Source organism: Bombina bombina, chromosome 5 (assembly GCF_027579735.1).
Source record: "Bombina bombina isolate aBomBom1 chromosome 5, aBomBom1.pri, whole genome shotgun sequence".
NCBI classification, from domain to species: domain Eukaryota; kingdom Metazoa; phylum Chordata; class Amphibia; order Anura; family Bombinatoridae; genus Bombina; species Bombina bombina.
In genome coordinates this window covers 594,380,084-594,452,172 of record NC_069503.1, presented here as the reverse complement: position 1 = coordinate 594,452,172, position 72,089 = coordinate 594,380,084, and the positions used below count along the sequence as shown (strand labels likewise).

At 39.3% G+C, this 72,089-nt stretch overlaps 1 long non-coding RNA gene across 3 annotated transcripts; it reads left to right on the top strand.

The window, feature by feature from the left end:
* The first annotated feature begins 31,534 nt into the window (after positions 1–31,534).
* On the top strand, positions 31,535–67,308 carry LOC128660628 (uncharacterized). 3 transcript variants are annotated; one of them, XR_008402564.1, is made up of 5 exons: positions 31,535–31,605; positions 41,351–41,535; positions 45,266–45,334; positions 45,615–45,684; positions 67,132–67,308. It is a non-coding gene; the product is annotated as an uncharacterized LOC128660628 (long non-coding RNA). The 3 variants fall into 3 exon arrangements; XR_008402565.1 differs by lacking the exon at positions 67,132–67,308 and adding an exon at positions 63,938–63,951; XR_008402563.1 differs by lacking the exon at positions 45,615–45,684.
* Positions 67,309–72,089: the final 4,781 nt, after the last annotated feature.

Sequence of the window (72,089 nt, the reverse complement as noted above, 5' to 3'; positions counted from 1 at the left end):
AAATTCCAATAGTTATCTCACGTCACAATACCAATCGTGTGATTCGATATACTGGAGCGACTCAGAGCTCACCGGTCCCCCTCGGTATTTGCTGTGAGTTGTTTGACTCTCATCTAGGGCGCCCCTTCATTCTGTTTTAACCACAGATATAGGAGAAATTTGCAAATTCCATCTCACGTCACAATACCAATCGTGTGATTCGATATACTGGAGCGACTTGGAGCTCACCGGTCCCCCTCGGTATTTGATGTGAGTTGTTTGACTCTCGTCTAGGATGCCCCTTCATTCTGTTTTAACCACAGATATAGGAGAAATGTACAAATTCCATAAGTTATCTCACAATACCAATCGAGTGATTTGAATCGCTAGACGGACTCGGAGCTTACCGGTCCCCCCAGGGTATTTGCTGTAAGAGAGAGTTAGCATTATATGGACATGGACTCTTCATTAATATGGCTTAAAATGTTATTTATAAGGCACAATTATTGATATGAACTTTCTTTTCATATTGTTGTGCTGAAGTATATTTGGAAAAAACAAGAATAATGGTTATGCATGCAGTAAATAATAAGCTGTTATGAAATATTAAAGTAATGTTTTTTTGCTTGTAATGGTGTATAAATTTCTGCTTTCAAGGATATTTTATAAACTTACAACTCTGTGTACCGTTAGGAATGATGAAACTACTTGTTACTTGTTATATGAATAACATCACTTACCCACTTAAGCTATTTGATATTAACTCTATATTAGAATTAGAGTGTATATTAGTGTATGAGTGTTTATGTTTGGAAATATCATAAATGTTGATGAGATAGTTAAAAATAAATGTTTCATTGTATACAGGCCTGTGAAAATAGTTTACTTACAATGAAAACAAAAAATTAAAACAATTTCTAGGATAAAACTGAATGTCATCCAGCCTTGTACACATATTAACTGCCAGTCTGCATACCAGCACAGTCCATACTCTAGCTGTAAGTGCTCATCCGCCTCAAACACATATCACTTGCCTCTGCGTACCACATACCTCCCAACATTTCAAAATTCAAAAGAGGGACACCCCCCCTGCGGCAAAAAAATTGAAATGTGGTGGGTGGGGCTTAAAAAAATCAAAAGACCAAAGTAATATAAATAAAATTCTAAATAAAGTCATATATTTTAATACACTTAGGCAGCAAATCAAACACAAGCTCAAACCACTGGTATGGCTATGTGAGCTATGTATTTAATTATCCTTTGCAAAGCCTTTGCTAAATATTTTTTATCTTAATTGGACATTTAATAATAAAGTATTTAAAACTGTTCTCTGTATTCCCCATTAATATTCTAAATTCTGGCCTTTAAAGTCAGTAAAAATGCACAGTAGCACACTACATAGCATGCACTTACACATGCAGATACACACTACATAGCATACACTTATACATGCAGATACACACACTACAGAGCATACACTTACACATGCAGATACACACACACTACATAGCATACACTTATACATGCAGATACACACACACACTACATAGCATACACGTATACATGCAGATACACACACACACTACATAGCATACACTTATACATGCAGATACACACACACACTACATAGCATACACTTATACATGCAGATACACACACACTACATAGTATACACTTATACATGCAGATACACACACTACACAGCATACACTTACACATGCAGATACACACACGCTACATAGCATACACTTACACATGCAGATACACACACACTACATAGCATACACTTAAACATGCAGATACACACACACTACATAGCATACACTTATACATGCAGATACACACACACTACATAGCATACACTTATACATGCAGATACACACACACTACATAGCATACACTTATACATGCAGATACACACACACTACATAGCATACACTTATACATGCAGATACACACAGACATTACATAGCATACACTTATACATGCAGATACACACACACACTACATAGCATACACGTATACATGCAGATACACACACACACTACATAGCATACACTTATACATGCAGATACACACACACACTACATAGCATACACTTATACATGCAGATACACACACACTACATAGTATACACTTATACATGCAGATACACACACTACACAGCATACACTTACACATGCAGATACACACACGCTACATAGCATACACTTACACATGCAGATACACACACACTACATAGCATACACTTAAACATGCAGATACACACACTACATAGCATACACTTATAGATGCAGATACACACACACTGCATAGCATACACTTATACATGCAGATACACACACACTACATAGCATACACTTATACATGCAGATACACACACACATTACATAGCATACACTTATACATGCAGATACACACACACTACATAGCATACACTTATACATGCAGATACACACACACTGCATAGCATACACTTACACATGAAGATACACACACACTACATAGCATACACTTATACAGGCAGATACACACACATTACATAGCATACACTTATACATGCAGATACACACACACTACATAGCATACACTTACACATGAAGATACACACACACTACATAGCATACACTTATGCAGGCAGATACACACACATTAGATAGCATACACTTATACATGCAGCATACACTTATACATGCAGATACACAGACACTACATAGTATACACTTATACAGGCAGGCACACACACACACACTACATAGCATACACTTATACAGGCAGATACACACACACACATTAGATAACATACACTTATACATACAGCATACACTTATACATGCAGATACACACACACTACATAGTATACACTTATACATGCAGACACACACACACACACACTACATAGCATACACTTATACATGCAGATATACACACACATTACATAGCATACACTTATACATGCAGCATATACTTATATATGCAGATACACAGACACTACATAGTATACACTTATACATGCAGACACACACAAACTACATAGCATACACTTATACATGCAGATACACACTTATACATGCAGATACACATACACACACTACATAGCTTACATGTATACATGCAGGCACACACACACACTACATAGCATAAACTTATACATACAGATACACACATACAGTTATGGATACAGATAGACACACACACTACATCATATATGGGTATCTGTAATTCATTGTATGGGGTCCTGGGGTTGGCAAGCACATTATCTGGCAGTCTGTGGCTGACACTGTTCGTTACCCTGGTATTAGCACTGCTCATTGTATAAAACTGAAGGCATGCTAGTATTATCATCAGGGGTTAGACGTCATCACTACCAGAGGTAGGTTAGAGAGGTCACCATTATCCATGGTCAGAGTGTATACAGCCTTCTTACTCCTGCTTAACCCACACACCATTCCTTTTCCACAGGGAATCTAACAGGTATCTAACCCTGTGAGACCAAAGCCAGCTGCTTCTGAGTATGGGCCCAACAGAATTTAAAAAAAAAAATAATAATAATTTTTAAATGCCTGGGGCAAATTGGGACAGATGGCTAGCAACCCGGGACAGGGGGACAGACCCCTAAAATTGGTACTGTCCCGCGAAAATCGGGACAGTTGGGGGTATGGTACCATTTGTGTTAAGTATAAATATTGGAACTACATTTGCATATATTTAACAACTAATGAATTATTTTCTTACCTGTATGCGATTGTGTGTGCTGTAAAGAATGCTAATTGTCATGTAATTTAACCCCTTAACGACCAACGACGTATGGGGTACGTCCTGCAAAAAAATGCAGTTAATGACCAAGGACGTACCCCATACGTCGTTGGTCTTTGAAAGCAGTGGAAGCGATCCTGATAGCTTCCAGCTGCTTTCATGTTATTGCAGTGATGCCTCAATATTGAGGCATCCTGCAATAACTGTTTTTAGCCATCCGATGCAGAGAGAGCCACTCTGTGGCCCTCTCTGCATCGGCTATCGATGGCCGTTATCGTTGGTGGGTGGGAGCTCATCCAGGGAGGCGGGTGGGCAGTCATTGGTGGAGGAGGGGGGAGGGATCTTGTGCGGGTGCGTGCGCGTGCACGCGTGTGCACGAGAGCCGTGCACGCGCGTGCACGGGCGCGCGCGTGCACGTGAGATCTGTTTCAGCATCAATATGCTGTAGATCTGGAGGGTGGGAGAGAGGACTGGGGAGGGTGGGATTTTAACATCAAGGCATCTGGGAGAGGGTGGGGGGTTGGATGTTGAGGGGGGGGGCAGCTACACTACAGAAATAAAGAACATATTTAATAAAATAAAAAAATTAAAATGCATTATTATTTTTCAAACTGGGTACTGGCAGACAGCTGCCAGTACCCAATATGCTGCACAATAAAGGCAGAGGGGGGGGGGGTTAAAGAGCTGTTTGGGGGGGGATCAGGGAGGTTGGGGGCTAAGGGGGGTCCTACACAGCAGAACAATTTTTTTTCTTTTTTTTAAACCTAAAACCCCCCCAAAAACTTTTATTTTAGTACTGGCAGACTTTCTGCCAGTACTTAAGATAGCGGGGACAATTGTCGGGTGGGGGAGGGAAGGGAGCTGTTTGGGAGGGATCAGGGGGTGGGATGTGTCTAGTGGGAGGCTGATCTCTACACTAAAGCTAAAATTAACCCTGCAAGCTCCCTACATGCTCCCTAATTAACTCCTTCACTGCTAGACATAATATACGTGTGATGCGCAGCGGCATTTAGCGACCTTCTAACTACCAAAAAGCAACGTAAAAGCCATATATGTCTGCTATTTCTGAACAAAGGGGATCCCAGAGAAGCATTTAAAACCATTTGTGCAATAATTGCACAAGCTGTTTGTAAATAATTTCAGTGATAAACCTAAAGTTTGTGAAAAAATTTGTGAAAAAGTGAACATTTTTTTTTATTTGATCGCATTTGGCGGTGAAATGGTGGCATGAAATATACCAAAATGGGCCTCGATCAATACTTTGGGATGTCTTCTAAAAATATATATATATATATATATATATATATATATATATATATATATATATACATGTCAAGTGATATTCAGGGATTCCTGACAGATATAAGTGTCCCAATGTAACTAGCGCTAATTTTGAAAAAAAGTGGTTTGGAAATAGCAAAGTGCTACTTTTATTTAGTGCCCTATAACTTGCAAAAAAAGCAAAGAACATGTAAACATTGGGTATTTCTAAACTCAGGACAAAATTTGGAAACTATTTAGCATGGGTGTTTTTTGGTGGTTGTAGATGTGCAACAGATTTTGGGGGTCAAAGTTTGAAAAAATTGTTTTCTTTCCATTTTTTCCTCTTATTTTATAATTTTTTTAATAGTAAATTATAAGATATGATGAAAATAATGGTTATCTTTAGAAAGTCCATTTAATGGCAAGAAAAACGGTATATAATATGTGTGGGTACAGTAAATGAGTAAGAGGAAAATTACAGCTAAACACAAACACCGCAGAAATGTAAAAATAGCCTTGGTCCCAAACGGTCAACAAATGGAAAAGTGCTCTGGTCACTAAGGGGTTAATCGTAACTTTAAAGGGACAGTAAAATCCAAAAGAAAATTTTCATGATTCAAATAGGGCATGTAAATTTTAAAGAACTTACAAATTTAGTTTTATCACCAAATTTGATTTGTTCTCTTGGTATTCTTAGTTGAAAGCTAACCCTAGGAGGTTCATAATCATATACTTACTAATTTCTTAGATATTGAAGACAGCCTCGAATCTGAATGCATTTTGACAGTTTTTCAACACTAGAGGGCGTTAGTTCATGTATTTTGTATAGATAACATTGAGCTCACGCATGTGAATTTACCTAGGAGTGAGCACAGATTGGCTAAAATGTAAGTCTATCAAAGTGACTGAAATAACAGGGAAGATTGCAGAGGCTTACATACAAGGTAATTACAGAGGTAAAACGTCTATTATTATTATATTTTATTATAGCTGTGTCGGTTATACAAAACTGAGGAATGGGTAATAAAGCAAAGGGATTATCTATCTTTTTAAACAAAAAAAATCTGGTGTTGACTGTCCCTTTAAGCTACCTCTTTTGGGTTTATATATATGTTTCTTGTGCGTTTTATAGCCGTTGGCAGTGCCCTACAACAACCACCAGGCTCTGACCTCAGTCACCGTCCACTGCACATTACTGCTAGGTAGAGGCAAGGCATTCTGGACCCCTAAATGGCAGGAAATAATGCAGACATCTAGTGCTCTTTCAAATCATTCATGCAAAACTGCTGCCATTTAGTGATCAAGAGACGTGCACACTCCTGAACTTTGGTACCTGCTTATTTTCTTAAAAAATACCCAGAGAAGACAATACATGTTGTCACTTGTCAGTACAGTAGAAGTAAATTGGGAACTTAAAACCATATGCTTTCACAGGCTAATTTCTTAGACCTTGAGAGCTGCCTCTATTCTGAATGCATTTTTACATTTTTTTCACCAATATAGGGTGTTAGTTCATGTGTGTCAAATAGATAACACTGTGCTCAGACATAAGTTAACTATGAGCCAGCACTGATTGGATGAAATGCAAGTCTGTCAAAAGAACTGAGATAAGGGGGCAGTCTGCAGAGGCTTAAATAAAAGGAAATCACAGAGGTAAAAAGTGTATTAATATAACCACATTGGTTATGCAAAACTAGGGAATGTGTACTAATAAAGGGATTATCTATCTTTTTATACAACAAACATTCTGGTGTTGAATGTCCCTTTAACAAATAAAAAGGATTTGATTTTTTATTACATTTTTGTTGAAGTTTTTTTTTTCATTAGAAAGAGTAGAGGAGAATAGAGAGTTTAGAATAAGAAAGAGATACAAACCTAAAATGTAATGTGGACAATGAAAGACGCCCCCTACAGAGCGCAGCAATTTTAAAGGGACAGTCTAGAACAAAATAAACTTGCATGATTCATATAGGGCATGTCAGTTTAAACAATTTTCATATCTACTTTTATCACCAATTTTGCTTTGTTCTCTTGGTATTATTATTTGAAAGCTAAACCTAGCAGCAGGTTTATATAATAATGTCTTAGACCTTGAAGGTCGCCTCTATTCTGAATGCATTTTGACAGTTTTTCACCACTAGAGGGTGTTAGTTTGTGTGTGTCAAATAGATAACACTTTGCTCAGGCACTTGAAGTTAAAGGGACAGTCTAGGCCAAAATAAACTTTCATGATTCAGATAGAGCATGTCATTTTAAACAATTTTCCAATTTACTTTTATCACCAATTTTGCTTTGTTCTCTTGGTATTCTTAGTTGAAAGCTTAACCTAGGAGGTTCATATGCTAATTTCTTAGACCTTGAAGCCCACCTCTTTCAGATTGCATTTTAACAGTTTTTCACCACTAGAGGGTGTTAGTTCACATATTTCATATAGATAACACTGTGCTCGTGCACGTGAAGTTATCTGGGAGCAGTCACTGATTAGCTAAAATACAAGTCTGTCAAAATAACTGAAAAAAGGGGCAGTTTGCAGAGGCTTAGATACAAGATAATCACAGAGGTTAAAAGTATATTATTATAACTGTGTTGGTTATGCAAAACTGGGAAATGGGCAATAAAGGGATTATCCATCTTTTAAGACAATAAAAATTCTGGTGTAGACTGTCCCTTTAACTATGAGCCAGCACTGATTGGATAAAATGCAAGTCTGTCTAAAGAACTGAAATATGGGGGCAGTCTGCAGAGGCTTAAATAAAAGGCAATCACAGAGGTAAAAACTGTATTAATATAACCACATTGGTTATGCAAAACTAGGGACTGAGTGTGTAATAAAGGGATTATCTATCTTTTAAAACAATAACAATTCTGATGTATACTGTCCCTTTAAATAAGTTTACCATTTCATTCTATTTAGGAAATGTACCACAAATATCACTTGATATTCTTTGTTGAAAACAAGATACCTAGGTAGAGGCAAGGCATTCTGAACCCCTAAATGGCAAGAAATGGTGCAGAAATCTAGTGCTCTTTCAAATCATTCTTGCAAAACTGCTGCCATTTAGGGATCAAGAGACGTGCACACTCCTGAGCTTTTGTTCCTGCTTAATTTTAACAAAGATACCAAGAGAAAACAATATCTGTACAGTAGAAGTAAATAAAGAACTGAAAAAAATTATGCTCTGTCTGAACAGTGACAAATTTAGGTTTAAATATTCCTTTAAAAATAAAAAGGGAAAATGCAAAAAAAGGAACATTTTTTTTGTTTTTTTTATATTTGTTTTATATATATATATATTTTTTTATATATATATATTTTTTTATATATATATATATATATATATATATTTTATATACCGGTATATATATATATTTTTTTTAAATAAACTGTGCTACCTATGACATAAAAAAAGGGATGGAAGGCAAGGTAGTGGTTGGTACTGTTAGCACTAGGACATAAAAAAATACAAAACAGAAAAAAACACAGCAAGCAGCAATTCCAGCAAATAATAATCCCTTTAAGAGGGAAAACAAAACAAACAGGGAAAAGAAACCTAGAGGAGTAGTATTTTTTTTGTGGGAGAGGGTTGTTCTAAAATTAGTCTTGACTTATAAGAATGCAGGACCCACGTCACTTCCAGTGTGTGTGGTGCTCACTGCACATGCGCAAGAGGCCCATCCTCCTAAAATCAGCAGTTGAAGCCTACACAACAGGTCAAGGAATTATATGGGCAGTATACTTCATTGCACAGGCACGCAAAATACTGCACATGCTGGACACACACGACCCGACTCCTCACGCTCAGTTTAATAAACTGCATCAGATGGTCCATAAATTTTACAGGTGATTTGGCCTTTAGTGCGCATACGTGCACTGCTGTAAACAGGGGGTAAAAAAGAAAAAACACAACTATTAAACATCAAATAAATATGAGAAGCACAAATTTTAAACTTTTAGTGTATACGGTGGATTATATTAAACAATTTCATGTACTGTGTAATTTCATTAAATTTCATCAGACCACATGACACTGTACATGAAATTGTTTAATATAATCCACCGTATACACTAAAAGTTGAAAATTTGGGCTTCTCATATTTATATGATGTTTAATAGTTGTGTTTTTTCTTTTTTACCCCCTGTTTACGGCAGTGCGCGCATGCGCACTAAAGGCCAAATCACCTGTAAAAATTATGGACCATCTGATGCAGTTTATTTAACTGAGCGTGAGGAGTCGGGTTGCATGTGTCCGCATGTGCGGTATTCTGCGTGCCTGTGCAATGAAGTATACTGCCCATATAATTCCTTGACCCGTTGTGTAGGCTTCAACTGCTGATTTTAGGAGGATGGGCCTCTTGCGCATGTGCAGTGAGCACCACACACCTCCAACAGCAGATGTCATGTCACCGGAAGTGACACTGGTCCTGCATTCTTATAAATCAAGACTAATTTTAGAACAGGGGCAATGGACAAAGGGAAATAATACCAATAATGTTGTGAAAGCTAAAAATTGCTTTCACAACAAGAAGACCCCTTTAAGTGCTCTCAAAATCAGGCACTGATTTTTTTTTTTTTTTTTTTTTTTGGGGGGGGGGGGCGGGGTTAACTATAACAAGCCCTCTTCTACTCTCCTGAGCTCCTCAGGGTGCTTCTCAGACAAATGAGCACGCAAAGCTGCATATCTGCTGGAAGCAAAACAGTCTCCATATGACACCACCGTAGAGCACAAAACATATTAAGCCACAAAGGCGAAAAATCCTTTGATAACCACCTGCAGCAAGGTCAAAAGATGACCCTACCTGCAGTGTATGTGTAGGGGACTGGGAGGGGAAACCGGTGAAAATTGTGCAGGTGATGTAGCCTTACGCTGACTATTGGAGCCCCGTAACTCCCTAAACTGGCTGCTAAATAAAACCTAACACCTAACGCATGCGCAATGTCTATCTCCCTGTCAACCACGATCTGCTAAATAAAACCAAACACCTAACGCATGCGCAATGTCTATCTCCCTGTCAACCGCGATCCCCCGCCGCAATCCCTAATAAAGTATTTAACCCCTAAACCGCCGCCATCTACATAAACTAACCCCCTACTGTGAGCCCCTAAAACCGCCACCATCTAACTGATCTATCCCCTAATGTGAACCCCTTACACCGCCGCCATCTATATTAAAATTATTAACCCCTAATTTAATCTACCTACCCCGCCGCCAGCTATATTATCTATATTAACCCTAAGTATATTATAGTTAATATAGTTATTATATTATATATATTAACTATATTAACCCTAATTATATTAGGGTTAATATAGTTAATATAGTTACTATAGTATTTATATAAACTATATTAACTCTATCTAACCCTAACACCCCTAACTAAATTCTTATTAAATAAATCTAATTCATATTATAAACTAAAATATTCCTATTTAAATCTAAATACTTACCTATAAAATAAACTCTAAGATAGCTACAATGTAATTAATAATTACATTGTAGCTATGTTAGGGTTTATATTTATTTTACAGGTAAATTGTTAATTATTTTAACTAGGTATAATAGCTATTAAATAGTTATTAACTATTTAATAGCTACCTAGTTAAAATAATTACCCAATTACCTGTAAAATAAATCCTAACCTAAGTTACAAATACACCTACACTATCAATAAATTAACCCCTTAATGACCGGACCATTTTTCAATTTTCTTACCCTTAATGACAATGGCTATTTTTACATTTCTGCAGTGTTTGCGTTTAGCTGTAATTTTCCTCTTACTCGTTTACTGTACCCACACATATTATATACCGTTTTTCTCGTCATTAAATGGAATTTCTAAAGATACCATTATTTTCATCATATCTTATAATTTACTAAAAAAAAAAAGATAAAATATGAGGAAAAAATGGAAAAAAAACACACTTTTTCTAACTTTGACCCCCAAAATCTGTTACACATCTACAATCACCAAAAAACACCCATGCTAAATAGCTTATAAATTTTGTCCTGAGTTTAGAAATACCCAATGTTTACATGTTCTTTGCTTTTTTTGCAAGTTATAGGGCAATAAATACAAGTAGCACTTTGCTATTTCCAAACCAATTATTTTTCAAAATTAGCGCTAGTTACTTTGGAACCCTGATATCTGTCAGGAATACCTGAATATCCCTTGACATGTATATATTTTGTTTTAGAAGACATCCCAAAGTATTGATCTAGGCTCATTTTGGTATATTTCATGCCACCATTTCACCGCCAAATGCGATAAAAAAAAAAAAAGTTCACTTTTTCACAAATTTTGTCACAAACTTTAGGTTTCCCACTGAAATTATTTACAAGCAGCTTCTGCAATTATGGCACAAATGGTTGTAAATGCTTCTCTGGGATCCCCTTTTTCAAAAATAACAGACTTATATGGCTTTGTGGTTGCTTTTTGGTAATTAGAAGGCCGCTAAATGCCGCTGCGCACCACACATGTTTTATGCCCAGGAGTGAAGGGGTTAATTAGGGAGCTTGTAGGGTTAATTTTAGCTTTAGTGTAGTGTAGTAGACAACCCCAAATATTGATCTAGGCCCATTTTGGTATATTTTATGCCACCATTTCACCGCCAAATGCGAGCAAATAAAAAAAAAACTTTACATTTTTCACAATTTTAGGTTTCTCACTGAAATTATTTACAAACAGCTTGTGCTATTATGGCAGAAATTGTTGTAAAAGCTTCTCTGGGATCCCCTTTGCTCAGAAATAGCAGACTTATATGGCTTTGGCGTTGCTTTTTGGTAATTAGAAGGCCGCTAAATGCTGCTGCGCACCACACGTGAATTATGCCCAGCAGTGAAGGGGTTAAATTAGGTAGCTTGTAGGGAGCTTGCAGGGTTAATTTTAGAGATCAGCCTCCCACCTGACACATCCCACCCCCTGATCCCTCCCAAACAGCTCTCTTCCCTCCCCCACCCCACAATTGTTACCGCCATCTTAAAGGGACACTGTACCCAAAATTTTTCTTTCGTGATTCAGATTGAGCATGAAATTGTAAGTAACTTTCTAATTTACTCTTATTATCAAATTTTCTTCATTCTCTTGGTATCTTTATTTGAAATGCAAGAATGTAAGTTTAGATGCCGGCCCATTTTTGGTGAACAACCTGGGTTGTCCTTGCTGATTGGTGGATAAATTCATCCACCAATAAAAAAGTGCTGTCCAGAGTACTAAAACAAAAAAAAAGCTTAGATGCCTTCTTTTTCAAATAATGATAGCAAGAGAACGAAGAAAAATTGATAATAGGAGTAAATTAGAAAGTTGCTTAAAATTGCATGCTCTTTCTGAATTACAAAAGAAAAAAATTGGGTACAGTGTCCCTTTAAGTACTGGCAGAAAGTCTGCCAGTACTAAATAAAAGAGTTTTTTGTTTTTTTTAAAATAAAAATTATAAAATATTTTAGTTGTGATGGACCCCTGCCTTAGCACCAACCTCCCTGATCCCCCCCTCCAGCTCTCTAACCCTCTCCCCTACCTAATTACCGCCATCTTGGGTACTGGCAGCTGTCTGCCAGTACCCAGTTTGGCCCCACAAACCAAACTATTTTAATTTTATTTATAACTTTTATTTGTATGTTTAATTATTTCTGTAGTGTAGCAGCCCCCCCACAATACCCCCACGCCCTCCCCCTCCCAGATCCTTTTAAATGTAAAAAAAAATAAATAACTTTTTTTCCCCTTCCTTCTTCATTGGTGTCAGTGTGGTTAATGCGCACATGTGTACGTGCACACGTGCGCCCACGTGTGCACGCGCACCCGTGCACGTGCGCGTGCATCGTGCACGCGCGCACACGCTCCCTCCTCCCACCGGACAAAGGCACCATCGGCACCATCACTACCGGTGCAGAGAGGGCCACAGAGTGGCTCTCTCTGCATCAGAGGCTTGCAAAGGGGTATTGCAGGATGCCTCCATATCGAGGCATCACTGCAATACCCTCAGAGCTGCTGGAAGCGATTGTGATCACTTCCAGCACTCTGTTAGACAACTGACGTACCAGATACGTCTATTGTCATTAACAGTTAGTTTTTGCATGACGTACCTGGTACGTCAGTTGTCATTAAGGGGTTAAATAAACTACAAATATCTATCTAAAAATACAATTAAATAAACTAAACTAAATTACAAAAAAAAACAAACACTAAATTACAAAAAATAAAAAAAAGATTACAAGATTTTTAAGCTAATTACACCTATTCTAAGCCCCCTAATAAAATAAAAAAGCCCCCCAAAATAAAAAAATTCCCTACCCTATTCTAAATTAAAAAAAGTTCAAAGCTCTTTTACCTTACCAGCCCTTAAAAGGGCCTTTTGTGGGGGCATGCCCCAAAGAAAACTGCTCTTTTGCCTGAAAAAAAAAACACAATACCACCCCCCAACATTACAACCCACCACCCACATACCCCTAATCTAACCCAAACCCCATTAAATAAACCTAACACTACCCCCCTGAAGATCTCCCTACCTTGTATTCACCCAGCCGGGCCGAACTCCTCATCCGATCCGGGCGATGTCTTCCAGCAAGCGGCAGTGAAGTCTTCTTCCATGCGGGCGATGTCTTGAAGCAAGCGGCAGAGAGTCTTCTTCCATCGGCGATGTCTTCAAGCAAATCGGCATCTTCAATCTTCTTTCTTCGCTCCTCCGCCGCGGAGCATCCATCCGGCACGACGACTTCCCGAAGAATGAGGTTCCTTTAAATGACGTCATCCAAGATGGCGTCCGTCGAATTCCGATTGGCTGATAGGATTCTATCAGCCAATCGGAATTAAGGTGAACCAATCAGCCAATCGGATTGAACTTGAATCTGATTGGCTGATTCAATCAGCCAATCAGATTTTTCTACCTTAATTCCGATTGGCTGATAGAATCCTATCAGCCAATCGGAATTCGACGGACGCCATCTTGGATGACGTCATTTAAAGGAACCTCATTCGTCGGGAAGTCGTCGTGCCGGATGGATGCTCCGCGGCGGAGGAGCGAAGAAAGAAGATTGAAGATGCCTATTTGCTTGAAGACATCGCCGATGGAAGAAGACTCTCTGCCGCTTGCTTCAAGACATCGCCCGGATGGAAGAAGACTTCACTGCCGCTTGCTGGAAGACATCGCCCGGATCGGATGAGGAGTTCGGCCCGGCTGGGTGAATACAAGGTAGGGAGATCTTCAGGGGGGTAGTGTTAGGTTTATTTAAGGGGGGTTTGGGTTAGATTAGGGGTATGTGGGTGGTGGGTTGTAATGTTGGGGGGTGGTATTGTGTTTTTTTTTTCAGGCAAAAGAGCAGTTTTCTTTGGGGCATGCCCCCACAAAAGGCCCTTTTAAGGGCTGGTAAGGTAAAAGAGCTTTGAACTTTTTTTAATTTAGAATAGGGTAGGGAATTTTTTTATTTTGGGGGGCTTTATTATTTTATTAGGGGGCTTAGAATATGTGTAATTAGCTTAAAAATCTTGTAATCTTTTTTTTATTTTTTGTAATTTAGTGTTTTTTTTTTTGTAATTTAGTTTAGTTTATTTAATTGTATTTTTAGATAGATATTTGTAGTTTATTTAATTTATTGATAGTGTAGGTGTATTTGTAACTTAGGTTAGGATTTATTTTACAGGTAATTGGGTAATTATTTTAACTAGGTAGCTATTAAATAGTTAATAACTATTTAATAGCTATTATACCTAGTTAAAATAATTAACAATTTACCTGTAAAATAAATATAAACCCTAACATAGCTATAATGTAATTATTAATTATATTGTAGCTATCTTAGGGTTTATTTTATGGGTAAGTATTTAGATTTAAATAGGAATATTTTAATTAATAATATTAATATTAGATTTATTTTAATAAGAGTTTAGTTAGGGATGTTAGAGTTAGATAGGGTTGTTATACTTAATATATATATATATATATATATATATATATATATATATATATATATATATATATATATATTATAATAACGATATTAACTATATTAACCCTAATATAATTAGGGTTAATATAGTTAATATATATAATAATTATATTAACTATATTAACCCTAATATAATTAGGGTTAATATAGCTGGCGGCGGTGTAGGGGGATTAGATTAGGGGTTAATAATTTTAAAATAGATAGCGGCGGGGTAGGGGCTCACTTTAGGGGGTTATAGATTTAATATAGCTGGCGGCGGTTTAGGGGTTAATAACTTTATTAGGTTGTGGCGGGGTTTGGGAGCGGCTGTTTAGGGATTAATACATATTTTATTGTTAGGATAGTGAGGGGGGATAGCGGATAGAGGGTTAGACGTGTCGGGCTATGTTAGGGAGGCGTGTTAGACAGTGCGGGTGATTTAGACTTTAGTCAGGTTTTGTAGGCGCCGGCAGTTTCTAACGTGCCGTAAGTCACTGGCGACGCCAGAAATTTGTACTTGCGCAGATTTCTGGACATCGCTGGTTTGTCAGACTTACGGCACTTTAGCATCTGACGGAGCCGTATATGGGATAGCTCGAGTTGCGAGCTGAAACTGCGGGCGACGCGGGTTCCCTCGCTTGCGCCGCAAACTACGATCTATATCGGATCGCGCCCTTGAAGCCAAATCCACAGCTATGGCTGCAGCAGAGGAACAGGACATTGCAGAGGCAACCTCCTCTTCAGAATCTGAGCCTGAGGCCGCAATGGACACTATCACAATACCTAAAGCTTTACTTGAAGCGCTCCCATCAAAAAAAGACTTTCTTAACTTAGTAGCCCAAGTCAAAGACTGTATTAAGGAAGAGCTTAATGATTTAAAGAAAGAAATATCTGAACTGGGCCACAGGGTAGAGGTGGTGGGAAATACCCAAGACACACATTCCTCTACAATCACAGATCTACATAATATTATCACTGAGCAAAATTCTGCAATACAAGACCTGGAAGAGAAAGATGACGATGCAGAAAATAGATCTAGGAGGCAGAATATTAGAATTAGGGGCATACCGGAGAGCATCAATACACCTGATCTGTATCAATACCTACAGAACCTATTCAACTTTCTTAAAAAAGCGGAGACACCGCTCAAGATAGATATTGACAGAGCTCACAGAGCCCTACGCCCTAAGCCAACGGACACACAGCCTCCTAGAGATGTTATAGTACGCATCACGAATTACCAAATTAAAGAAGACATCATGAAACTTGCGAGGGAACAGCAACCAGTTAAGTTTGAAAATGCAGACCTCCAGCTCTATGCTGATTTATCACAAAGAACTCTTACCAAAAGAAGAGAGCTAAAACCCCTGACCATGGCTTTGCGACAACAGAATATCCCATATAGGTGGGGTTTTCCATTTCAGTTAATAGTTAGTTGGAAAGGCCAACGCCTTATCTGTCAATCACCACATGATATCCCCAATATCTGCAAAGAACTGGACATTCAGATACCAGAGGCGGAAGGCAATCAAAATGTATCTCATAGTCAAAATCTTAGATTGGACACCATCCCCCTCCCACAAAGGAAAGAATGGCTGCAGGTCCAGAAGAAGAGGACAAGAAGAAATCTGTTGAATAGCCCTATCATAGCCTCTGAAAAAACATAATTTATGTAAGAACTTACCTGATAAATTCATTTCTTTCATATTAGCAAGAGTCCATGAGCTAGTGACGTATGGGATATACATTCCTACCAGGAGGGGCAAAGTTTCCCAAACCTCAAAATGCCTATAAATACACCCCTCACCACACCCACAATTCAGTTTAACGAATAGCCAAGAAGTGGGGTGATAAAAAAGTGCGAAAGCATATAAAATAAGGAATTGGAATAATTGTGCTTTATACAAAATCATAACCACCACAAAAAAAGGGCGGGCCTCATGGACTCTTGCTAATATGAAAGAAATGAATTTATCAGGTAAGTTCTTACATAAATTATGTTTTCTTTCATGTAATTAGCAAGAGTCCATGAGCTAGTGACGTATGGGATAATGACTACCCAAGATGTGGATCTTTCCACACAAGAGTCACTAGAGAGGGAGGGATAAAATAAAGACAGCCAATTCCTGCTGAAAAGAATCCACACCCCAAAATAAAGTTTAACGAAAAACATAAGCAGAAGATTCAAACTGAAACCGCTGCCTGAAGTACTTTTCTACCAAAAACTGCTTCAGAAGAAGAAAATACATCAAAATGGTAGAATTTAGTAAAAGTATGCAAAGAGGACCAAGTTGCTGCTTTGCAGATCTGGTCAACCGAAGCTTCATTCCTAAACGCCCAGGAAGTAGAAACTGACCTAGTAGAATGAGCTGTAATTCTCTGAGGCGGAGTTTTACCCGACTCAACATAGGCATGATGAATTAAAGATTTCAACCAAGATGCCAAAGAAATGGCAGAAGCTTTCTGGCCTTTTCTAGAACCGGAAAAGATAACAAATAGACTAGAAGTCTTACGAAAAGATTTCGTAGCTTCAACATAATATTTCAAAGCTCTAACAACATCCAAAGAATGCAACGATTTCTCCTTAGAATTCTTAGGATTAGGACATAATGAAGGAACCACAATTTCTCTACTAATGTTGTTGGAATTCACAACTTTAGGTAAAAATTCAAAAGAAGTTCGCAACACCGCCTTATCCTGATGAAAAATCAGAAAAGGAGACTCACAAGAAAGAGCAGATAATTCAGAAACTCTTCTGGCAGAAGAGATGGCCAAAAGGAACAAAACTTTCCAAGAAAGTAATTTAATGTCCAATGAATGCATAGGTTCAAACGGGGGAGCTTGAAGAGCTCCCAGAACCAAATTCAAACTCCAAGGAGGAGAAATTGACTTAATGACAGGTTTTATACGAACCAAAGCTTGTACAAAACAATGAATATCAGGAAGAATAGCAATCTTTCTGTGAAAAAGAACAGAAAGAGCAGAGATTTGTCCTTTCAAAGAACTTGCGGACAAACCCTTATCTAAACCATCCTGAAGAAACTGTAAAATTCTCGGTATTCTAAAAGAATGCCAGGAAAAATGATGAGAAAGACACCAAGAAATATAAGTCTTCCAGACTCTATAATATATCTCTCTAGATACAGATTTACGAGCCTGTAACATAGTATTAATCACAGAGTCAGAGAAACCTCTTTGACCAAGAATCAAGCGTTCAATCTCCATACCTTTAAATTTAAGGATTTCAGATCCTGATGGAAAAAAGGACCTTGTGACAGAAGGTCTGGTCTTAACGGAAGAGTCCACGGTTGGCAAGAGGCCATCCGGACAAGATCCGCATACCAAAACCTGTGAGGCCATGCCGGAGCTACCAGCAGAACAAACGAGCATTCCTTCAGAATCTTGGAGATTACTCTTGGAAGAAGAACTAGAGGCGGAAAGATATAGGCAGGATGATACTTCCAAGGAAGTGATAATGCATCCACTGCCTCCGCCTGAGGATCCCGGGATCTGGACAGATACCTGGGAAGTTTCTTGTTTAGATGGGACGCCATCAGATCTATTTCTGGAAGTTCCCACATTTGAACAATCTGAAGAAATACCTCTGGGTGAAGAGACCATTCGCCCGGATGCAACGTTTGGCGACTGAGATAATCCGCTTCCCAATTGTCTACACCTGGGATATGAACCGCAGAGATTAGACAGGAGCTGGATTCCGCCCAAACCAAAATTCGAGATACTTCTTTCATAGCCAGAGGACTGTGAGTCCCTCCTTGATGATTGATGTATGCCACAGTTGTGACATTGTCTGTCTGAAAACAAATGAACGATTCTCTCTTCAGAAGAGGCCAAAACTGAAGAGCTCTGAAAATTGCACGGAGTTCCAAAATATTGATCGGTAATCTCACCTCCTGAGATTCCCAAACTCCTTGTGCCGTCAGAGATCCCCACACAGCTCCCCAACCTGTGAGACTTGCATCTGTTGAAATTACAGTCCAAGTCGGAAGCACAAAAGAAGCCCCCTGAATTAAACGATGGTGATCTGTCCACCATGTTAGAGAGTGTCGAACAATCGGTTTTAAAGATATTAATTGAGATATCTTCGTGTAATCCTTGCACCATTGCTTCAGCATACAGAGCTGAAGAGGTCGCATGTGAAAACGAGCAAAGGGGATCGCGTCCGATGCAGCAGTCATAAGACCTAGAATTTCCATGCATAAGGCTACCGAAGGGAATGATTGTGACTGAAGGTTTCGACAAGCTGCAATCAACTTTAGACGTCTCTTGTCTGTTAAAGACAGAGTCATGGACACTGAATCCATCTGGAAACCCAGAAAAGTTACCCTTGTCTGAGGAATCAAAGAACTTTTTGGTAAATTGATCCTCCAACCATGATCTTGAAGAAACAACACAAGTCGATTCGTATGAGATTCTGCTAAATGTAAAGACTGAGCAAGTACCAAGATATCGTCCAAATAAGGAAATACCACAATACCCTGTTCTCTGATTACAGACAGCAGGGCACCGAGAACCTTTGTAAAAATTCTTGGAGCTGTAGCTAGGCCAAACGGCAGAGCCACAAATTGGTAATGCTTGTCCAGAAACGAGAATCTCAGGAACTGATAATGATCTGGATGAATCGGAATATGCAGATATGCATCCTGTAAATCTATTGTGGACATATAATTCCCTTGCTGAACAAAAGGTAAGATAGTCCTTACAGTTACCATCTTGAACGTTGGTATCCTTACATAACGATTCAATATTTTTAGATCCAGAACTGGTCTGAAAGAATTCTCCTTCTTTGGTACAATGAAGAGATTTGAATAAAACCCCATCCCCTGTTCCGGAACTGGAACTGGCATAATTACTCCAGTCAACTCTAGATCTGAAACACATTTCAGAAATGCTTGAGCTTTTACTGGATTTACTGGGACACGGGAAAGAAAAAATCTCTTTGCAGGAGGTCTCAACTTGAAACCAATTCTGTACCCTTCTGAAACAATGCTCTGAATCCAAAGATTGTGAACAGAATTGATCCAAATTTCCTTGAAAAAACGTAACCTGCCCCCTACCAGCTGAGCTGGAATGAGGGCCGCACCTTCATGTGGACTTAGAAGCAGGCTTTGCCTTTCTAGCTGGCTTGGATTTATTCCAGACTGGAGATGGTCTCCAAACTGAAACTGCTCCTGAGGATGAAGGATCAGGCTTTTGTTCTTTGTTGAAACGAAAGGAACGAAAACGATTATTAGCCCTGTTTTTACCTTTAGATTTTTTATCCTGTGGTAAAAAAGTTCCTTTCCCACCAGTAACAGTTGAAATAATGGAATCCAACTGAGAACCAAATAATTTGTTACCCTGGAAAGAAATGGAAAGTAAAGTTGATTTAGAAGCCATATCAGCATTCCAAGTTTTAAGCCATAAAGCTCTTCTAGCTAAAATAGCTAGAGACATAAACCTGACATCAACCCTGATAATATCAAAAATGGCATCACAGATAAAATTATTAGCATGCTGAAGAAGAATAATAATATCATGAGAATCACGATGTGTTACTTGTTGCGCTAAAGTTTCCAACCAAAAAGTTGAAGCTGCAGCAACATCAGCCAAAGATATAGCAGGTCTAAGAAGATTACCTGAACACAGATAAGCTTTTCTTAGAAAGGATTCAATTTTCCTATCTAGAGGATCCTTAAACGAAGTACCATCTGACGTAGGAATAGTAGTACGTTTAGCAAGGGTAGAAATAGCCCCATCAACTTTAGGGATCTTGTCCCAAAATTCTAATCTGTCAGACGGCACAGGATATAATTGCTTAAAACGTTTAGAAGGAGTAAATGAATTACCCAAATTATCCCATTCTTTGGAAATTACTGCAGAAATAGCATTAGGAACAGGAAAAACTTCTGGAATAACCACAGGAGCTTTAAATACCTTATCTAAACGTTTAGAATTAGTATCAAGAGGACCAGAATCCTCTATTTCTAAAGCAATTAGTACTTCTTTAAGTAAAGAACGAATAAATTCCATTTTAAATAAATATGAAGATTTATCAGCATCAACCTCTGAGACAGAATCCTCTGAACCAGAGGAATCATCAGAATCAGAATGATGATGTTCATTTAAAAATTCATCTGTAGGGAGAGAAGTTTTAAAAGATTTTTTACGTTTACTAGAAGGAGAAATAACAGACATAGCCTTCTTTATGGATTCAGAAACAAAATCTCTTATATTATCAGGAACATTCTGCACCTTAGATGTTGAAGGAACTGCAACAGGCAATGGTACTTTACTAAAGGAAATATTATCTGCTTTAACAAGTTTGTCATGACAATCAATACAAACAACAGCTGGAGGAATAGCTACCAAAAGTTTACAGCAGATACACTTAGCTTTGGTAGATTCAGCACTTGACAGCGATTTTCCTGTAGTATCTTCTGACTCAGATGCAACATGAGACATCTTGCAATATGTAAGAGAAAAAACAACATATATATAAAGCAAAATTGATCAAATTCCTTAAATGACAGTTTCAGGAATGGGAAAAAATGCCAAAGAACAAGCTTCTAGCAACCAGAAGCAATAAAAAATGAGACTTAAATAATGTGGAGACAAAAGCGACGCCCATATTTTTTCGCGCCAAATAAGACGCCCACATTATTTGGCGCCTAAATGCTTTTTGGCGCCAAAAATGACGCCACATCCGGAACGCCGACATTTTTGGCGCAAAATAACGTCAAAAAATGACGCAACTTCCGGCGACACGTATGACGCCGGAAACGGAAATAGAATTTTTGCGCCAAAAAAGTCCGCGCCAAGAATGACGCAATAAAAATGAAGCATTTTCAGCCCCCGCGAGCCTAACAGCCCACAGGGAAAAAGTCAAATTGAAAAAAAAAATGTTAAATTAAAATGCATTATCCCAAATATGAAACTGACTGTCTGAAAATAAGGAAAGTTGAACATTCTGAGTCAAGGCAAATAAATGTTTGAATACATATATTTAGAACTTTATAAACAAAGTGCCCAACCATAGCTTGGAGTGTCACAGAAAATAAGACTTACTTACCCCAGGACACTCATCTACATATAGCAGATAGCCAAACCAGTACTGAAACGAGAATCAGCAGAGGTAATGGTATATATAAGAGTATATCGTCGATCTGAAAAGGGAGGTAAGAGATGAATCTCTACGACCGATAACAGAGAACCTATGAAATAGACCCCGTAGAAGGAGATCACTGCATTCAAATAGGCAATACTCTCCTCACATCCCTCTGACATTCACTGCACGCTGAGAGGAAAACCGGGCTCCAACTTGCTGCGGAGCGCATATCAACGTAGAATCTAGCACAAACTTACTTCACCACCTCCATCGGAGGCAAAGTTTGTAAAACTGAATTGTGGGTGTGGTGAGGGGTGTATTTATAGGCATTTTGAGGTTTGGGAAACTTTGCCCCTCCTGGTAGGAATGTATATCCCATACGTCACTAGCTCATGGACTCTTGCTAATTACATGAAAGAAAGGATGATTGGGATCCGCTTGATAGCACATTCACTCTCCAAGTGTTTTGTGGGACAGTCTTATCCCCAGAACTCATGTGTCCACAGATGATATATGTGTTTTTGTACATGACATCTATGTCATATCTGGTACACGGACTCAAAGTTCATCAATATAGGTAACTATGAGAGGTCAATTAGTGGCCTCGATAGTTGTAGCTGTCTGCTACAGATACTGAAAATATTATGTTAAGTGATGACTTTACTTAGTTTAAATTTTTTGGTTGCTGAAATGTTCTTAGCCAGTTAGGATAATTCCTAATTTCTAACATAATGAATGTTAGACTGTTTTTTCCCCCTTCTCTAGAGGGAATCGTTGAATGTTATGTATGTTTTTGTTTTTGTTCTTGTTTGCACCATTTGTCTCCATATATTTACAGGACCGGATGCTTAGAATTTCTTTTGAAGAGTCAAGGTAAACCAGATAGATGTTGGGAGGAAGGGTACACCATTCATGACAAATAGGGATCAGCCTCAATCACAGGTACTGAATATTATCACTCAAAACACTAAAGGGTTAAACTGTCCAAAAAAGTGAAGGGTAGCTCTCCTGGATTTACATAGGAAAGGGGGACACATCATCATGCTCCAAGAGACACACTATAAGACTAAACATGGCCCTACTTTCCTCTCATCACACTACCCTCAGCATTTCCATAGTACTCATTCCTCAAAAAAAGTCAATGGAGTGAGCATATTAATACATAAATCTATTCCATTCAAAAAAACTCACATAGAAAAGGACAACGAGGGGAGAGTCCTGTGCCTCACAGGTCTTCTATATGGCAAACCCATCACTTTGGTTACCTTTTATGCTCCAAATAGGAACCAACATAGTTTTATCAAGACAATTACTAATTCCATTCTAGAAAAACCCACAGGCCCCTTAGTAATGGCGGGGGATTTGAATGTCCCATTAGACCCCAGGGTTGATTGTACCAATCCAGACACTAGATTAAAAACTCCACATTTAGAATCCATTTGGCAAAAACTTAAACTACTAGGACTACATGATACGTGAAGGTACCTAAATGCACAAAAAAAGACTTCACCTTTTTCTCTAACCCCAGGAAATGCTTCTCTAGATTAGACTATATCTTCGTAGATCACTTAGTACTCTCTCACTTAACAGAGGCAAAGATTATACATTCGACCTGGTCAGACCACTCCTTAGTCTCTTGTAAACTAACCTGGCCTTCCGCCCCTTTGAGAGCATATCAGTGGAGGCTAGATGAATCCCTCCTCCAGGGAAAAAAGAGAGTTAGAGAATTGTCAAAGCAAATTAAAGCATACCTCTCAATAAATAACACCCCGGACATACACATTAAGACCCTTTGGGAAGCCCACAAATGTACTATTAGAGGTGAATTTCTTAAAATAAAAGCCCATTTAATTAAACAACAGCGAATGGAACACACGAAGCTAGCCAGAGAAATATCAGAATTAGATCTCCAACACAAAATCTCTCCAGAAGACACCCAAACTCTTGAAACCTTGAATACTAAAAGGAACCAATTCAATAAGGCCCTACAGATTGTCACCCAACAACTTCTGGCCCTTAATCAGACATTCTACCGGGAAGGCAACAAATCCAGTCGATGGCTGGCTAGAGCCCTTAAGAAAAAGCAAAGATCCACATACATTCACTCAATTAAAGATAAGGCAGGCAAAAATACAGAAGACACACTAACTATTGCGTCGGAATTTAAGACATTTTATCACAAACTATACAACCTGTTCCCCAATAGGGACGCAAAATCCCACTCCCAAAAATGCCGCCAATACTTAAATCAAATAGATCTACCACAGGTAAATTCTGAACAAAAGGAGGCTCTAGATAAGCCTATATCCCCCACAGAGGTACTAGATGCCATTAGACTCTTAAAACTCAATAAAGCACCTGGCCCAGATGGCTTTTCAGGCCTATACTATAAAACCTTTGCAAAGCTGCTAGCCCCCCCACTTAACTAATCTTTTCAACTCCATCTCTGACGCTTCTCCCTTCCCTGACTCCATGCTCCAAGCTCACATTACAGTACTGGAAAAACCAGGGAAGATCCCAGACAAACCGGCCAATTTTCGCCTGATATCCCTACTTAATGTTGATTTCAAATTATACGCCAAAATCTTAGCCTCTCGTATAAACACCCTTCTGCCCCAACTAATACATCAAGATCAGACAGGCTTTGTGCCCAACAGGGAGGCTAAGGATAATACTGTCAAAGTTCTTAATTTAATTGAATATGTATCAAAAACTGACTCCCCTGCCATATTTCTTTCCTTGGACGCTGAAAAGGCATTTGACAGACTGGACTGGACAAACTTGGACATGACATTACGACGGTTTCACTTTCCTACTCCTTTCATACAGAAAATCATGGCCTTATATACAACTCCGTCCGCTCAGGTAAGGGTGAATGGGACTCTTTCAGATATGTTTGAAATTAGAAATGGGTCCAGACAGGGCTGTCCTTTTTCCCCTCTTTTATTCATACTATCTCTAGAACCACTAGCTACCAAGATTAGGGCAAATCCCAATATACAAGGCATAGACATAGGAGACAGATCACATAAGCTAGCAATATTCGCGGATGACTTGTTATTAACCTTATTAGACCCACTAAATTCCATACCCCATGTCATGAACGAGTTCTCCTACTATGGTGAAGTCTCCAATTTTTTTGTAAATATATTAAAATCAGAATTCCTCCCGGTCAACATCACCCCGCAATCCCTATAATCCATTAGATCTCAATGCCCCCTGAAAGTCCAACCAAATTGTTTAAAATACCTAGGGATATACCTATCATTTGACTCACAGCACACGCGTAAACTTAACTATGGGGCCTTAATTAATGAGTTCCAATCTCTGACCTCTTCCTGGTCTTTGAAAAATATCTCCTGGTTGGGCCAAATTCAGGAGACAAAAATGGTGTTACTGCCTAAAGCTCTGTATTTGCTGCAAACAGCACCCATGCAGAACACATCAAAAGAAATAGATGTTCTACAGAAGATTATAAACGACTATGTATGGGGGCATAGACCGCCGCAAATTAACAAAGGGACAATATACAGGGCTCCAAACAGAGGAGGGTTGGGGGTACCCCACCTCCATTCTTATAAATTAGCAGTTTCATTGCAGAGAATTGCAGACTGGTGTAATAATTCCGCTACAGCCTCTAGGGGATGGCTGCAGATAGAAAACTATATAGCAGGGGTGGTAGGCCTAGGCAGTTGTTGTTGGGATCTCCCGGCCATTAAATGGGCTACCATTTCCCAGCTCTCAATCACCAATGAAACCTGGAGAGATTGGCAACACATATTAAAAACTTATAAAAGAATCTCCACAAAATATTCCCCACTTACAAAATTACTAAATAACAAGGAATTCCCCCCGGGTTTTGAGGAAAATATACATGTTCAACTTGATTTTCCATCTCTAATCCCCATACATACAATCATGGAAAAAGGCAAGTTAAAGTCCATACAACAGATAAATGACATGGAAATCCCATTCTTTTCCTCCTGGTTTAGATATCATCAAGCTAGGCACTTTATATACTCCCATAGATGTAAATTAGATCTCACAAGACCGCCAACACAATTTGAGCTAGCTTGCATACAAGGGACGAAGTCCCAGAAATCTATTTCATCCCTGTACAAAATAGTTTTAGACAACAGGTACTCAGAACTCCCAACATACACAAAAAGCTGGGACAGGGAACTAGCGGAGAATACACCACCTAAGGAATGGTATAATAGGTTCAAAAACTTGTCAAAGTCAGCTCACTCCGCGAGGGCCAAAGAAACGAATATCAAAATATTCATGAGATGGTACTTAACACCCGCAAAACTCAAATATATATGTAAAAAATGTTCCAATGCATGCTGGAGATGTGGGGGTAAAATAGGTACGATGAGACACATTTGGTGGGATTGTGAACCAATTAATGCATTCTGGAGAAAAATTTTTGTGGAAATCAACACAGTCCTGCACACACAATTAACACCTAGCATAGAGCTGATTTTCCTATCTCTAACACCACAAATACCATGCAAGATTAGAAGGCAGCTGTTCTTAATACTGATTAATGTTGCAAAGTAAATTATCCCCAGACACTGGAAAACTCCTAACATTTCCAATATTGAGGAGTGGAGGGAGAGGGTGGACGCAGATCTCACTCTTGAGAGATTTTATTTCCTCCGAGGAGGCAAACTAGACATGTACGAAGATATAATATTTCTATTGGATTCATACAAATACAGCAACAAGGAGCGAGTGCCAGCCTTTTTAGAGGCATAAGAACATATAATGGCATAACCTGGAAGTATAGATTGCCCCTGGGAAAAAGATGGTTAAAAATGGCTATAACAACTCTGGTTTATGCAAGGTCCTGATGGGTTATTAATCACTGAATATCGTTTATTGCTAACTGTTCATTGTCTATTTATATATATAAGATAAGGCTGGGAGACTTATGGTGCTTTTGTTAGTTTGAATTTATTTTGTTAGTATTGAATTTATTTTGTTCTCTAAATGTACCCTTGTTTTCCAATGTATTACCCCAGTAGATGAGTAGATGAGGCAAATTTAGCCTTACTACTGGAACAACCCATAGAAGGCTCATGTCTAGGGTGTTAGGTTTTTAATCATAGTTCAAATATTCTGTATCCATTTATGAAACAAGTAACCTAATGTATTAGCACATATGTATTGTTTTATACATCCAGGCCTACCTATTCAAGAACTATCTTTCTTGATGCTTTATTGTATAAATGCGGGGTTAACAAGTGGAAACAAACGGAATGCAATGTATCTGAAACAGAGTATGTATTCTTTTATATTCATGATTTTGTTTATGTTGAAAAACTGCAAATAAAATATTTTTTTAAAAAAACAAAAAAAAACTGGAGGAGGGGTTCCAACCACCTGGGAGTTCGCTCCTTCTCCACTGTCAGCACCATGAGTTGCACGTCCTTTTTTAGGACGTGGCCTCTCTATCTCCTTGTGCACAGTGGAGAGGTGCTGCGTAAGGGCAGTAGTGCCCAATCTCCCTCCTTTCCCCCTCTTAATGCTCCTCCCACAATGAATACACTACACCTGCAGTGCTTCATTTACACTGGAGCCGTCAGGGATACAAAAATGTTCCCATACCCACGACCTGAGTCTGGATTTCCCAACTCCAGCGTCATGCCTGCGCTGTGATTCAGCAGGCACGGTGAGAGACACCGGTGCATCAGAAGAGGGTAAGGTAGTGGCAGATGTGGAAATAGCGGTGTTGTCAGAAGTAACTATAGTACCTGTAACACCTGGAGTTGCTGGGCGGTGGACCCTGGCCTCCACAGGCACAGCAACACCAGAGTGCTGGGAATTACCACCACACTCAGGTACCACAACTAATTCTGACCCCATTGCATCTGATGTGTCAGCTGACACATCATGCAAAGAAGCATCAAGTCCCAAATTCACTGAATGGTGGATGACATCTGCCGCCACATTAGAAGAAGTTCACGTGGAACTTAACTTCTCCCCGGAATCATCAAACTTGGCACTTGATTCTTCCCCACTGAAGTCAATATCAAAGGTTGTAAAACCCTAGCCTTGACTTGCTGCAGAATGATGAATCCCACTAACATTAGGAGAAAACATATCCTGCAGGTCCACAGCTGTTAGGAATGAGTGCTCTTCAAATCCTGCAGCCAAAGAAGTACTTGGATCACCAGCGGTATGCGATCCATTTCCATCTTTAACTGAGGATTTAAAAGCAGCCTCATCACTAAGACCCGCAACAACATCAGCAGCAGCTGATGCACTTCTCCTATCTTGCCCACCAGGGGAGATACCACCAACAGGTAAAGACATGTTTTTTTTTTAAGTTAAACTAAGAATAAAAAATATACTACTCCTCAAAAGTTTTCTGTTTGTTATACTAAATTTGCTGCTTGCTGTGTTTAAAAACAACAACAAAATAAAACAAATAGCACAGAAACAAAGAGAAATTTGACTTAGCTAGACAAATAAATGAACAAGCAATGCCACAACCAACCTGTCTCACCCACAGCTCTGAAGTGTCTGATATTAGTTGTTTTTCTCCCAGCAAAATTTTTTTTTCTAGAACACAGCCAAAAAGATACATTTTTGATACATTTCGAATATTCGATTTAAATCGAATGTTTTTGAATGTCATATTTGAAATAATGCAATCCATTTTGATTTCGAATGTCCATAAAAATCGAATACATACATTCGAATTTCGAATGTGTATATATTCGATCTTTTATTTTCAATCGAAATTGACATTCGAAATCGAAAGTGACATTCAAAAACGGAAATACGCATTCGAAAAAGGAAGTTACATTTGAAATGGAATATGCACATTCGAAATGTAATATGCACATTCGAAATCGAATGTCACATTCGAAAACGCATGTCACATTCGAAAACTGAAAAAACATTTGAAAATAGAATTTTACAGAATATTCGTTCTTATCGACATTCGAATTTATAATTCGAATTTCGGAAATAACATTTGTTCTATATTCGAAATTCGAAAATTTACACATTCGCCCATCCCTACAAATCAGTAAATCTGTCCTGGGACAGCGGAAGGAGCGAGCATTCGTGCACTCATGTTATTTCCCTATTCAGCTTAAGGAAGTTTACTATGAAATCTCATGAGAGTTAAGTGAAATCTCATGAGATCACAGTAAAAGAGTTCATGACCTCAGCACTGCTGATGCTGATTGGCTGTTTTTTTTTTACCTGCAGCTGAGTATAACTTTTTACACAGAACTTACTCTGCTGAGCTGAGAAAGTTGTGAGGTAAAATATCTTCCTTAGAGATGCTCAGGTGATATTTTCCTGTGAGCTTTTTACAGTTATACTGCATCAGTTTCAAGTGATTTAGCATATGAGTATTATGTCCCTTTAATTTTGCTTCATTGCCTTAGTATCCTTTGCTGAAGGAGCACCAATGCACAAGTGGGAGCTAGCTGAACACATTGATAAGCCAATCATGAGGCATTTCTGTGCAGCCACCAATCAGCAGCTAGCACCCAGCTTCTGAGCCTACCTATGTATTCTTTTCAACAAAGGATACCAATAAAACTAAGTAAATTGCACAATAGAAAGTAAATTGGAAAGTAGTTTAAAATTGTATGCTCTATCTCACTGGGTTTCAAACCTGTACTCAGGCCTCCCTAACCGGCCACATTTTGAGGATATCTGAACTGGAGCACAGGTGAAACAATCAGCTGATTAGTAAATATAGTTACTTTACCTGCTTTCTTCCAAGGTAATCCTGAAAACCTGTCCTGTTGGGGAGGCTTGAGGACAGGTTTGAAAACCTGTGCTCTATCTGAATCATGAAGGAAAACTTTTGGGTTTCTTGTCCCTTTAATGTTTGAAGAGGAGTCCAGGGGGCCCATTTATCAAGCTCGGGATGGAGCTAGAGGGCCTGTGTTTGTGGTGAGAAATGCAGGCTCGCCAGACACACCAGTTATGAAGCAGCGGTTTAAAGACCGCAGCTCCATAACTTGTCCGTCTGCTCTGAGGAGGCGAACAGACATTGCCGCAATTCAACCCGATTGAGTATGATCGGGTTGATTGACACCTCCCTGCTGGCGGCCAATCTGCAGGGGGCGGCGTTGCACCAGCAGTTCACAAGAGCTGCTGTTGCAATGCTGAATACAGAGAGCCTATTGCTGTCCGCATTCAGTGAGGTCTGGCGGACCTGATCAGGTCCGCCAGACCTTTGTTAAATAGGAGCCCAGGAGAGAGAAGCCTGGTACTAGTCTGAAGAATACACAGACTTGTGTTTGACCCTCCAAGACTGTCAGGTGTTCATTTAAAGGGACATGTAACCAAATGTTTTTGTTTCATAATTCAGATAGACCATAACATTTTAAACAACTTTACAATTTACTTTTATTATCTAATTTGCTTTGTTCTCTTAGTATTATTTGTTGAAAACAATACCTATGTAGGCTTAGGCGCTGGGATCTAGCTGCTTATTGGTAGCTGCACATTTATGACTTTTGTGATGGCTTACATATGTGTTCAGCTAGCTCCCAGTAGTGCATTGCTGCTCCTTCAATAAAGGAAACCAAGAGAATGAAGTATATTGATAATAGAGGTAAATTGGAAAGTCGTTTAAAATTGCATGCTGTATCTGAATAATAAAATAAAAATTCTGGATTTCTTTTCTTTTTAAGGCTGTCTGCCTTGGGTGTGTGTGCATCTCTATCATTAAGATTTTGTGTGTGTGTGTGTGTGTGTGGTGTCACTATCCCTTTAAAGGATGTGAAAGAGAGTGTGCATGTCTGTCCTTTAAAAGATTGAGTGCACTTTTTGCCTGTCCCTTTATGACTATGAGTGTGCAAGGTTGGGTCTGTTCACATATTGCATATTGTGATCTGTCCCTTTAAATGCTGTGGACACTGTGTGTGTGCATCTATCCCTTTAAGACTAAGTGTGCCTATTGTAATATGTCCCTTTAAGACTGTGTGTAGTGTCTTAGAATTGCCCCTTAAAAGTCTGTGTAGGGTGTGTGTATGTCCCTTTAAGAGTGCGTGAGCTACACCTTTAAAGCTGTGCAGTGTGAACATTATCTTCCAGCAGGGTTTGCTACAGAAGTCATTGTAAACAGTTACACATAACAATCTGCAGAAATGTATATAAATATGTAGGCTGGCTGAGGTCTATAGAGAAAACAGGGATTATCATTTTACACCCAAAATATGGTTCCCCTTTTTGTTTCTGCAGTATTGTTGTTAGTAGCCTTCTTTTAACCCCCCCCCCCCCAATTTCTCAAGTAAAATGCCATAAAGTGAAGAAAATCATTTTGAATGCTAACTACCTTAGATATAACTTAATGTCTTTAAATCTGCTAGAAAAACATACTAAAATGATGTCTCATCAGAAACTCACGTTGCAACATGCAGTCATGCAGTGTTACATTATAAATAAAGAATGTTGTTTTAAAAAAAAAAAATAATAATAAAAAAAAAAATCTGATTTCTGATTGGTTGCTGCATGTCACATGATCACATGGAAGGTTACATTTGAGTCTTACTTCCTGTAGAGAGGCAGAAATTGCGCCAAAATTTGAATGAGAATATACTACTGGTGAGTTTTGCAGCAGTGTAATACTTTGCTACAATATGGCATATGATGTTATTGTGTGTTTTGCATCATTTATTCAGAAGTTAAAACAAACTTTTCCTGCAGATTTATGTATAAATGTTCATGTCTTGCCTGTTTGTTATGCCTTATAGTTTGTGTTTAGCTTACACTGCAGAAACATTTAAAGGCATTGTCTACAGCAAAATGTGTTAAACTCTATGCATTTGTTCTTACACTTTTGCAAAAGATTTCTTGAAGTTTCTTTTAGTTGTGTTGTGTAGTATTGACTGGATATGTAACTGAGATTACAAATAAAAGAAAATTGTGATTTTTAGTGATTAATTTTTAAGTAAATTAGCTACTGCTTTGTAGTTAAAACAAATGCATTGTACTAAGTTAATGGACTACTGTGTATTGTGTGTGTGATAATTAGGCTATTAGTTGCAGCTGTTTGAAAAGGCAGCTTTTTTTTAAAGGGACATTCTGGACAAAATTTAAATGCACATAGATAAATTACATCTTGGAATACATTTGTATATTTTTTACAATATAAATGTATTGGCAAAAATGTTCCTAGTAAAAGTTATCTCTGTTTTAGTGATATCATATTTCTGTGCATGTGAAGCATTGCTAGATATTCTCACTTCACCAGCTTTTTAAATACTGCAGCTGCTCAGAATGCGAGTGGAGCTATCATGTCATTCAATTAACAAACTGAGTTATAACCAGATGTTACAAACTCCTTAGGTGCTCTAAGCAAGTCTTGTGTTTAAAATGTAGGGACATGAAACCCACATTTTTTTCTTTCATAATTCAGAAAGAGCATGTGATTTTAAACAACTTTCTAATTTACTTCTATTATCTAATTTGCTTCATTCTCTTGATATCCTTTGCTGAAAAGCATATATAGATAGCATCAGTAGCTGCTGATTGGTTGCTGCACATAGATGCTTCGTGTGATTGGTTCACCCATTTGTATTACTATATCTTCAACAAAGGATATCTAAAGAATGTAGCAAATTAGCTAATAGAAGTAAATTGGAATGTTGTTTAAAATTGTATTCTCTACCTGTATCATGACAGAAACATTTTGGGTTTAGTGTCCCTTTAAATACACTTTTAAAACAGCTTTAGCTTTTATTAGAAACATTTTTGCTAATACATGTATATTACAAAACTGAAATGTGTCTATAGGGATTTCAGTTTTGGCTGGGATGTCCCTTTAATCTTTTTTTAATCTTCTGTTAAAAAATGTAAACCTTTTTAGTGTAAGAAATCTGTTTATAAAGTCTCTGGAATTATCCAATAGAAATAACCAAAGATAAAATTAATGGTTGTATTGCGCATATATATATTGCCTGCTAGTAAATTACACTATGTATTTACTGATTCAGGCATCTGGAGCTCTACATGACAGGAAACAGTGCTGCCCTCTAGTGCTCCAGAAAATGACTGGCTCCTAAGCATACATCCCTGCTTTTTATAAAAAGATACCAATAGAATGAAGAAAAATGAATAAAAGTAAAACCAAAAGTTGTTTACAATTGCCTGCCCCTATCATGGAATACAAATTTGGGGTTTCACATCACTTTAAATCCATCCAGTAAAGTTCATATTGTTTAAAGGGACACTAAACCCCAGAAAATTATTTCATGATTCAGATAGAGAATACAATTTTAAACATTCCAATTTACTTCTATTTTCTAATTTGCTTCATTCTTTAGATGTGCTTTGTTGAAGAAATATTAATGCACATGGGTGGGTAAGCCAATCACACAAGGCATCTATGTGCAGCAACCAATCCGCAGCTACTGAGCCTATCTAGATATGGTTTTCAGCAATGTATATCAAGAGAATAAAGCAAATTACATAATAGAAGTAAATTAGAAAGTTGTTTAAAATCGCATGCTCTTTCTAAATTGTGGTAGAAATATGGTTTTCATGTCCCTTTAAGCATGTCTTGCACGTTTCTGTTTAACCTTTCTATTTATTTAAAGAGACAGTAATATCAAAATTAAACTATTATGAACATGCAATGTTAAACAACTTTCCAGTTTACATCTGTTATCAAGCTTGCTTTGTTCTTTTGGTATCTTGTATTGAAGAGTAAAACAAGGTAGGCTCATAAGAACTCAGGAGTGTGCACGTGTCTTTAGTACTCTGACAGCAGTGTTTTGCAACATTGTATAACAAAGCTACAAATAATGCTGCAAAATATTGCTGCCAAAGAGTACTAAAGATCTGCACACTCCTGAGTCTACCTATTTTTACTCTTCAATAAAAGATACCAAGACACAAAGCAAATTTGGTAACAGAAATTAATTGGAAAGTTGTTATTGTTGTAATTTTGAATTTACTGCACCTTTTAAAGGGACAGTAAACATACAAAATAATGTTATATAATTTTGCACGTGGTGCAGAATTATATAACATCTTAGCGGCAGCGTTCTAAAACTAAAGCATTTGCAGATTTTTTATTTCTATGTTGGACTCTGCTCAAGGTTCTACTTGTTGCTCAAAAGTGCTTCACGTGCACGCTGTCTAGTCACAGCGCGCCCGATCGTGCCATAGAAGTGAATGTAGCTTGCTACCAGATCAGAGCGGGCGCAAGCTACATTCACTTTTTTATGGCTAAAGAGTGGTTTGCTGAGGTCTTGTGTTCTGCAGTTTAGAACAAAGCTGTGCTGGGTCACATCTACTTTATAGCATGTTTAAAGGGACAGTATAGTCAAAATTAAAGTTTCATAAATTGGTGTGTAATTTTAAACAACTTTCAATTTACTTTTATCAGATTTCCTTTGTTCTCTTGGTTTTCTTAGAAAGCTAAACCTAGGTACGCTCATGCTAATTTCTAAGCCCTTAAAGGGACAGTCAACACTAGTATTTTTGTTGTTTTAAAAGATAGATAATCCCTTAATTACCAATTCCCCAGTTTTTCATAACCAACACAGTTCTAATTATACACTTTTTACCTCTGTAATTACCTTGTATATAAGCCTCAGCAGACTGCCCCCTTATTTCAGTTCTTTTGACAGACTTGCATTTTAGCCAATCAGAACTGTCTCCATGGTAAATTCACGTGCATGAGCTCAGTTATCTATATGAAACACGTGAACTAATGCCCTCTAGTGGTGGAAAACTATCAAAATGCATTTAGATTAGAGAAGGCCTTCAAGGTCTAAGAAATTAGCATATTAACCTCCTAGGTTTAGCTTTCAACTAAGAATACCAAGAGAACAAAGCTAAATTGGTATTAAAAGTAAATTGGAATTTAAAAAAAAAAAAAAAGTCGTATTTGAAACATGAAAGGTTTTTTTGGACTTGACTGTCCCTTTAAAGGCCACCTCTTATCTAATTGTATTTTGACAGGTTTTTTTTACAGCTAGATAGCGCTAGTTCATGTGTGCCATATAGATATCATTGTGCTTACTACTGTGAGTTGTGAGAGTCAGCACTGATTGGCTAAAATGCAAGTCGGTTAAAAGAACTCAACTAAGGGGGCAGTCTGAGGCTTAGTACAAGGTGATCACAGAGGTAATATTTAAAGGGACAGTAAACCTTAAAAATAATGTTATATAATTCTGCACATAGTGCAGAATTATATAACATTATTTAGGTGCTATAGCCATAAAAGCATTTTTTACCTTTTTAATTTGTTAAAATACGGCGCTTTAACAGACCCGCTCTCTGCTGAGCGGGTCTGTTATTTTTAGTCAGCGCATCGGGCCAGCTGTATAGTCACTGCCCGGCCCGACCGCGCCATAGCACTAAGTGCAGCTCGCTCCTGTGACAGGAGCGAGCTGCACTTAGTCTTATGGCGCGGTCGGGCCGGGCTGTGACTATACAGCTGGCCCGATGCGCTGACTAAAAATAAGACCCGCTCAGCAGAGAGCGGGTCTGTTAAAGCGCCGTATTTTAACAAATTAAAAAAATAAAAAATGCTTTTATGGCTATAGCACCTAAATAATGTTATATAATTCTGCACTATGTGCAGAATTATATAACATTTTTAAGGTTTACTGTCCCTTTAATATATAATCAGTTGGTTATGCAAAACTGGGTAATGGGTAATAAACAATAACAAATCTGGAGTAGACTGTCCCTTTACGTAGAGGTTAAAGAAAACCTGTGTAAACCTAGCCAGCAGAAGAAATTACACTCCAAGTGGAGAGGTAAAAAAAAATAAGCATTAAAATGTTAACTTACAATTGTCCTTAATATTGGGTTTTGACTTACAGAGAAAATATAAAGTATGTGTGTACAGAAAGTGATATATTAAAGGGACAGTTAAGACTCAAAATAATCTTTAACCAATAGGTTACTTGCCACACGATTATGGGGGACATCGTTCTCCCTGTGCTGCAGTCCTCAGTGTTTATCCATTTAAAAAACAAAAAAAACTGCTGTTCACAGCCAAAATGGACTCCTAACTCCTCCTAACTTGACATCATTTGGAGGCTGATTCTAACAGCAAATGACATGAGTGTCGGCCACGACGCTCACGCCCATTTGCGCATGCGCACTTGTTCATTTTAGTCACTAGCAGTCTCATTATAAAAGGAACTGAAAGAAGGTTCCTATTTCAGTGACGGACCGCTGCCATTTATCACCCTACGTTCAGACATTTGAAGTTTTGTTCTTTTGCTAAAACAGTTGTAGGTTTTACTATGACCAGTGCACAATGTCTGTGCTACAAATAAACTGACGTTTTGTTGCTATAACTCGGCTATGATGTGCTGGAGCCAGAATATTTATAGAATCTATAGCGTTACCACTCATTTGCCGGGGTGTCTCTGATCCTATCACATTTGTGTCACTGCAACTTCTAGGCTTCCTGATGAGATTTCTTTGCTTTCGTTCCTATCTTAGTATGTAATCCCCCTCCATGTATATTACATCATGAAACTAGACAGTGTTAGAAATGTTCCAACCGCTGTTACTGGAGTGTTTTGATCTGAGAACTAACTGCTCACTGCCTCCTATATAAAGCTTATAGTAAAGACTTGTCTTCCTCTGCCTTGTCTGCTAAAGAACACTTTTATCTACAAACACACACACACACATACAAACATGCATACAACACACACATAAACATGCATAAAAAACACAAACATACAAGCACATACACCCTTTGCACATACACATACATACAAACATGCATACAACACACACATAAACATACATGCAAACACACACTTACAAGCAGATACACCCTGCACACATACACATACATACATACAACACACACATAAACATACATACAAACACACACAAGCAGATACACCCTGCGCACATACACATACATACAACACATACATACAACACATACATACATACAACACATACATACATACAACACATACATACATACAACACATACATACATACAACACATACATACATACAATACATACAACACATACATACATACAACACATACATACATACAACACATACATACATACAACACACACATACATACAACACACACATACATACATACATACAACACACACATACATACATACATACAACACACACATACATACATACATACAACACACACATACATACATACATACAACACATACATACATACATACAACACATACATACATACATACATACAACACATACATACATACATACAACACATACATACATACATACAACACATACATACATACATACAACACATACATACAACACACACATACATACATACAACACACACATACATACATACATACATACATACAACACACACATACATACATACAACACATAAACATACATACAACACACACACACATAAACATACATACAACACACACACATAAACATACATACAACACACACACACATAAACATACATACAACACACACACACATAAACATACATACAACACACACACACATAAACATACATACAACACACACACACACATAAACATACATACAACACACACACACACATAAACATACATACAACACACACACACACATAAACATACATACAACACACACACACACATAAACATACATACAACACACACACACACATAAACATACATACAACACACACACACACATAAACATACATACAACACACACACACACATAAACATACATACAACACACACACACACATAAACATACATACAACACACACACACACATAAACATACATACAACACACACACACACATAAACATACATACAACACACACACACACATAAACATACATACAACACACACACACACATAAACATACATACAACACACACACACACATAAACATACATACAACACACACACACACATAAACATACATACAACACACACACACACATAAACATACATACAACACACACACACACAAGCAGATACACCCTGCGCACATACATACAAACACACACATAAACATACATACAAACACACACATAAACATACATACAAACACACACATAAACATACATACAAACACACACTTACAAGCAGATACACCCTGCGCACATACATACAAACACACACATAAACATACATACCCACATACAACACACACGTACATACAACACACATACACATATAGATATATATGGTAGCATGGTTAGTGGGCAAGGGGCATGGCTCTGCAATATTCATGGCATGTTTCCTATGTTGCACGATGAGCACCTGTGCGCTCACAGGCTAAATGTCATTATGTGCCATAGTTTAGATGTCGGAGTAGATGTTTTGGATATTTGCTGAAGATAAATAAAACAGAGAGACAGTGAATACTGTATAGGGATTACATATATGTGGGGAGAGATGTGAAGTAACCTGAGAGGGAGAAAACATTTACTGCATCCAATAAAATGCTAGCATAGTCCTGGATATTCATGTATGCTGTTCGCTAAACCGCCGCACAGATGATATAAAACCCTGTACATTGCAAAAGTTGTATGGGAATTAGCAGCATCCTTTGCACAATAGGCTGTAACTTGCTATAACTCGGCTACGATGTGCTGGAGCCAGAATATTTATAGAATGTATAGCGTTACCGGTTTATTGAAGACTGAGAGTGTCAGATTCTTGAAAAAAAAGTAACAGGTAGAAAAAGGATATCTGTGTGTGCAAATTAACTTATAAATGTAAATATATTGGGGAGATCAAGAACCTACAAAATAAAACATTGTGTGTCCTGTGCTCAGTTTTACAGATGATATCACTATCAGTTAGGTCATATTCTGCATCATATAACAATAGTTTATTTAGAGGTAAATGAGCTAGATGGGGATAATAATGTTCAGCATTACCAAGTAGTCAGGTGGCCAATGGGTGATGTGAGGGAAACTGCAGATTTTAGTATAAATTCTATACAAAATAACATGTAGCTGCTGCCTGTGTTATTGTAACAATATCACGGTGGTGCATGGGCTAATCACAAATGAGAGAACAGGTGTAACTTACAGTATAAACAGAAGCTCATTATGTCCTTGTGACAAATATTTATTGAATATCAAAAAAAATTTCTGGCTCCAGCACATCATAGCCGAGTTATAGCAACAAAACGTCAGTTTATTTGTAGCACAGACATTGTGCACTGGTCATAGTAAAACCTACAACTGTTTTAGCAAAAGAACAAAACTTCAAAAGTCTGAACGTAGGGTGATAAATGGCAGCGTATAATTTTATGTTTAATGTTTTTTTTCCCCTTCAGCTGAGATCCTCTCACAGGTCAGCGCTCGCTGCCCCATCTTTGATTATGTGCCCCCAGAACTTATTACTCTCTTCATCTCCAACACTGGGGGAAATGCCCCATCCTACATATACCACCTGATGAGTGAGCTCTAATAATAAGAAGAGGTATATAACGTGTCACACCTGTGTTTCCAAATCGCGAAAACTGAAGGAGCACAGGAGAGTTAGGTTATAGATTTCCGGTGCAGCACTAAAACGGATCCCCACTGCATTCTCTAAAAAAATATATATATATATATACCACTTTGCGCATGATACATTTTGAAAAGAAGCTACGGGGGAAGAAGACAATGGGAGGAGGAGTTAGGCTTCCATGTTTTGGTGTGAACGTCAGTTGTTTTTTTTTTTTTTTTAAATGGATAAACACTGAGGACTGCAGCACAGGGAGAACGATGTCCCCCATAATCGTGTGGCAAGTAACCTATTGGTTAAAGATTATTTTGAGTCTTAACTGTCCCTTTAAGGCTATCTGATTTCCATGCATGCTCCACCTATCTTGATGGGTTGTGGTTTCAAAGAACAAACCAACTATTTCAAATACAAAAATAAATCTAAAATCTCTCAACATTTTATGCATTTTATAACAAGTCATTATAAACACATTAAGGGGAATATAATTTTACAATATCTTGTCCTTTTAAAGGAAACATCACACTGTTTTTGTGTCATAAGTGTGCTTGTTCCACAATATCTAGAGGACGTAATCAATTCTGTAACCTAGGGCTCTTACCCCCCCCCCCTTCTCTTCAAAATGTTGCAAATTATTTAAAGGGACATGAAACCCAAACATTTACTTTCATGATTCAGATAGCGATTTCAATTTAAAAAAATGATCAAATTTGCTTTGTTCTCTTGTCTGGTGCACTACATGACAGGACATAGTGCTGCCATTTAGTGCTCTTAACATTGTTGTGAAACTGTTGTTTAAAATTGTATGCTCTCTAGCTGAATCATAAATGAAAAATGTGGGGTTTATGTCCTTTTAAGCCAGCTCTTTGCGTTGCAGTATTTTTCAGAAAGCCTTGCTTACAGAATTTGCTTTTTGGCCTCTTTTGCGAGGGTCAGAGAAACACAATTTCTACTCCAAAAGTATTACACCAGCATCGCACGTACATGGCAGTATCACGAGCACTCAGTCTGATATGTGGTATATGTTATAAAGATCTGATAATCCTTGTGCAAAGAAGCTCTCTGAGTAGCCCAGCCTGACTGCTGCTTGTTCTGGGAACCTCGTCCATTTAGGATTAAGCTCTGCTACCTGGGCTTTGTAACAAAAACCTAGAGCCCCCTCTTCACTTTCTGTAAATTACTTCTGAACCTGCTATCCTTGAACTCATGACACCTTGTTCTGATGAAAAATACCTTTTAGCCTCAACTGTATTAAGTCCCTTAATATACTTAAAGGTTTCTAACCTCTCTCCCTCCTCTACCCTAAGCCAGCTATGGGCAACTTCCTAATGCATGAGACCACAGATCATTATTTTAGGTGCAGAATATATCAAGTTTGATTTGTGCACCTTTTGTAATTAAATGCTTAAAGAATCATAAACTCTATTGTGTCTAGCATTTTATTATCGCTTGTAGCTATGTGCTTACCAGAGGAGCAATGCACTACTGGGAGATAGCTGAGCACATCTGGTGAACCAATGACAAGATGCACACGTGTGAATCCACCAATTACCTCCTAGCCAACAGTAGTGCATCGCTGCTCCTGAGCCTGCCTAGTTAAGCGTTTCATTAAAGGATAGCATAAAAATGAAGTAAATTTGGTTGTAGAAGTAAAGTGTCCTAAAATTGCATGCTCTATCTGAACCAGTAAAGTTTAATTCTGACTTTCATGTCCCTTTAATTGTCGATATATTAAGATATATGCCCCTTTAAAAGAAGAGGATTACTGACTGTAGAAAGGGAATTAGTGTATAAAGAACTTTGTAGGTTTATCTTTCATGATATTGGTAACTGCTCCTCAAACCTAAAAGCTTTGTTTTGTTGTTTTCTCAACAGATTATACGATGTGAGGAGAGAGGCCATATTGTGAAAAGAGCTCACTTCACCTCAGCTGTTTTCACAAAAGAAATTCTATCACTAGATGATGCCCACTCAATACAATAACACTGTGTGGTGTATGATATGTTGTACAAAGTTTGCGTAGAAGTGGAAGACTACAAGCTTATCGGGACAACTTACAGGTAAGGACAGACTGGAGCTACTGTTGCCTTTCCTATATCTTATGCTTCAATGTTGTGAACATGTCCTGATCAATTCTTCTACCTCTTGTTCTGATTTGCTGCTTGAATCGGACAATCCTGCTACAGACGATATGAGACCTTGATGAAACAATTATCTGGAAATCTTTCAGTTTGTATTTGCATCAGCAAACAGACTTTCAATTTGATCTACCAGGCATTTTCTTTGCCCGGTGCTCATGCCTTTTATGGCTTGAGCGCTGACCCAGTGTTAATGTTTACTTCATGTGCTATCTCTCTGAGCCTAAGGGAAATAGTTAGGGAAATGTCTTCTTAACATGGTCAGCAGGAAAACATTTCATTCTGTGACTGCCAACTGTGGTCATGGGAAGTGGAAGCAGAGTGCAATTGGTTCCTTTGGCCATGCATAGTTAGGGAAATTGCCTTTGGCACACTTTTTCTTTAAGTGATGATGTGATAGCATGTGTTATAAATTCTTAGCAATTGGGTAGGTACTCCCCAAAAGATAAATGGTCTCCCCATACATTCACTACCATTTGTATCTTCAGCGTGTAACATATGACCGACCTGGATGGAAGAGCTACAATTACTCCTCTGAAAAGACTTCAGTTTGTGTTTCCATCGGCAATCATACTTTCAATTACTACTACTACTTTTCACTTCATTCTTGTTTTGCACGTCTGCATATACAACTGTGGAAAGGATTCCTACAGTTCTTCATTGCTTCAAATAAAAAATTATTTACCGGTTGGATATTCCGTATGTTACAGAAGCCCAACCTTGATGGATGAGCTACATCAGCTCATCTGAAAAGACTTCAGTTTGTGTTTGCATCAGCAAACATTTCATTCTGTGACTGCTGACTGTGTTTATGGGCTGTGGGAGCAGAGTGCGGCTGTTCCCACATTCTGTGGTCATGGGAAGTGGAAGCAGAGTGCAATTGGTTCCTTTGGCCATGCATAGTTAGGGAAATTGCCTTTGGCACACTTTTTCTTTAAGTGATGATGTGATAGCATGTGTTATAAATTCTTAGCAATTGGGTAGGTACTCCCCAAAAGATAAATGGTCTCCCCATACATTCACTACCATTTGTATCTTCAGCGTGTAACATATGACCGACCTGGATGGAAGAGCTACAATTACTCCTCTGAAAAGACTTCAGTTTGTGTTTGCAACAGCAAACAGACTTTCAATTAGATCTATCAGGCATTTTCTTTGCCCGGTGCTCATGCCTTTTATGGCTTGAGCGCTGACCCATTGTTAATGTTTACTTCATGTGCTATCTCTCTGAGCCTAAGGGAAATAGTTAGGGATATGTCTTCTTAACATGGTCAGCAGGTAAACATTTTATTCTGTGACTGCCAACTGTGTTCATGGGCTGTGGGAGCAGACTGCAGCTGTTCCTACATTCTGTGGTCATGGGAAGTGGAAGCAGAGTGCAATCGGTTCCTTTGGCCATGCATAGTTAGGGAAATTGCCTTTGGCACACTTTTCCCTTATGTGATGATGTCATAGCATGTGTTGTGAATTCTTAGCATTTGGGTAGGTAGTACCCAAAAGGTAAATGATCTCCCCCTACATTCACTACCATTTGGATCTTCAGCGTGTAACAGGTGACTGACCTGGATGGAAGAGCTACAATAACTCCTCTGAAGACTTCGGTTTGTGTTTGCATCGGCAAACATACTTTTAATTACTACTACTACTTTTCACTTCATTCTTGTTTTGCACGTCTGCATATACAACTATGGAAAGGATTCCTACAGTTCTTCATTGCTTCAAATAAAGAATTATTTACTGGTTGGATCTTCTGTATGTTACAGAAGCCCAACCTTGATGGATGAGCTACATCAGCTCATCTGAAAAGACTTCAGTTTGCATCAGCAAACATTTCATTCTGTGACTGCCAACTGTGTTTATGGGCTGTGGAATAAGAGTGCGGCTGTTCCCACATTCTGTGGTCATGGGAAGTGGAAGCAGAGTGCAATTGGATCCTTTGGCCATGCGTAGTTAGGGAAATTGCCTTTGGCACACTTTTTCCTTAAGTGATAATGTGATAGCATGTGTTATAAATTCTTAGCAATTGGGTAGGTACTCCACAAAAGATAAATGGTCTCCCCCCTACATTCACTACCATTTGGATCTTCAGCGTGTAACAAATGACTGACCTGGATTGAAGAGCTACAATAACTCCTCTGAAGACTTCAGTTTGTGTTTGCAACAGCAAACAGACTTTCAATTAGATCTATCAGGCATTTTCTTTGCCCGGTGCTCATGCCTTTTATGGCTTGAGCGCTGACCCAGTGTTAATGTTTACTTCATGTGCTATCTCTCTGAGCCTAAGGGAAATAGTTAGGGAAATGTCTTCTCAACATGGTCAGCAGGTAAACATTTCATTCTGTGACTGCCAACTGTGTTTATGGGCTGTGGAAGCAGAGTGCGGCTGTTCCCACATTCTGTGGTCATGGGAAGTGGAAGCAGAGTGCAATCGGTTCCTTTGGCCATGCATAGTTAGGGAAATTGCCTTTGACACACTTTCTCCTTAAGTGATGATGTGATAGCATGTGTTGTGAATTCTTAGCAATTGGGTAGGTAGTTACCAAAAGTTGCATGGCCTCTCCATTTCCCCCCTCCATTTGTCTGTATATTCCATCACTTTTCACTTCATTCTTGTTTTGCACGTCTGCATATACAACTGTGGAAAGAATTCCTACAGTTCTTCATTGCTTCAAATAAAGAATTATTTACCGGTTGGATCTTCCGTATGTTACAGAAGCCCAACCTTGATGGATGAGCTACATCAGCTCATCTGATAAGACTTCAGTTTGTGTTTGCATCAGCAAACATTTCATTCTGTGACTGCCAACTGTGTTTATGGGCTGTGGAAGCAGAGTGCGGCTGTTCCCACATTCTGTGGTCATGGGAAGTGGAAGCAGAGTGCAATTGGTTCCTTTGGCCATGCATAGTTAGGGAAATTGCCTTTGGCACACTTTTTCCTTAAGTGATGATGTGATAGCATGTGTTATAAATTCTTAGCAATTGGGTAGGTAGTCACAAAAAGATTAATGGTTTTATTTTCGATCTCTGGAATCTTCTTTTTCATCTGGTACATGAATTTTACTTGGTTTTTGTTTTGCAGGTCGAGGTTTTCAACTGTGGAAAGGATTCGTACAGTTAATTATTGCTTTAAATATGTGAGGTGTGTTGGCATATCTGTACGCATGGGCATGTTTGTGTGCATGGTCATGTGTGGGCACGGTTGCGGTCATAGGTGTGGGCATGTGCATATTTGTGGGCATGGGAAAGTGTGGGCATAGTCATTTGTGGGCATAGTCATATATGTGTGCGTGGGCATGGTCATATATGTGGTCATGGGCATGTGAGCACGGTCATGGTCATGCGTAGGCATGGTCATGTGTGCCCATGGGCATCTGTGCTCGTTGTCATGGGTGTGGTCATAGCATATGCGTGGGCATGTGTATAGTATTTATGTATGTTTTCATAACACTAAAATTCCACAAATCAAAATGTTGTTTTTGTTCAACGGCTTAATCCATTGTTCGAATGTAAAGACATTTGTTTACTTTTCACGTTAGTGGTTTTTTTTTCATGCAGATATAGAAAAGGCAACTAACTTTGTACATTTGATGCGCCTAAAGTATCAAGTTGTCTGGCTTCTTACGCTAAGGGTTTTTACCTCTTTATTTTCCAGATTTCAGAGAACTTGATCAAACGCCTTCATGCAACTATTCCTTGATGGGAACTTGTGACATCATGCCAAGTAAGAATGAGCTGTTGACAGGGTACCATATGCAAGTTATAGTTCTTAAAATGTCAATGTTTACACGTTTTCTTTAAAATGGTCAACACACTGACCACATCAGTGACTTATTTTTTATCTTGTGTATTGTGTTAGCATTGGAACATAATGTGGTGGTGCAGATGTTGATGGTTCTAGCATTCTACTTTTTTAGGGATTTTGTTGGTTTTAAAGGACAAAATAAAATGTTACCCCTCTATAGAAATCATGGGTTGGTTACTCTGTTTTTCTTTTTCTTCAGGTCCCTGTCAGAAGTAGGGTGAATCTGTCACACCCGAGAAGCTGTTCCTGCCCTGCAGCTGGATCCACAGGTAAGTGCTATTGCCTTTTAGAGTTATTTTTTTGTATAGCACCGCCAAATTCCGTAGCGCTGGATATGATAGGGGTATACAATGGCAAAGATTTGTGATAAAATACAAAACATAACAAAACTAAACAAATCTAGTACAGGAGGAAGAGGGCCCTGCTCCGGAGAGCTCAGTCTATAGATTTAGGGTGCAGAGACATAAGGTTGGCGTAGCTTATTAAATCGGTTGTATTTGCAGCAGTGAGTCAGGCAGTTCATGTACATGTATTAGTTTGGTTCAGATGCGGGATGGAGGAGAGATGGTAAGCCTCTCTGAATAGGTGAGTTTTCAAGGATCGTCTGAAGCTATACAAGGTTGTAGACAGTCTAATGAAGCTGGGTAGAGAGTTTCAGAGGACAGGAGCAGCACGTGTGAAGTCTTGGAGGCGGGAGTGGGACGTAGAGATAACAGAAGTGTAGAGACGTAGGTCAGAGGTTGATCGAAGAGGACGGGATGGGGAATATTTCACGATAAGAGAGGAAATTTAGTTGGGAGTTAGACTGTTGAGTGCTTTGTAGGTTAGGGCTAATACTTTAAATTGTATTCTGGAGTGTATGGGGAGCCAGTGTAGAGACTGGCGGAGCAGCTGATGTAGATCGTTGACTTAGGTGGTTGGAAGGAGCCAGTACTTTGGAGGGTTAATCCTCTGTGGACAATTTAATAGGACAAATTTCTCCTTTAATTATGGGGGTATCAGTTAGGCAGCTCTGCAGGGCACTGGAATGCTTAGGAATAGGGATGCACCGAAATGAAAATTCTAGACCGAAACCAAAAATTTAGGATGCCCTTGGCCGAAAACCGAAACCGAAAATGACTTTTTCCCCCAAATGATTTTAAAACAGTTTTTTTCTATAATTTTATTAATATAAGACTTTTAATTATATATATATATATATATATTAATATAAATATATATATATACACACATATATATACATACATACACACACATACACATATATTGTATGTATATATATACACATATATTATATATATATATATATATATATATATATATACACACATAATAATCTGCATTGAGGTACACAGCAGGCAGCTTGGGGTTAAGCATGGTACTGAGACACAGAGGAATGTAAGAGATCGTATTACCAGTGCTTGTAGATTGGACTGTCAGTGTGCAAACGGCCCCTACATATTGCATATAATTCATTCTTATCTGGACTGGGCTCCCTGTCTGGCGGTGACACTTTTGTAAAAGCAGCTCTCCTTGTGCAGGACTCAGGAGGAGGAGGTAACAGCTGCTTGTATTGAAACCACGCTGCAGCCCGCTGTCTGTTTACACAGTAAACTTGCCGTGTCAGATGAAATTTGACACTTGCCTGCAGAGCCATATAGTTACTTGTAACGGATCCTCCTGTCAGTGAGTGTGTGAAAGGATCATACGTATATTTTCCCTTATCTGGCTCCCTGTCTAATCGTGACTTTATTTGTGCAGGACTCAATGAGCTGCTTTTTCAAATAAAGTCACAGTTAGACAGGGAGCCAGATAAGGGTAAATATACGTATGATCCTTTCACACACTCACTGACCGGAGGATCCCTTACAAGTAACTATATGGCTCTGCGGGCAAGTGTCATAAATGTCATCTGACACGGCAAGTTCCCTCTCTGCCGCTCTGCTTCAAGTAAGTGAACAGCCCACAGTGCCGCACCCCCTCTACCCGCAAGGCATTCTGGGGCATGTAGTTAAAGTTGAATATGGCCTAGAAATAACCCAGCCAAACGGGGCGAAATTTAGATGCATCTTCTAACTACTTATTGCGGTCAGTGAGGCACGGGGGAGGACACTTAGAGGGATACAAATCTGGCTGCCAGGGGTTGATTTTATGGTGCATAGGGGTCAATTTAATTTCAAATAAAACATGCAATTTTCGGCCGGTTTTCCCCTCTTTCGGCCGAAATGGGATAGGCCCATTTTCGGCCGAAATTTCGGTGCATCCCTACTTAGGAACTCAAGGGGTTAATGGTTTTATCCCCTGTGTATGAGGCTAGCTTGAGAGGTTTTAATTGGGCTTATGGATTTATTGTCCTAATAGTGTTCTGTGCGTTTGATTAATAGAGGGACCTAATTATTTATGTGTAGCGTTTTCACTGTGTGAGGATTACAGTTGCACCTTTTCATTAGGGAAATTGCGCGCTGTCTAGTTTGTCAGTTAATACTTGGAGTGTGGCGCATTAGTTTTTTTCCCTATGCGATCACGTTATCCCTCTCCGCTCTTCCATTTTGGCTTCTCTTCACTGCCGGCTGGGAGAGCGGAGCATCTCTGCATTTGCTCAGTTGTCTGAGTTGAAGAGATCTCTTCTTTAGTTTTACTAGTGGGTTCCTGGTCACCGGGTTGGTAAGTTTCCTCAGTGGATCTGAGGTATAGCGGTGCCTTATTTTTTCTTAGGACTAGAAGTCCAAATTACTATAATTATTCACTATTTCCTGGAGGTAATTTATTATTGTAACCTAGAACATTTTTATAAATGTATAAGGTAGTTCTTGTTCTATTTTTATTGGTCTTAATTATTGTTGGGAACTTTTTCTAGCAAGAATACAAGGATAAAGCCCTTGAATTGTATTTTGACAAATGTTTATTGCTTGGAGGCTCAGATTATTCCGCCTGTGCAGTTCTGCTCCACATGTTTAAATAAAACACTAATGTCTAAAAATAAAGATTCCCTCTCAGAGCCATCAGTCTCTCAGGATAATGTTGTCCGTGCCATGCCTCAGGTTTTTCCTCAAACGTTTCAAGCTTTAGCGGTTTCACATGCAGTGCTCTGCGTTACCTTTTCAACCTGTTCCTGGGGGTGTATATTTACCAGGAGATTTTGCTGCACAACTAACGTCTGTGGTTTCTGCAGCCATATCTGCCTTACCTATTGCTGGTAAGAGAAAGAGGAAGTCTAAGAACATATCCAATTCTAAGAGTTCTGATTCCGCCAAGGCTGCGTTAGTTAGTCTGTCTGTTTATCTGAGGAGGATCATTCGGAGGGAGAGATCTTCAATTCTGAAACTGCAGTTGCTAGTACAGCAGATTCAGAGTAGGTTAATATTAGATTTAAGCTTGAGCACCTCTGCTTACTCTTGAAGGATCTGCTAGCTACTTTAGATGACTCCAACTTTACTGTCGCTGAGACTCCTAAGAGGTATAAAAAACTTTACAGAGTTTAACGTCAAACCTTCATCTGTGGAGGTTTTTTCTATTCCAGACCGCATGTCGGACATTTATAGCTCATGAATGGGAAAAGCCAGGAATTCCTTTTTCCCCGTCTCCTGTTTTTAAAAGTTATTTCTCCAACATTGGTGTGTCCGGTCCACGGCGTCATCCATAACTTGTGGGAATATTCTCCTCCCCAACAGGAAATGGCAAAGAGCACAGCAAAAGCTGTCCATACAGTCCCTCCTAGGCTCCGCCCACCCCAGTCATTCTCTTTGCCGCTGAACAAGCAGCATCTCCACGGAGATGGTGAAGAGTATGTGGTGATTAGTTGTAGTTTTTTTATTCTACTATCAAGAGTTTATTTTAAAATAGTGCTGGTATGTACTATTTACTCTGAAACAGAAAAAGATGAAGAGTTCTGTTTGTGAGAGGAATATGATTTTAGCAGCAGTAACTAAAATCGTTTGCTGTTTCCACATAGGACTGTTGAGATGAGAACTTCAGTTGGGGGAAACAGTTGGCAGACTTTTCTGCTTAAGGTATGACTAGCCATATTTCTAACAAGACTGTGTAATGCTGGAAGGCTGTCATTTCCCCTCATGGGGACCGGTAAGCCATTTTCTTAGTCTCAAACAGAATAAAGGGCTTAATATGGGCTATAAAACTGGTAGACACTTTTATGGGCTAGATCGATTGCTTTATTTGAGCATTTTATACACCTTTATGTTGAAATTCACACTTTATAAACTTTGGGGAACGTTTTTTTTAAGTCAGGCACTGGTTTAGACACATTCCCATTCAGGAAGGGCCTTCTCTGTAGTAGGCAGAGCCTCATTTTCGCACCATTACTGCGCAGTTACTTTTGAGAGCAGGACATGCAGCTGCATGTGTGTGGGTCTGAAAGTAGTTGAAAAGGTTCCTAGAAGGCTTCATTTGGTATCGTATACCCACCTGGGTTTGGTAAAGTCGCAGCAAAGGCTGTAGCTGGGACTGTAGAGGGGTTAAAACTGTAACCGGCTCCGGGTTTCCTCATTTTAAGGGTTAAAGGTCTGAAATTTGGGGTGCAATGCTTTGAATGCTTTAAGACACTGTGGTAAACATTTGGTTAAATTTGAACAATTCCTTCATAGTTTTTCACATATTCAGTAATAAAGTGTGCCCTGTTTAAAATTTAAAGAGACAGTAACGTTTTTGTTTTAAAACGGTTTTTGTACTTTATTGACAAGTTTAAGCCTGTTTAACATGTCTGTGCCTTCAGATAAACTATGTTCTGTATGTATGGAAGCCAATGTGTCTTCCCCTTCAAATTGTGTGATAATTGTGCCATAGCGTCCAAACAAAGTAAGGACAGTACTGCCACAGATAATAAAGTTGCCCAAGATGATTCATCAGATGAAGGGAGAAGACATAGTTCTACATCATCTCCTTCTGTGTCTACACCAGTTTTGCCCACGCAGGAGACCCCTAGTACTTCTAGCGCGCCAATGCTTGTTACTATGCAACAATTGACGGCAGTAATGGATAACTCCATAGCAAATATTTTATCCAAAATGCCTGCATTTCAGAGAAAGCGCGATTGCTCTGTTTTAAACACTGTAGAGCAGGAGGGCGCTGATGATAATTGCTCTGTCATACCTTCACACCAATCTGAAGTGGCCATGAGGGAGGTTTTGTCAGATGGGGAAATTTCTGATTCAGGTAGAATTTCTCAACAGGCAGAACCTGATGTTGTGACATTTAAATTTAAATTAGAGCATCTACGTGCACTGCTTAAGGAGGTGCTATCTACTCTAAATGATTGTGACAACCTGGTCATTCCAGAAAAATTGTGCAAGATGGACAATTTCCTAGAGGTTCCGGTGCACCCCAATGCTTTTCCTATACCCAAGCGGGTGGCGGACATAGTGAATAAGGAGTGGGAGAAGCCCGGCATACCTTTTGTCCCCCCTCCTATATTTAAGAAATTATTTCCTATGGTTGACCCTTGAAAGGACTTATGGCAGACAGTCCCTAAGGTCAAGGGGGCAGTTTCTACACTAGCCAAGCGCACTACTATTCCTATCGAGGATAATTGCGCTTTCAAAGATCCTATGGATAAAAAATTGGAGGGTTTGCTTAAAAAGATTTTTGTACAGCAAGGTTACCTCCTGCAACCTATTTCATGCATTATTCCTGTCACTACAGCAGCGTGGTTCTGGTTCAAGGAACTAGAAAAGTCGCTCAGTAGAGAGACTCCGTATGAGGAGGTTATGGACAGAATTCACGCACTTAAGTTAGCTAATTCCTTTATTTTAGATGCCGCTTTGCAGTTAGCAAGATTAGCGGCGAAAAATTCAGGGTTTGCAATTGTGGCGCGCAGAGCACTCTGGCTAAAGTCTTGGTCAGCGGATGTATCTTCCAAGACAAAATTGCTTAATATCCCTTTCAAGGGTAAAACCCTTTTTGGGCCAGAATTGAAAGAGATTATCTCAGACATCACTGGGGGTAAGGGCCATGCCCTTCCACAAGATAGGCCTTTCAAGGCCAAGAATAAGTCTAATTTTCGTTCCTTTCGCAATTTCAGGAACGGACCGGCCTCCAACTCTGCAGCCTCTAGACAAGAGGGTAATGCTTCACAAACCAAACCAGCTTGGAAACCGATGCAAGGCTGGAACAAGGGTAAGCAGGCCAAGAAGCCTGCTGCTGCTACCAAAACAGCATGAAGGAGTAGCCGCCGATCCGGGACCGGATCTAGTAGGGGGCAGACTCTCTCTCTCTTTGCTCAGGCTTGGGCAAGAGATGTTCAGGACCCCTGGGCACTAGAAATAGTTTCTCAGGGTTATCTTCTGGAATTCAAGGAACTACCCCCAAGGGGAAGGTTCCACATGTCTCACTTATTTTCAAACCAAATAAAGAGACGGGCATTCTTACATTGTGTAGAAGACCTGTTAAAAATGGGAGTGATACACCCAGTTCCAACCGTGGAACAAGGAATGGGTTTTTACTCAAATCTGTTTGTAGTTCCCAAAAAAGAGGGAACTTTCAGACCAATTCTGGATTTAAAGATCCTAAACAAATTTCTCAGAGTACCATCGTTCAAAATGGAAACTATTCGAATGATTTTACCTACAATCCAGGAGGGTCAATTTATGACTACCGTGGATCTAAAGGATGTGTATCTACATATTCCTATCCACAAAGATCATCATCAGTTCCTAAGGTTCGCCTTTCTGGACAAACATTACCAGTTTGTGGCTCTCCCATTCGGGCTAGCCACTGCTCCAAGGATTTTCACAAAGGTACTCGGGTCCCTTCTAGCGGTTCTAAGACCAAGGGGCATTGCAGTGGCACCTTACTTGGACGACATTCTGGTACAAGCGTTGTCTCTTTCAAAGGCAAAGGCTCACACAGACATCGTTCTGGCCTTTCTCAGATCTCACGGATGGAAAGTGAACATAGAAAAAAGTTCCCTGTCTCCGTCGTCAAGAGTTCCTTTCTTGGGGACAATAATAGATTCTTTAGAAATGAAGATTTTCCTGACAGATGTCAGAAAGTCAAAACTTCTAAACGCTTGTCAAGTTCTTCACTCTGTTCCACGACCTTCCATAGCTCAGTGCATGGAAGTAGTAGGGTTGATGGTTGCAGCAATGGACATAGTTCCTTTTGCGCGAATTCATCTAAGACCATTACAACTGTGCATGCTGAAACAGTGGAATGGGGACTATACAGACTTGTCTCCAGTGATTCAAGTAGATCAGAAGACCAGAGACTCACTCCGTTGGTGGCTAACCCAGGATCACCTGTCCCAGGGAATGAGCTTCCGCAGACCAGAGTGGGTCATCGTCACGACCGACGCCAGTCTAGTGGGCTGGGGCGCGGTCTGGGACTCCCTGAAAGCTCAGGGGCTATGGTCTCGGGAAGAGTCTCTTTTCCCGATAAACATTCTGGAACTGAGAGCGATATTCAATACTCTCAGGGCTTGGCCTCAACTAGCAAAGGCCAGATTCATAAGATTCCAATCAGACAACATGACGACTGTTGCTTACATCAACCATCAGGGGGGAACAAGGAGTTCCCTGGCGATGAGAGAAGTGACCAAAATCATAAAATGGGCGGAGGATCACTCCTGCCACCTATCTGCGATCCACATCCCAGGAGTGGAAAACTGGGAGGCGGATTATCTGAGTCGTCAGACATTCCATCCGGGGGAGTGGGAACTCCACCCGGAGATATTTGCCCAGTTGACTCAATTATGGGGCATTCCAGACATGGATCTGATGGCGTCTCGTCAGAACTTCAATGTTCCTTGCTACGGGTCCAGATCCAGGGATCCCAAGGCGACTCTAGTGGATGCATTAGTAGCGCTTTGGACCTTCAACCTAGCTTATGTGTTTCCACCGTTTCCTGTCATTCCCAGGCTGGTAGCCAGGAGAGGGCCTCGGTGATCTTGATAGCTCCTGCCACGCAGGACTTGGTATGCAGACCTGGTGAATATGTCATCGGCTCCACCATGGAAGCTACCTTTGAGATGGGATCTTCTAGTACAAGGTCCATTTGAACATCCAAATCTAGTTTCCCTCCAGCTAACGGCTTGGAAATTGAACGCTTGATTTTATCTAAGCGTGGGTTTTCGGATTCTGTAATAGATACTCTGGTACAAGCCAGAAAACCTGTAACTAGAAAAATTTACCATAAAATATGGAAAAGATATATCTGTTGGTGTGAATCCAAGGGATTCTCATGGAGTAAGATCAAAATTCCTAGGATCCTTTCCTTTCTACAAGAAGGTTTGGATAAGGGATTATCAGCGAGTTCTCTAAAGGGACAGATTTCTGCTTTATCTGTCTTGTTAAACAAACGACTGGCAGCTGTGCCTGATGTTCAAGCTTTTGTTCAGGCTTTGGTCAGGATCAAGCCTGTTTACAGACCTTTGACTCCTCCCTGGAGTCTGAATTTAGTTCTTTCAGTTCTTCAAGGGGTTCCGTTTGAACCTCTACATTCCATAGATATCAAGATGTTATCTATGAAAGTACTGTTTTTGGTTGCTATTTCTTCTGCTAGAAGAGTTTCTGAGTTATCTGCTTTGCAGTGTAATCCGCCCTATCTGGTGTTCCATTCAGATAAGGTTGTTTTGCGTACTAAACCTGGTTTCCTTCCAAAGGTTGTTTCCAACAAGAATATTAACCAGGAAATAGTTGTGCCTTCTTTGTGTCCGAATCCAGTTTCAAAGAAGGAACGTTTTGTTACACAATTTAGATGTAGTTCGTGCTTTAAAGTTCTATTTCGAAGCAACAAAGGATTTCAGACAAACGTCTTCTCTGTTTGTCGTTTATTCTGGCAAGAGGAGAGGTCAAAAAGCTACTGCTACCTCTCTTTCCTTTTGGCTAAAAAGCATCATCCGATTGGCTTACGAGACTGCCGGACGGCAGCCTCCTGAACGCATCACAGCTCACTCTACTAGGGCTGTGGCTTCCACATGGGCCTTCAAGAACGAGGCTTCTGTTGATCAGATATGTAAGGCAGCGACTTGGTCTTCCCTGCACACTTTTGCCAAATTCTACAAATTTGATACTTTTGCTTCTTCGGAGGCTATTTTTGGGAGAAAGGTTTTGCAAGCCGTGGTGCCTTCTGTTTAGGTAACCTGATTGGCTCCCTCCCTTCATCCGTGTCCTAAAGCTTTTGGTATTGGTTCCCACAAGTTATGGATGACGCCGTGGACCGGACACACCAATGTTGGAGAAAACAGAATTTATGCTTACCTGATAAATTACTTTCTCCAACGGTGTGTCCGGTCCATGGCCCGCCCTGGTTTTTTAATCGGGTTTGATGAATTTCTTTCTTTAACTACAGTCACCACGGCACCTTATGGTTTCTCCGGTTTTTTCTCCTGTCCGTCGGTCGAATGACTGGGGTAAGCAAATCAGATAAGCAAATCAGAATCCAGTCCTCGGACTGAAATTGCACGCGCGTGCAATTTCAGTCCGAGGACTGGATTCTGATTTGCTTATCAGTTTAAGAAGAAGGCAGCTACGTAATAGTGGGGGGAGTTCGGCATCCATATTGACCGGGTATTAGAGTAGTTAGCGCCGCTGATTAGGACAGAAGCAAGGCGGCAAGGGAGGAGGGGTATAGTGTAGGCGGACCTCCGTTTCTTAATTTACTATATAAAAACCTGTTACACTAAGTGTTGAATGTCCCTTTAACACAACTGTTTCTTCAATTTTTAAGCAGCAGAGCAGTGTTTTATAATTAAACAAAACAAAACCACAAACTGTTTGAAAAGAGGTAGAACTAGAAAGAGTTAGACTATCACTGTTAATAACATTTCTCCAACATAGGTGTGTCCGGTCCACGGCGTCATCCTTACTTGTGGGATATTCTCTTCCCCAACAGGAAATGGCAAAGAGCCCAGCAAAGCTGGTCACATGATCCCTCCTAGGCTCCGCCTACCCCAGTCATTCTCTTTGCCGTTGCACAGGCAACATCTCCACAGAGATGGCTAAGAGTTTTTTTGGTGTTTAAATGTAGTTTTATTCTTCAATCAAGAGTTTGTTATTTTAAAATAGTGCTGGTATGTACTATTTACTCTGAAACAGAAAAGAGATGAAGATTTCTGTTTGTAAGAGGAAAATGATTTTAGCAACCATTACTAAAATCGATGGCTGTTTCCACACAGGACTGTTGAGATGAATTAACTTCAGTTGGGGGAAACAGTGAGCAGACTTTTGCTGCTTGAGGTATGACACATTTCTAACAAGACTTGGTAATGCTGGAAGCTGTCATTTTCCCTATGGGAACCGGTAAGCCATTTTCTTAGTTTAGTATAAGAATAAAGGGCTTCACAAGGGCTTTAAAGACTGGTAGACATTTTTCTGGGCTAAAACGTTTACATTATGAGTATGTTTAATGGATGTTATCTATAAATAGTTCTTTTAATCTTGGGGATGTATTAAAAAAAACAGCAGGCACTGTATTGGACACCTTTTTCACTGGGGGCCTTTTCTAGTCATAGGCAGAGCCTCATTTTCGCGCCACTAATGCGCAGTTGTTTTTGGAAAGCAAGGCATGCAGATGCATGTGTGAGGAGCTAAGAACCACTGAAAAAGCTTATAGAAGGCGTCATTTGGTATCGTATTCCCCTCTGGGCTTGGTTGGGTCTCAGCAAAGCTGATACCAGGGACTGTATAGGGGTTAAATGTAAAAACGGCTCCGGTTCCGTTATTTTAAGAGTTAAAGCTTTCAAATTTGGTGTGCAATACTTTTAAGGCTTTAAGACACTGTGGTGAAATTTTGGTGAATTTTGAACAATTCCTTCATAGTTTTTCGCATATTCAGTAATAAAGTGTGTTCAGTTTAAAATTTAAAGTGACAGTAACGGTTTTATTTTAAAACGTTTTTTGTGCTTTGTTATCAAGTTTATGCCTGTTAACATGTCTGAACCATCAGATAGACTATGTTCTGTATGTTTGGAAGCCAAGGTTCCTCCCCATTTAAATATATGTGATGAATGTGACTTAGTGTCCGGACAAAGTAGGGACAATGATGCCACTGATAATGATGTTGCCCAAAATGATTCCTCAAGCGAGGGGAGTAAGCATGGTACTGCATCATCCCCTTCTATGTCTACACCAGTCTTGCCCACACAAGAGGCCCCTAGTACATCTAGTGCGCCAATCCTTCTTACTATGCAACAATTAACGGCTGTAATGGATAATTCTATTAAAAACATTTTGTCCAAAATGCCTACTTATCAGAGAAAGCGCGATTGCTCTGTTTTAGATACTGAAGAGCATGAGGACGCTGATGATAATGGTTCTAATGTACCCTCACGCCAATCTGAAGGGGCCAGCAGGGAGGTTTTGTCTGAGGGAGAAATTTCAGATTCAGGAAAAATTTCTCAACAAGCTGAACCTGATGTTATTATTTTTAAATTTAAATTGGAACATCTCCGCGCTCTGCTTAAGGAGGTGTTATCTACTCTGGATGATTGTGACAATTTGGTCATTCCAGAGAAATTATGTAAGATGGACAAGTTCCTAGAGGTCCCGGTGCCCCCCGATGCTTTTCCTATACCCAAGCGGGTGGCGGACATTGTAAATAAGGAATGGGAAAGGCCCGGCATACCTTTTGTTCCTCCCCCTATATTTAAAAAGTTATTTCCTATGGTCGACCCCAGAAAGGACTTATGGCAGACAGTCCCCAAGGTCGAGGGGGCGGTTTCTACTCTAAACAAACGCACTACTATCCCTATAGAAGATAGTTGTGCTTTCAAAGATCCTATGGATAAAAAATTAGAGGGTTTGCTTAAAAAGATGTTTGTTCAGCAAGGTTACCTTCTACAACCAATTTCATGCATTGTTCCTGTCACTACAGCAGCGTGTTTCTGGTTCGAAGAACTAGAAAAGTCGCTCAATAAAGACTCTTCATATGAGGAGGTTATGGACAGAGTTCAAGCACTTAAATTGGCTAACTCTTTTATCTTAGACGCCACTTTGCAATTAGCTAGATTAGCGGCGAAAAATTCAGGTTTTGCAATTGTGGCGCGCAGAGCGCTTTGGCTAAAGTCTTGGTCAGCGGATGTATCCTCCAAGAACAAATTGCTTAACATCCCTTTCAAAGGTAAAACGCTATTTGGCCCTGACTTGAAAGAGATTATTTCAGACATCACTGGGGGAAAGGGCCACGCCCTTCCTCAGGATAGGTCTTTTTAAGGCTAAAAATAAGCCAAATTTTCGTCCCTTTCGCAGAAACGGACCAGCCTCAAATTCTACACCCTCTAAGCAAGAGGGTAATAGTTCTCAAACCAAACCAGCCTGGAGACCAATGCAAGGCTGGAACAAGGGTAAGCAGGCCAAGAAACCTGCCACTGCTACTAAAACAGCATGAAGTATTGGCCCCCGATCCGGGACCGGATCTGGTGGGGGGCAGACTCTCTCTCTTTGCTCAGGCTTGGGCAAGAGATGTTCAGGATCCTTGGGCGCTAGAAATAGTTTCTCAAGGTTATCTCCTGGAATTCAAGGAACTACCCCCAAGGGGAAGGTTCCACAGGTCTCAATTGTCTTCAGACCAAATAAAAAGACAGGCATTCTTACATTGTGTAGAAGACCTGTTAAGAATGGGAGTGATTCATCCTGTTCCATTAGGAGAACAAGGGATGGGGTTTTACTCCAATCTGTTCATAGTTCCCAAAAAAGAGGGAACATTCAGACCAATTTTAGATCTCAAGATTCTAAACAAATTTCTCAGGGTTCCATCGTTCAAAATGGAAACCATTCGAACAATTCTTCCTACCATCCAGGAAGGTCAATTCATGACCACGGTGGATTTAAAGGATGCGTATCTACATATTCCTATCCACAAGGAACATCATCGGTTTCTAAGGTTTGCGTTTCTGGACAAGCATTACCAGTTTGTGGCACTTCCATTCGGATTAGCCACTGCTCCAAGGATTTTCACAAAGGTACTAGGGTCCCTTCTAGCGGTGCTAAGACCAAGGGGCATTGCAGTAGTACCTTACTTGGACGACATACTGATTCAAGCGTCGTCTCTGTCAAAAGCAAAGGCTCATACGGACATTGTCCTAGCCTTTCTCAGATCTCACGGGTGGAAGGTGAACATAGAAAAAAGTTCTCTGTCCCCGTCAACAAGAGTTCCCTTCTTGGGAACAATAATAGACTCCTTAGAAATGAAGATTTTTCTGACAGAGGCCAGAAAATCAAAACTTCTGAGCTCTTGTCAAGTACTTCATTCTGTTCTTATTCCTTCCATAGTGCAGTGCATGGAAGTAATAGGTTTGATGGTTGCAGCAATGGACATAGTTCCTTTTGCACGAATTCATCTAAGACCATTACAACTGTGCATGCTCAGACAGTGGAATGGGGATTATACAGACTTGTCTCCGACGATCCAAGTAGATCAGAGAACCAGAGATTCACTCAGTTGGTGGCTGACCCTGAACAACCTGTCACAGGGAATGAGCTTCCGCAGACCAGAGTGGGTCATTGTCACGACCGACGCCAGTCTGGTGGGCTGGGGCGCGGTCTGGGAACCCCTGAAAGCTCAGGGTCTATGGTCTCGGGAAGAATCTCTTCTCCCGATAAACATTCTGGAACTGAGAGCGATATTCAATGCTCTCAAAGCTTGGCCTCAACTAGCAAAGGCCAAATTCATAAGGTTTCAATCAGACAACATGACGACTGTTGCATATATCAACCATCAGGGGGGAACAAGGAGTTCCCTGGCGATGGAAGAAGTGAACAAAATAATTCAATGGGCGGAGAATCACTCCTGCCACTTGTCTGCAATCCACATCCCAGGAGTGGAAAATTGGGAAGCGGACTTTCTGAGTCGTCAGACTTTCCATCCGGGGGAGTGGGAACTCCATCCGGAAATCTTTGCCCAAATAACTCAATTATGGGGCATTCCAGACATGGATCTGATGGCGTCTCGTCAGAACTTCAAGGTTCCTTGCTACGGGTCCAGATCCAGGGATCCCAAGGCGATTCTAGTAGATGCACTAGTAGCACCTTGGACCTTCAACCTAGCCTATGTATTCCCACCGTTTCCTCTCATTCCCAGGCTGGTAGCCAGGATCAATCAGGAGAGGGCTTCGGTGATCTTGATAGCTCCTGCGTGGCCACGCAGGACTTGGTATGCAGACCTGGTGAATATGTCATCGGCTCCACCATGGAAGCTACCTTTGAGACAAGACCTTCTTGTTCAAGGTCCATTCGAACATCCGAATCTGGCTTCACTCCAACTGACTGCTTGGAGATTGAACGCTTGATTTTATCAAAGCGTGGTTTTTCAGATTCTGTCATTGATACTCTTATTCAGGCTAGAAAGCCTGTAACTAGGAAAATTTACCATAAAATATGGAAAAAATATATCTGTTGGTGTGAATCTAAAGGATTCCCATGGAACAAGATAAAAATTCCTAAGATTCTATCCTTTCTACAAGAAGGTTTGGAGAAAGGATTATCTGCAAGTTCTTTGAAGGGACAGATTTCTGCTTTATCTGTCTTACTTCACAAAAAGCTGGCGGCTGTGCCAGATGTTCAAGCTTTTGTTCAGGCTCTGGTTAGAATCAAGCCTGTTTACAAACCTTTGACTCCTCATTGGAGTCTCAATTTAGTTCTTTCAGTTCTTCAAGGGGTTCCGTTTGAACCCTTACATTCCGTAGATATTAAGTTACTATCTTGGAAAGTTTTGTTTTTGGTTGCAATTTCTTCTGCTAGAAGAGTTTCAGAGTTATCTGCTCTGTAGTGTTCTCCTCCTTATCTGGTGTTCCATGCAGATAAGGTGGTTTTGCGTACTAAACCTGGTTTTCTTCCGAAAGTTGTTTCTAACAAAAATATTAACCAGGAGATAGTTGTGCCTTCTTTGTGTCCGAATCCAGTTTCAAAGAAGGAACGTTTGTTACACAATTTGGATGTAGTTCGTGCTCTAAAATTCTATTTAGAGGCTACAAAGGATTTCAGACAAACATCTTCTTTGTTTGTTGTTTATTCAGGTAAAAGGAGAGGTCAAAAAGCAACTTCTACCTCTCTCTCTTAATGGCTTAAAAGCATCATCCGATTGGCTTATGAGACTGCCGGACGGCAGCCTCCTGAAAGAATCACAGCTCACTCCACTAGGGCTGTGGCTTCCACATGGGCCTTCAAGAACGAGGCTTCTGTTGATCAGATGTGTAAGGCAGCGACTTGGTCTTCACTGCACACTTTTACCAAATTTTACAAATTTGATACTTTTGCTTCTTCTGAGGCTATTTTTGGGAGAAAGGTTTTGCAAGCCGTGGTGCCTTCCATCTAGGTGACCTGATTTGCTCCCTCCCATCATCCGTGTCCTAAAGCTTTGGTATTGGTTCCCACAAGTAAGGATGACGCCGTGGACCGGACACACCTATGTTGGAGAAAACAGAATTTATGCTTACCTGATAAATTACTTTCTCCAACGGTGTATCCGGTCCACGGCCCGCCCTGGTTTTTTTAATCAGGTCTGATGAATTATTTTCTCTAACTACAGTCACCACGGTATCATATGATTTCTCCTATGCATATTCCTCCTTTACGTCGGTCGAATGACTGGGGTAGGCGGAGCCTAGGAGGGATCATGTGACCAGCTTTGCTGGGCTCTTTGCCATTTCCTGTTGGGGAAGAGAATATCCCACAAGTAAGGATGACGCCGTGGACCGGACACACCGTTGGATAAAGTAATTTATCAGGTAAGCATAAATTCTATTTCTGTTATTCACTCTTTCAGAAACTTTGCATTGAAATGCAAACATCTCAACATGTCCACATGCTTCTGGCTAAGGCTGGTTCTCTGTTTGCAGCTATATTTCCTGCAGCAGAGAAAAGGCTGTTGAGGTGTATAAGTAGGTTTTTGCCAATTTCACCAAAGTGGGATATTTATCTTTGTTAACTCTTCACCAATGCTAAGTGTTTTCTACCTTGGCAAGGGGCCTCTCAATAAAGTAACCATTGACTTCATTCTAACATAAAAATATCTTGAATATCTATATGCAATGGTAAATAACCAGCTATAAGGTTAGGGGAAATATCTAGTCTGCTCTAAAAATAACGAATATATACTTATAAAGGTTGAATCTAGTACATATTATCACAATTTATTAAAAATATAAAAAAAACAATAAAAAAGAAAAGCAAAAGCGCTAAGGACTGTATATCAATAACAGGACAAAGCCTTAAACATTTATTTATACAGTACATATAATCAGCAATACGCTAATAATTGTGCAAACAGATAATAGTGCACATCAATTTAAATAACTCCCATCAATCTAGGGGCAAGGTGTAAACAACAAGCTTGGCACTATATCATGAAAAGCATAGTTCCAAATCACCAGATTTAATATAAACAAACCAAATGATGACTATTATATCTGAGTTGCACATAAGCCAGGGGTAGTTGTAAACTTATACTGTCCTGAAAAAGTGAAAAGTAGACGTCTGTAGACGTCCTTTAGGCTAAGGACATAACCATAAAACACAATACCATATGCAGGAGTTCATCGGAGTGAAGCAGCTGGTGTTGTGCACAGACCAACTAATTGCAAACCAATTAATCTATTATGAGATTCGTTGACAACTATTTTCATAATCGATTATTATCGATTATGACGATTAGTTGTTGCAGCTCTAGATCATGGACTCTCTGTCCATGAAGATTTTTCTGGATGTCAGAAAATCCAAGCTTCTTGTCTTTCACTTCAGTCCTCTATCCGTCCATCAGTGGCTCAATGTATGGAGGTAATTGGTCTAATGGTTGCTTCCATGGACATGCATGCTCAAACAATGGAGCGGAGACCACTCGGATCACTCAGAGGATCGTTCTAGACTCCCTAACAAGAGACTGTACATTCTCAAACACTGCTCAGTTTCTTAGCACAAATGAACAAGCCAGGCAGTCTGCGCATGAGTAGGTGTACACAGAAGTCATACGACTGCCCTGCTTATTGGTCTTTTGAAAGTTTATTTCAGAGGGCACTGGAAAGCTTATACATTTAGAAAGTAAATAACTTAAAAATGCAAAAAAAAAAAAAAATAATGGATGTTAATTATAAAAATGTAAATGTCAAGTTATTTATATATATATATATATATATATATATATATATATATATATATTATTATTATTATTTTTGTTCCCAAAATACGTTCCCTTTAAGTCCAAAAACTCAGTATAGGTGGGGATACCACAGGCTTAATCAGCTATTTCAAATGCCGAAATAAGGGTAAATGAGCTATTTGTAAACGATTCAATACTCTCCAGCAGGTAAAATAGATCATTCTCCAAGGGGAGCAAATGTTTGGGTAAACTGCCCCTTTAAGTATGTTAAGTGTGATTGCAGTTTTATATATTTTAGGTCAAAAGTATATTTCTATAACAGTGTTGGTTATTATGCAAAACTGGGGAATGGATTATAAAGGGATTATCTACTCTTTTAAACAATAAGAATTCTGGAGCAGTCTGTCCCTTTTTTAAAAGAGCCATAATAAAAGATTCTGTTTTGTAGATGTACAATATTTTACTAACACATCAAAAGCTAATGGCTTTTATTTTGATTAAGCAACTACAAGTATATGAAATCATTAAAGGGACAGTATACACCAATTTTCATATAACTGCATGCAATAGACACTACTATGAAGAATATACACAGATACTGATCTAAAAAAATCCAGTATAATTTGTGTTACAAACTTACTTAGAAGCTCCCAGTTTAGCACTGTTGATGAGGTTGTCTGGGACACTCGCTGTATGGGGCTTGGTAGACAAAAAATGCAGATACTTTTCTTTGTTTAAAACATAGCTGTTATAGTGCTGCTGGTCTCATAATAGAAAATGAACACCCACTGCATGCAGATCTGCAGACACAGAGGGTGTTTTTTGGTAGCCTTGGAGATGTCAGCTTTCAGAGAAGGCCGATTGGTGGCCAGTGCACCAGAATTCTCTAACACTGCTCAGCTTCTGAGCATGGATAAATGAACCAGGCAGTCTGCTTATGAGCAGGTGTACATAGGTCATACGACTGGCCTGCTTATTGGTCTTTGAAAGTTGATTTCAGAGGGCGCTGGAAAGCTTATAAGTTTAAAAGGTAAATAACTTAAAAATGCAAAAAAAAAAGTAATAATGGATGTTAATTATAAAAATGTAAATGTCAAGTTAATTTTTTTGTAATGATTTTTGTTCCCAAAATGACTGTTCTTTTTGAGTCCAAAAACTTTCTGTATAGGTTGGGATACCACAGGCTAAATCAGCTATTTCAAATGCCAAAATAAGGGTATAAACTAGCTACTTGTAAACAATTCAATGCACTCCAGCAGGTAAAATAGATCATTTTGAACAAATTAAAGGGGAGAACATCTTTTTGAGTAAACTGTCCCTTTAAGTATGTATGAATATTTTCTCTCACAGGCTAAAGAATGGTTTCTCAAATTATTATAATCGCTTTGTATACTGTTGCCATATCCAGACTACCTCTGCTAGGTTACTTCTCTAATTGGAATCTAGAACATAGATGTATTAAGTCTGTTTTGTCTCTTCTAGCTGGCTTGTTTGGAACATCTGTATATGTGTGTATATATGTGTATATATATGTATATATATATATATATATATATATATATATATATACACTCACACTCTCTACATAAATTATACCTTTTTTTTCATTCAAAATAAGCTTAAAGAATAAAGTTAGTTTTTAAAGCTGCAAGTTTCACTACAGAGAGAAGTGGGGGGTTTCTTTGTTGCTGTTTTTTTTTTCTTCTTCAAAATCCCTTTTAATCTAGCAACTCTGGTATTTCAGTTTTCATGGACTGTAAAGTACACTGTTAGTGGTGTATTAAATCTATAGAAATGCTGGAATATCACAATGAAAGTAAGACGTTGCTGCATACATACATTAATAAAAAAGCCTACTGCCCATTAGGGATGGGCGAATATGTAAATTTATGAATTTGAATGTTAGAACGCATGTTATTACCGAAATTTGAATTACAAATCCGAATGTTGATACGAACGAATATTCTTAGAAAATCTATCGAATGCTACAGTTTTTGAATGTCACTTTCGAATTTGAATGTTTAATTGGATCGAATGTCCAAATTTAAAATTTAACTTTCTATTTAACAAATACTATTCAGAAGCTCAATAGTTCATGTGGTAGGGAATCTAGTAAATTGATACATAATAGATACAAATATCAATTCAAATGTTTCTATTTCGATTAAATATTGTATAATTTGAATATTACATTTAAAGAAAGAATTAGAAATACTATTATAAATTCGAATTTTTCTAAACAAATATGTTCGAAAGTAATAGTAAAATTCGAAACCGAACATTCGAAAATCGAATGCTATGTAAACATTTGAAATTTGAATGAATGTTAAAATTAGTTTCATTTTTCGAATGTTGCGAAACATTCGCCCATCCCTATTTATGCAGGAGAGGGTTATTTTAAATACCATAATGGTGTCTGCATCTGACCTTTCTTGCGCAGTTCTGGACATTTTCTTAGTAATACATTTCACCATGAAATCTTTATCTAAACTCTTAGATGTGTTGGCAATGTTGCTTAAATGACCACTCAATGCAGTAGAAGTACATAATAAAAAGACGATGCAATCGCACTTAATCTGAATTTCAAATAAGCAGATTTTTTCTCCCATTTTCTGGCCCCTTGTATCATGTGACCGACCTCAGACAATCACAGACTATATGTATACCCTGTGAGCTTCTGCACGTGCTCAGTAGGGGCTTGTTGCCCAGAAAGTGTGAATATAAAAAGACTGCAAAATTTGATAACTTAAAATTCCATGCTCTTTCTGAATCATAAGTTTATTTTGACTTGAGTGTTCCTTTAATTCTGTATTAGAACGGTTTCAGATCTTAAGGAGCTGTACATTTAAAGAGAAGTAATATCCAAATGCTGAATCATTTAAGTGATGCAGCAGATCTGTAAAAGGCTTACAAGAAAATATACACATTAGTATCTCTGTAAAAAAAAAAATGACAGTGTTGTTACCTCTGTGTCTTTGGTAGCCCTATCCTATTATAGACCAAATGTAAGCATCTGTATGCTTATCCCAGGACTAGCGAGGAATCATGCGCCTTAGATATCACTTTATTTCCGTTCTCAGTTTTTTTTTTTTTTTTTTTAATATCCCACAAGATCACAGTAAAGAATGAACTCAGCACAGATGATGCAGATGACTAAAAGTTTTTTTTTTTTTAGCAAAAACATACATCTTTAAATAACTTTCAAATTGACTTTATATTATACATTTTTTGCTTCATTCTCTTGGTATCCTGTATTGAATGAACAGCAATGCAAAACTGGTAGCTAGCTCCCACACATTAGTAAGCCAATAACAAGAACTATATGTACAGCCACCAATCGGCAGTTAAATCCCAGCTCCTGAGCATATCTAGGTATCCTTTTCAGCAAAGGATACCAAGAGAAATAAGCAAATTGGAATGTTTAAAATTGTGTATTCCCTATCTGAATCGTGACAGGGGAAGAAAAAATGTGTTTCGTGTTCCTTTTTATTGATAACTGCTAACAAATCAGTTAGCAATCCGTTATGCACCAAAATACTTTTTGTTTTGTGGAGGAGTTGCTTTAGGGCTAAATAAGAATTTGTTGAGTAACGCCACTTTAACTGTGATACTAAAAAACAATTTTAATCAATTGCACTCTATAATAGCCATCCCTTTAAAGTGAATGTAAATTTTGATGTTTAGGTGCCTGTTTTTTAAAAATTTGATTAAAAACAGGGGCACTTTAATTCATCAAAATTTACATTTCACTCCTGTTGTGTAACTTTAAAATTGACAGCAGCTCCAGCTTCCTCCGGTCGTTGCAAGCAATTTCTGTTGTCAAAAATTATGGATAGGTCATCCTCCAATCACAGCTCCCCCCCTCCTCATTTTATCCCAGGAAGAGGCTTTGCAACGGGTGGAGGAAGCTGGAGCTGCTGTGAAGATTAAAAGGTAATTTTTTTTTGTTTTTGTTTTTTCACAACAGGAGTGAAATGTAAATTTTGATGAACTAAAGTGCCCCTGTTTTTTATCGAATTTTTAAATACCGGGCACTTTAACATCAACATTTACATTCACTTTAATAACTGCTGACAGTTCTACTTGATATGCAGCAATTTATATGTGTCTAATTCAATTTAAAATTTTGTGAATGAGTTGGTTAACCCTTTGAGAACCAGGAATTTCAGACAAAAACTTACCCAAAAGACCAGAGCATTTTGCTCCATTTAAAAAAAAAAAAAAAGGGCTTTTTCTTTTTTCTTTCTTCAGTGTAGGATGTGCGCTCGCGCTCGCACACACACATCTCTTACCCTCAAAATAGTATCCGCCATCTAGTTTTATTTATATATATTTTTTTTTTTTTAAAAAAAAAGCCTTTTCTCTATTGGGACATGCAATCCAGCCACTGTCAGCGAGACTGATGCAGAAAGAGCCCAGAACAGTAGCGTCCTTAAGGGCTAAAAACTAGCGCCATACAGGGGACGGTGCTGTTCGTTAAAGGGTTTAAAAGAAGAAAAAAATGCATATTGCTGAATCAGTTGATACCCATTGTATGTGTTCCTTGAATTACAACCCATTTAAATTGATCCTGTTGAAGTGTACACCATTTCTACCGTATGCTATGCTCTAGGGTTTGTAGGAGGAACTTGAAATTTTGTTCTGTATTCTCACTTTTTTTTATTTTTATTTTGCAGGTGTTTTCCAGTTGGAGTACGTGTGTGTTTTGTGTAACTGCTGCTCTCATAACTCGGTGTACCCGTGGAAAGTGATTGTCCTTGGCATTCCTGTTTGAACTATAAACCTGGCTATTTAATACAATGCTATTAAAGTGTTTGATATCTGTTCTATTAATAAAGTTGTGACTGATCTTACATTGTGTTTATAGTTTTTTTTTTTTTTATTGATATGGGTATGCATTAATGAGATGATAAATCCTACTGTTTATGAAACAATAGAATTTACCATCACATAAAATAAAGATGACCATCCTTCAGTTAAAAAAATTTCGCCACAGGCTCAGTGCTAACCTAAACTCCTCCGGCCATCCACAACACAGCTCAGTTTTTCAATATCACAGCTATTGACTAAGGTGGAAACACTCATTGAAAAAAAAAAAGTTGTGCCGTGGGTGCTTAGGTTAGCACTGAAGCTGTGGTGATATGAAATAAAGGTGCCTATTCATCAGTGTTTGTTTTTTTTAACTGATGAATGAAGGTCGCCTTTATTTTTAGTGATTGTAATTCCTATATTACTTTTTTTTTTTGTCTTTAATAATTGCAAGGATTTTGGAATTCCAAAATCCTTGCAATTAAAGAAAAAAAACAAAATTTATGCTTACCTGATAAATTTCTTTCTTTTGCGATGTACCGAGTCCACGGTTTCATCCTTACTTGTGGGATATTATCCTTCCCTACTGGAAGTGGCAAAGAGAGCACCCACAGCAGAGCTGTCTATATAGCTCTCCCCTTAACTCCACCCCCCAGTTATTCGACTGAAGGCTTAGGAAGAAAAAGGAGAAACTATAAGGTGCAGAGGTGACTGGAGTTTTCAATAAAAAATACTATCTGTCTTGAATAGACAGGGCGGGCCGTGGACTCGGTACATCGCAAAAGAAAGACATTTATCAGGTAAGCATAAATTTTGTTTTCTTTTGCAAGATGTACCGAGTCCACGGTTTCATCCTTACTTGTGGGATACCTATACCAAAGCTTTAGGTCACGGATGAAGGGAGGGACAAGACAGGAACCTAAACGGAAGGCACCACTGCTTGCAGAACCTTTCTCCCAAAAATAGCCTCCAAGAAGCAAAAGTATCATTTGTAAAATTTGGAAAAGGTATGAAGCGAAGACCAAGTCGCAGCCTTACAAATTTGTTCAACAGAAGCATCATTTTTAAAAGCCCATGTGGAAGCCACCGCTCTAGTAGAGTGAGCTGTAACCCTTTCGGGAGGCTGCTGTCCAGCAGTCTCATATGCCAAACGGATGATGCTTTTCAGCCAAAAGGAAAGAGAGGTAGCCGTAGCCTTTTGATCTCTACGCTTTCCAGAATAGACAACAAAGAATGTTTGACGGAGATCTTTGGTTAGGAAGGAATCCAGGTTTGGTACGCAAAACCACCTTATCAGCATGGAAAACAAGATAAGGCGTGTCGCATTGTAATGCAGATTGTTCAGAAACTCTTCGAGCCGAAGAGATAGCAACTAAAAACAGAACTTTCCAAGATAGAAGCTTAATATCTATGGAATGCATGGGTTCAAACGGAACCCCTTAAAGAACTTTAAGAACTAAATTCAAACTCCATGGCTGAGTAACAGGTTTAAACACAGGCTTGATTCTAACTAAAGCCTGACAGAACACCTGAACGTCTGGGACATCTGCCAGACGCTTGTGGAATAGACAAAGCAGATATCTGTCCTTTTAAGGAACTAGCTGACAATCCCTTCTCCAATCCTTCTTGGAGAAAGTACAAAATCCTAGGAATCCTGATCTTACTCCATGAGTAACCTTTGGATTCGAACCAATAAAGATATTTATGCCATATCTTATGATAGATTTTCCTGGCGACAGGCTTTCGAGCCTGAATCAAGGTATCTATGACCGACTCAGAGAAACCCCGCTTTGATAAAATCAAGTGTTCAATCTCCAAGCAGTCAGCCGCAGAGAAATTAGATTTGGATGCTTGAACGGACCTTGAATCAAAAGGTCCTGTCTCAGCGGTAGAGTCCATAGTGGAAGAGAAGACATGTCCACCAGGTCTGCATACCAAGTCCTGCGTGGCCACGCAGGTGCTATCAAAATCACCAAAGCTCTCTCCTGTTTGATTCTGGCAATCAGACGCGGAAGGAGAGGGAATGGTGGAAACGCATAAGCCAGGTTGAACGACCAGGGTACTGCTAGAGCATCTATCAGTACTGCCTGAGGATCCCTTGACCTGGACCCGTAACAAGGAAGTTTGGCGTTCTGACGAGACGCCATCAGATCCAATTCTGGTGTGCCCCATAGCTGAATCAGTTGAGCAAACGCCTCCGGATGGAGTTCCCACTCCCCCGGATGAAAAGTCTGACGACTTAGAAAATCCGCCTCCCAATTCTCTACCCCTGGGATATAGATTGCTGATAAATGGCAAGAGTGAGTCTCTGCCCATCGGATAATTCTGGAAACTTCTAGCATCGCTAGCAAACTCCTTGTTCCCCCCTGATGATTGATATAAGCCACAGTCGTGATGTTGTCCATCTGAAATCTGATGAATCTGGCCAACGCCAGCTGAGGCCACGCCTGAAGAGCATTGAATATCGCTCTGTTCTAGAATATTTATCGGTAGGAGGGCGGCCTCCTGAGTCCACAAACCCTGTGCTTTCAGGGAATTCCAGACTGCACCCCAGCCCAGTAGGCTGGCGTCTGTCACTATAACCCAAGCTGGCCTGCGGAAACACATTCCCTGGGACAGGTGATCCTGTGACAACCACCAAAGAGAATCTCTGGTCTCCTGATCCAGATTTATCTGAGGAGATAAATCTGCATAATCCCCATTCCACTGTTTGAGCATGCATAGTTGCAGTGGTCTGAGATGTAAGCAAGCAAACGGAACTATGTCCATTACCGCTACCATTAATCCGATTACCTACATACACTGAGCCACTGACGGCCGAGGAATGGAATGAAGAGCTCAGCAGTTGGCTAAAATTTTTGATTTCCTGACCTCCGTCAGAAATATTTTCATGTCCACCGAGTCTATCAGAGTCCCTAGGAATGAAACTCTTGTGAGAGGGGAAAGAACTCTTTTTTTTTTTTTTTTACGTTCACCTTCCACCCATGAGATCTTAGAAAGGCCAACAAGTGTGAGATTTGGCTAGTTGGAAGGTCGACGCTTGAATTAAGATATCATCTAGATCAGTGGTTCTCAACCAAAGTGATCTCAAGGCCCAGTAAATTGTAGCTAGACACTATATATATATAGTGAGCAGCAGGGGCAGGCTGATCAGCTAGGCAAATAGGACCTAGGCCGAGGGACCAGCAAGTAGGGGGGCCCACAAATGGCATCTCCACGGATCCTGGTGCATTCCTTAAGCTGGAGTTTTCAGTTGCCCTATCAGTAACTAAGCAAATAGTGGGGGCAGGGCAGGGAGGCTATCATGTTTTCATAAAAAGTAATACATTTCAATCAGTGTGAGACAGTGTTCCTGGGGCCTCAATTGGTCTGTCTGCCCCTGGTGTGCAGTGGGGGGCATGACAGGTCGGGGCCCACCAGCAGGGCTATCACGGCCCGGCTGTTGAGAAACCAGGATCTAGATAAGGCGCCACTGCTATGCCCCGCAGCCTCCAGAAGGGACCCTAGCACCTGTAAGACTTGCATCTGTTGTGATCACAGTCCAGGAAGGACAAACAAAGGAGGCCCCTTAAACAATAAGGTGATGGTTTAACTCCCAAGTCAGAGAGTGTTGAATGTTGGGAATTAAGTATATCAACTGTGATAACTGAGTATAATCCCTGCACCTTTGCTGCAACATGCAAAGGAGATCGTGTCCGATGCAGCAATCATGAGACCTAAAACTTCCATGCACATAGCCACTGAAGGGAATGATAGAGACTGAAGGTTTAGACAAACTAACACTAACTTCATTCATATCTTGTCTGGACCCTGAATCTATCATGGACACTGAATCTATCTGGAAGCCTAAAAAGGCGTCCTTTGTCTGAGGAATCAAGTAACACTTTTGTAAATTGATCCTCCAACCATGTCTTTGAAGAAACGAAACAAGTTGTTTTGTGTGAGATTCTGCTAAATTAAAAGATTGAGCTAGTACCAAGATATTGTCCAAATAAGGAAACACCGCAATACCCTGCTCTCTGATTACAGATAGAAGGGCACCTAGAACCTTTGAAAAGATTTTCAGAGCTGTCTCTAAACCAAACGGAAGAGCGACAAATTGGTCATGCTTGTCTAGAAAAGAGAATCTCGGCAACCGATAGTGGTCTGGGTGAATCGGAATATGAAGATAAGCGTCCTGTAAGTCTACTGTAGACATGAAATGACCTTGCTGAATAAAAGGCAAAATAGTCCTTATAGTCACCATCTTGAAAGTTGGTACTCTTACAAAACGATTTAAAGTATTCAGATCCAGAATTGGTCTGAATGAATCTTCGTTCTTAGGGACAATGAACAGATTTGAATAAAACCCCAAACTCTGTTCCTGTAGAGGAACAGGAACAATCACCCCTTAAAGCTCTATATCTGAAATACACTTCAGAAAAGTCTGAGCCTCCACAGGGTTTGTTGGAACATGGGCAAGAAAGAATCTTCCCATGGGAGGTCTTATTCTGAAACCTATTCGATACCCCTGAGAAACCAACTGATTTTGGACAGAATTTGCCCAAATGTCATGAAACAATTTCAATCTGCCCCCCACCAGTTAAACTGGTTTGAGGGCCGCACCTTCATGCATGGGCTGTATTTGGTTTCTTATAAGGCTTGGATTTATTCCAATTCGTGGATGGTCTCCAATTGGAACCAGAGGCCTTAGGGGAAGGAATGTTTTTTTGTATCTTAGTCTGACAAAAGGAACAAAAACGATTGGGAGCTTTAAATTTACCCTTAGATTTCTTATCTTGGGGCAGAAAAACTCCCTTACCCCCAGTGATAGTGGAGATAATAG